Source organism: Pieris napi, chromosome 4 (assembly GCF_905475465.1).
Source record: "Pieris napi chromosome 4, ilPieNapi1.2, whole genome shotgun sequence".
NCBI lineage: Eukaryota > Metazoa > Arthropoda > Insecta > Lepidoptera > Pieridae > Pieris > Pieris napi.
Window position 1 is genome coordinate 159,313 of NC_062237.1, and position 56,269 is coordinate 215,581.

At 37.5% G+C, this 56,269-nt stretch overlaps 3 protein-coding genes, 1 long non-coding RNA gene and 4 other non-coding genes across 10 annotated transcripts; 4 read left to right on the forward strand and 4 right to left on the reverse strand.

Annotated features, from left to right (window-relative positions):
• Nucleotides 1-1,150: 1,150 nt before the first annotated feature.
• LOC125048571 (cohesin subunit SA-1) lies at nt 1,151-9,182 on the reverse strand. Of its 2 annotated transcripts, XM_047647310.1 has the most exons (15): nt 8,406-9,182; nt 7,777-7,947; nt 7,065-7,269; nt 5,167-5,392; nt 4,923-5,046; nt 4,658-4,836; nt 3,760-4,594; nt 3,517-3,681; nt 3,255-3,431; nt 3,027-3,183; nt 2,246-2,376; nt 2,004-2,174; nt 1,719-1,925; nt 1,515-1,647; nt 1,151-1,439 (listed from the first exon to the last, which is right to left on the reverse strand). In XM_047647310.1, the coding sequence occupies exons 1-15, from the start codon at nt 8,886-8,888 to the stop codon at nt 1,378-1,380; spliced, it is 3,426 nt and encodes a 1,141-aa protein (XP_047503266.1). In that variant the 5' UTR covers nt 8,889-9,182; the 3' UTR covers nt 1,151-1,377. The 2 variants fall into 2 exon arrangements, with proteins under 2 accessions (XP_047503266.1, XP_047503267.1); XM_047647311.1 differs by lacking the exons at nt 7,777-7,947; nt 8,406-9,182 and adding an exon at nt 7,457-7,642 and having other exon boundaries at nt 7,065-7,320.
• Nucleotides 9,183-9,245: 63 nt separating this feature from the next.
• On the forward strand, nt 9,246-18,343 carry LOC125048575. Of its 2 annotated transcripts, XR_007116844.1 has the most exons (7): nt 9,246-9,623; nt 10,309-10,457; nt 11,332-14,445; nt 15,429-15,594; nt 16,183-16,327; nt 16,830-16,883; nt 17,592-18,343. It is a non-coding gene; the product is annotated as an uncharacterized LOC125048575 (long non-coding RNA). The 2 variants fall into 2 exon arrangements; XR_007116843.1 differs by lacking the exons at nt 9,246-9,623; nt 10,309-10,457 and having other exon boundaries at nt 10,488-14,445.
• Nucleotides 15,190-25,895, reverse strand: LOC125048572. Its single transcript, XM_047647312.1, has 10 exons — nt 25,319-25,895; nt 19,848-20,004; nt 19,485-19,647; nt 18,095-18,228; nt 17,676-17,835; nt 17,377-17,503; nt 16,786-16,863; nt 16,186-16,303; nt 15,656-15,828; nt 15,190-15,575 (listed from the first exon to the last, which is right to left on the reverse strand). The coding sequence occupies exons 1-10, from the start codon at nt 25,492-25,494 to the stop codon at nt 15,398-15,400; spliced, it is 1,464 nt and encodes a 487-aa protein (XP_047503268.1). The 5' UTR covers nt 25,495-25,895; the 3' UTR covers nt 15,190-15,397.
• Nucleotides 18,380-18,898, reverse strand: LOC125048573 (probable small nuclear ribonucleoprotein E). The gene has a single exon (XM_047647313.1). It carries the CDS (start codon nt 18,784-18,786, stop codon nt 18,499-18,501), a length of 288 nt encoding a protein of 95 aa, XP_047503269.1. The 5' UTR covers nt 18,787-18,898; the 3' UTR covers nt 18,380-18,498.
• On the reverse strand, nt 19,371-19,442 carry Trnag-ucc. Its single transcript has one exon. It is a non-coding gene; the product is annotated as a tRNA-Gly (tRNA).
• On the forward strand, nt 25,238-25,309 carry Trnae-uuc. The gene has a single exon. It is a non-coding gene; the product is annotated as a tRNA-Glu (tRNA).
• Nucleotides 25,896-26,051: 156 nt separating the features above from the next.
• On the forward strand, nt 26,052-26,125 carry Trnan-guu. The gene has a single exon. It is a non-coding gene; the product is annotated as a tRNA-Asn (tRNA).
• Nucleotides 26,126-29,822: 3,697 nt separating this feature from the next.
• Nucleotides 29,823-29,894, forward strand: Trnag-ucc. Its single transcript has one exon. It is a non-coding gene; the product is annotated as a tRNA-Gly (tRNA).
• Nucleotides 29,895-56,269: the final 26,375 nt, after the last annotated feature.

The window sequence follows — 56,269 nt, forward strand, 5'->3', positions numbered from 1 at the left end:
TCAAAAAGAGGATCGCTCTGATCCGTCTCTAATAGCCAGCTCCTTAGAATTCCTAGAGAGCCACCGGCTGATTAGCTGGATGGCTTTCGTCGTGGTTGCTCAGCTTATCCTTTACTCGACACGTAGTCGGGCAGAGGCAATCGAGTCCAGGGGTCTCGCCGGCTGGTACTTCTTTAGAAGGTCCCAGCCGATGGGCTTCCCGAGTAATTATGCAACTGGATTTCCGATGGGAACATCAAGGTCGTCATAGGTGAACGCAAGGCTAGGTCTATGCCGACCCCGGTCCTCCTGCATATCAATGATATGTTGCAACTTCGCAACATACGAGGGCCGGCCGATAGCACCACTATCGCCAGAGCAATGTTTCATCAGAATATTCTTAAGGTGGGTACAGACTGATGAAACGTAACATGCAATGTGTCATGCAATGAAAGAATTCACCGTACACATTGCTGCAATGTTAATGAAAGGTAACACACTTTGTAACAATTTCTCATAGTTTGGACGTCTCGTGCGCGCGAAATGTGCATTTCACGCGCACGCTACGAGCATTACAAGCCGCGCGCGGAGCGATCCGTGATTTGTCGGTTTTTCGACGAACACAAAGGGGCGCGCAGCAGCCGACGTGGACGGTCATTTAGAAATCAACACGTGCACGCAACGAACATGGAGGACGACACTGCGTGGAGTGAGGAAAAGGCATTTTGCTTGATAGATGCGTACAGAGTTCGTGAAATTTTGTGGAACCCGCAAAATGAAAACTATTTTAAGAAAAATCTTGGAAATCGCAAAGTTGATGTCAATGACTGTAGAAAAATGCAATAGCAAAATTGTTAGTCTTCTCTTGGTGGTCTTCGGACTCCATGCTTCGTGTGATTTACCGGTTTAAAAACGTGTATCGAAGGGCCGTGTTCGCGGCAGAATGGCGTTAACAGACGAACGCGGGAGGTTCGTAGTGAATGCGCGTTAAGAGCGCGCTATGCGTCCAAGCTTGCAGCGAACATGCAATGAAAGGCAGAATTATACATTTCATCTTACGTTTCACCAGTCTGTACCCACCTTTAGAACATTGAGAAAGACTCTTTATGACAATTCACATCTCACAAAGGATCCGCGGCTGGATTTCAAGAAGATAATAAATAAAACTATGTTAATCCAAAATGTTTATTACAAAAATATCCGTTAAATTTATATATAAACATATTTATTATCTATTGTCTATTATCTAATGCGATACTGGATAACAACCTCAAAGGTGTAGAAATAGGTCAAGACGACGACCTCGATCTTTTAATCTCCTGCACGTATGTGTACTGTGTATGTCGCTCTTCGGTGAATTATGGAAATGGGGTCATCGGTCGGAAAAGCGGGGGCAGCTCAGCCGGCGTCTTGGTCGGACTCGGCGTTGTCGTCGCCCTCGTCCTCCTCCGCTTGGCCCTCTGCAATCGACGCGCGCGTGTCAATATATTTAATACGATATGAAAAAAGAATCGAGGTAGGAGAGGAGGACGCACTGTTCCTGCGGGCGTAGTGGCGCCGGGCGGGCGGGGGCCGGTCGTCGGGGGCGTCGGTGACGAGGGCGGTGCGGTAGGCCAAGAGGGGCGCCCACTCCTCCGCCCACTGCATCGGGAAGCGGGCGTCCAGGTACTGGAAGGGAGGCAGAGATAAATGTGGGTTCGAGGTATACGATATTTCATGAACGACGGAGGCGAGGGTACCCTGAGGACTTGTCGCTTGTCGGGCCGCAGCAGCTTGGCGCAGAACTCGGCCAGCGGCTCCAGGAAGAGCAGGTTGGGCGGCGGCTGCCCGCCCGCGGAGGGCTCCAGCGCCGCGAACGAGATGCCGGCGCGGTGCAGCGTCACGAGCGCCTCGCGGTTCTTCAGGGCGTCCAGCCCGAACATCATCGAGAAGCGCTTCGCCAACTCCTGAAAGCCCCGCGTCGTCGGCGTCATTATACGAGCGTGCGACGCGACAAATCGAGCCGGGGAGAGAGAGGAGGTCACCTTGAGCTCGAGCAGCTCGGGCGAGTTCCGCTGCGGGTTCGGATGCTTCGCTCTGATGTCGGCGTACAGGGCCTGCATGGCCAGCTCCATGGCCAGGGCGCAGTTCTGCTTGTTGATCTCGCGGGCCTTGCTCAGCGTGGCCTTGATGATGTCCCCGTAGTCGTTGTAGCACTGCGGAGTCACTCGTGAGAAAGCGCTCGGACGCGAGTGAGAAGCGAACGTCGGCGAAAGCGAAGAGATACCTTGATGTAATGCTTGAAGACGTCGACGGCTCGGCGGACGGGCGCCACGTTGTAGATGATCAGCTTGCAGTACCCGGCCAAGAAGTTCCGGCGCTTGTGGAGCTCCTCGATGCGTCTCTCGTCTTGGCCGTCTGCAACGGGGCTCGCGTCAGCGAAAGACCGACTTTCGACCGACCGTCTCGGAAACGAAGCAACGGGGCGAAGCGACACTACTCGGAGCGAATCGAGCCGAGAACCGCCGAACTAAAGCTCTACTTAAAAAGCGTTTCTAGAAGAATATAACAATAGCGCAAAGGAACACAAAAAGCGTGAGACCGCCTCCGCGACCATTTTCCCTTAGTAACGCGCGGGCGAGCGGCGAGCGGAGCGGGCGGCGGGCGGCGGACATTACTAAGGCAAAATGCGTCGCGACGGCGGAGGGGCTTACCGGCGAGGCGAAGACGCGCCGCATCCGAGGGGACATGCAAACAGACACACCCGAGTTACGCCCGCCGCCCCCCGACCCCGCGACCCCCGAGACCCCGCGACCCCCGAGACCCCGCGACGCTCACCGCGAGTCTCGCCCGTCTCTACTTTTCAAACGAGACTCACGCTGTCGGCGAACGACTCTCTTCTACTCTTTTTAAAAAAATACAGATTTTACGGAATCGACTAGACTCGAAACTGAGTGAATTTACTGCCCCCATATATTCGGGATCGGGGGCGAACGTTATAACAAGTGTATTTGTTATAAAGATCGCCCCCTCCGCGACCACGACGAGCTGAGACGGTTCGCGATTACCGTAGTTCTGGTGAGAGAAGACGAACTCCTGCACGGCGGCGTTGAGCAGGTCGCAGAGGTGCGAGTCGGCCTCCAGCACGAGAGGCCGCAGCGCCGAGTCGCCCAGGGCCACCTGCTCCGCGAAGAAGATCAGCAGGTCGCACAGGGACACGTACGCCTGTCCAACAGAAATCGAACGTTCGACGCGACTCGACTCGACGCGGGAGAGCGTCCCGAGCGAGCGAATACCTCCTCTCGCAGCTCCAGCGTGAGGCCGTCGGCGACGATGAGCTGGCAGTGGAGCACGTAGGCCCGCAGGCGGTCCCTCAGGGCGGAGGCCGCCTCGCCCGTCACGCCCCGCTCCTCCGCCTCGTTCAACGCCCACAGCAGCGAGTAGAAGCAGGAACGCACCACGAACACCAACGCCTGTCCGAAAGCGTTCGGTCAACGGGACGACTAAGGGTCGGCGGAACGGGGGAACGGGACGACGGGGGTAGGGGGCACCGCTCACCTCGGTGGGCATCTGTGTCTCGTTGTTCTTGAGGCACTTGGGCAGGTCCTCGAAGAGCGAGTCCCAGATGTTGGTGTCGTTGAGGTTGTGGCACATGTACATGATGGACACCTTGCGGAGGGAGTTCACCACGTTGAAGATCTCGTCCGCGTCGGGGGTCTCGCCCTGCAAGAGACGGAGGACGGTCAGGCGGGGGGAAGCGGGCGGAAGCGGGCCCGCGGAAGGGCGGCGGCGGTGCCTCACCCCCTCGATGAGGCTGCGGTAGTCGTCCACGGCCTCCTTGTAGCGGTTGACGCAGTGGTCGGTGACGGTGGCCCGCGCCACGTTGCAGCGCGAGTAGACGGCGCACTGCTCGCTGCAGAGCACCTCCAGGGTCTTGCCGCAGGTCTCGATGACCTCGGCCTCGGTGTGCGTCGAGACGATGTCGCGGATCTTGTTGAGGAGCAGCAGCAGGTTGCCCTCCTGGCGCTGCGTCGTGTACAGCTCCAGGTCGAAGTACTGCGGGACGGCCAGCAGGTTGGTGAGCTTCTCGGGGTCGGCGCTGAACTTGTCCAGCAGCGCCGGGATGGCGACCACGAAGTGCGCCGTCATCTTGGCCCTCTCCTCGGCCACGACCTTGGCGTCCTTGGGCGGCGGGTGCTTGCGGGCGGGGGCGCGTCCCACGGGCGGCTCCCCGGTGCTCGCCTGCCGCACGCAGCACACCATCAGCTCGATGAGCGACGACTCCTGGCGGTTGTCGAGCGCCTCCTCGCCGGGGCCGGCCTCCTCCAGCAGCAGGTCGGTCATGCACTCCCAGTCCTTCATCATCGGGTTGGACTCGATGAGCGAGTCGACGAGGTACGCGCCGTGCTCGTGCAGCTCGGACTCGATGAAGAACTGCACCAGGTCCCGCAGCAGGCCCGTGTTGGGCAGCCGCACCTTGCCGCGCCGCGACCTGGCCTCGGGCGGCGGCAAGTCGTCGCGGAACAGGCGCCACTTGAGGAACTCGCCGGCCGCCGCCGCCAGGGAGCGCCACGAGGAGTACACCAGCTCGTACACGTTCTCGCAGTCCTTGTCCGTCAGCACGTCGGGGTACATCCTGCGACAGAACAGCGGTCAGGCTTCGCCTCTCGTCGCCGGCCGAGACCGAAGCGGGACCCACTTGAGTATCGCGATGACCAGTCGCACCGCGTGGACGGCCACCTCCGTCTCCTTGTCGAGGGTCATGGACACGATGCGGTCCTTGAACTTGCTGGTGAACAGCTCCAGCTTGCTCTTCAGCTCCTCGCACTGGTACAGCGGGTGCAAGGCCTGCAGACACCGCAGACGCACCTCGCCCACCTGTTCGGTAGAGAAGGCCACGGAAGTGAGACTTTATTTCGGGGAAATCGAAGTACCGCAGGCCGAAAATCAAAAGCGGCCCTCGCCTTGTCGTGAAGAGTCCATCCGATGTATTTTAGGTAGAGATCGTCCAGGAAGTGAGCCGGGAACTTCTCCATCCATATTCCGATCTCGGACATCGTGATGGCTCTGATGTCCGGCAACGTGTCCCTGAAACATTATTTTTCAAACGAATACAAAATCTTATTTTTTCTAATGTCCAGGTTATACAGATTAAACAGCGTAAAGCTAGAAACACCACCACACCACACCACGCGTGTGCCGACGCACCTGTATCGATGTACGAAGACAGATTTAAACATATAAGACAGCATATTCTTGATCTCTTCCATATTTTCTTCCAGCTCCTGCCTCTTAGCCACTAACACCTCGAGTCGATCGGAAGCTCTCTTGTCTCGGGCTTTCAGCCGCTCGGCCTCGTACTGGCGGAGGCAGTTGTCGCAGTTCACGCTGGTCAGCAACGCCACGTCCACCAGGGCGGTCATGAGCTTCATCACTGGAAATATAGCATTACAGAAAAATATTAATTTTGAAATACTATATTCTACTTCCACAAGTGATAAGGTATTGCGTGTTATCGATGTGGTGAGGTCCATGCGGGAGTTTCGTTTTGTCAGTGCGAAAAAAGTCAAAAAGAAATATACATTAAATGCTTCTAATTTTACATTTACTGCCAGTTCTCAAATCGAGGCCGTAGAACGGACGAAAAAAACTAGCAATAAACTCTCCGCCACTCTTTTTAATCGCCAAGTTTTTTTTTTTACACAACGTTTGTAAGGAGCTGCAACCATTACACCATGTTCCACGTGAAACAAAGATTTGTCCTCTATCAGCAGGAGGCATGTTCAAATAGGAGCACGCACTTGCATTCTGGTGGGAACAACACGCAAATACATAGTCGAAACAACTAACATCACCACAACTAGCAGCATTTCACGAGTATGACGCATCGCTAGCATGTTCTAACATTCAATATGTTAGAACAAAAACGGCCTCATTAAAAAAAAATACAAAGAAGTAAATAATAAATTGCTTAGGGGGAAATGGTAATTATTTAAATTAATCACATATTGGAACATGTTTTTCTTTAATTAATGAGAAAGCTTGAAATTAGGCTAACATACAGCCTTTTTACAAGTTTGTTAATTAAGTCTAAAAATAATCACAGTATCTTCAATAGTCAGAGTGTTAATGGTACAAGAGTCATGGACAGAGCAATATAAGTCAATTAGTATTCATTTTAAAGATGGTGCAATTCCAAAGTTTGTTGAGGCTCGTAGTAAAGAAAGGGATTGTGTGTTACCTCAAGCCTCAAGGAGTACAGTCTACCCGGCAACAGAGTCGGATACGTATCCGACACTAAATGGAGTATTTGCTGCACCAGCAGGGAAAATATATCACAACACTGAATGATTTAGATTGTGCATTTATCTACACAGAGATTTTAAATCTTATGGCGCTCAATACCTGTAAGGGTTTATACAGTTCACCGTTTGGCATTTGAAGTTGAGGTTAGACTGGGTATTTCTCAAATATGAATAAGTTTATTGTTGGCAGTATTATCTGGGGTGATCATTCTCATTGATAATATTATTATAAGCTATTGGATATTGTCATAAATGACATAATGCTAATATAAATTGTCTAAAGAACTATTTAACTTCAATGAACATTGTATTCTGAAGAAAGCTAGTATTCGCACCAATTCATAGGTTTCTAGAGCAGAACACCACTAAGTGTCTGTCAACTAATGAACAGATTCCTTTTTATTCTGCTAAAAACTTTAACACTATAGATAATAGTCACTTGTGAGACCTCCAAATATAGAGTAGGTGCTATGAGCTAAGCTATACTATTGTCATTTATCATTTATAAATTCGCAAAAAAAAAATTCTAGAAGAGATAGTCTGCTAGACATTTTTGGTAAAATCTTTGCGTTCTCTGCAAAAAGAGGCATAAACAGACAACACAGTTATTGAAGATGTTCTGATTTAACGTCTACGAACTTGGCTATATATTAAGTATGATGTAGTGATTAAATACCTACTTACACCAGCACAGTATTAAACCTCAATTCAAAATGTGTTACTTACATTTTAAATTTGAAAGCACACAAATAAGCTAGTAAAATGTGAAAATTATTAATTAAACGTGACTTTATTACTCACCAGCTAATGTTGCAGTGTGTCTGAATGCTCTAACTTGAGAGTCAGACAACCCAGTGAGCAGTGAGATGATATTGTCCATGAGGTATTGGTCATAGATGATGCTGTATTGACACATTGTTACCAATTTCTGTATAAATTCACAGAAGTTTGCTCTGAATTTTTTCCAAGTCTGGCCCGACATTATTAAAGGATATTCACCACTTTCCTAGATACAAATAAGAATTTTACTTTTCAAACTTACAGAGAATACAAACACTTTTTTTGTAATTAATTTAATTAATAATAAACTTGACAATAAGCTTAAAGCTATATATTATACTGAGAGACTGGTGCTTGAAAAAGGTTGGGAAAACCTGTTATTACAAGTCACCAGTCCCTCTTGAACATAACACTAATCAGAAGAACTACAATATGGTAAAAAAAAAATATTTTTCATTAATAGGTACTGTATTAAAAAAAAACATTTATATTAAGGTTGACAATAGACTATTTTGACTAACTTATTAAGCTTTACTCATTTAAAATTTCAAAAGCTCTTGCTTCAATTGATTTTCAACTAAAGAAAGAAAACACTGAAATTAGTTGCCTTTACCAATTATAATAAACACATCTTTAATGAAATAAAGATGCAAGCAAGTTCATTCCGTGTAGTAATAAAACGAACTTAAAGAGAAAATTCTAAAATTTCTGATAAACATTTTTTTAAGAATACCTCATCAAACTCCTGAGTCATTTTCTTAATGATGAGTGTATGGTCCATTTGAGCCATATCTGGTGTGACCTTTCCTCGACACCCAGAGGAATTGATGAAAAACTGCATGAGCTGCACCAGTGCACTTTCCTTGTTGCTCTTATATTCCTCAATCCACATGTCAACAACTTGCTAATATACAAGAGAAAATTACATGGTAATTTTTCAAAGTTGGTTACATTGTACATACATACTTATTAAGGATCCAAAATCTACAGCCTATATCTATATTACTACAGCTTACATTTAGTAGTGCCTTAAGGCCAATTACAGATTTTGACTATGTTCAATTAAGTACATACCAAAAGGTTAAGTTTTACTTTTAACTTTTTTTCCCTAAAAGTACTCACAGATACTTTAAAACTTATTTTAATCATGGAAATAATGTATTAACTAGGTACAGCTGTGTGTAATGTATTAACTAGGTAGTGTGTAATATAAGAGTGTCATGTCTATAATTGTATTACAGGTAGATAAAAGTTCTGTATGATGAGAATTTTGTTGATTCTTTGTAGTTCAAATCTTTGTTACAGCCAAGAACTGGTGAATACTTGTAGATGTTTTTGTTACAATATAGCTAATATACTAACATGAATTGCAGTTTTGTTAAATCGCAATAGATTATATAAACTGTTTTCATCATCGCCTGGCAGGAGAACTGGGGGTGGAGAGTATGCAGGTGGTGGTGGAGCTCCACCTCTTCCTCGGCCTCTGCCACGACCACCTCGACCGCGTCTGGGTCGAACTGGGGGCGGCGGAGGCGACTCTGCTAATCGTCCGACATAGCCACCGTCACCACCTCTACCCCTGCTTCGCGTTATGCGTTTTGTAATTGCCGGTGAAGGTGACCTTAACTCGTCCTCATGCTCGTCCGGCTCTTCTCTCGGGGCTTCTATAGCAGTTGAATTAACCGGAGCTCCAGCATTAAACCCAGAATAGTTTATATTAGAAGGATTAGGTTCATGAACAGATTGCCCGCCATAGTCCGTCATAGGAGTTGCTGGTGTCATAGGATTTACGTACTCCGGAGGAGGATCATCCATTCGGATTCGCTTGCCACCTCGACGATGCATTGTTAATTTTGAGTACAAAAATCAAAACAAAATACAACGACCACTACACTGACCTTATTTCACATGCATGTTAATCTAATTCCAATTTACTTTATCCAAAATTGCTATTAATTTAATTACTTTTATAGTTTAATAAGTTTTGCTAGTGAAACTTGACTATATAAAGAGGGATAATTATTACAAGTTTTCTTAAATAAGTTTATTGATCGCGTCGCCGCGCGTAAATTTTACAGATAATATCACTTTTTTTTTCTCTCTTTATTTTTTTTTTTTAATTTTATGACCTGGTAACAAAGACCTTTAAGTCATGACTTATTTGGAATATGTATTTGTTCATATAATTTGGCGACACTAACTTCACTTCACTAAATTTAATAACTTAAATTGTTTGAATTGTATTTTTTATGTAATTATAAATAGGTTTATAGGATGTTGGATCTTTTAGTAAAACGTTGAGGAGCGGCGGGCGGGAGGAAGAAACACACTTATATGCATTGGTAACACTAAGTTCACTAGCCAGCACAAGTCTTTGAATGAGAAAACTTTGGCAATCAAAAATAATGTGGTGGATCGTTCCTTCTTCTGCTTGACAATGATTACATTGATTGTTTCAAACAATCCCAAGTCTTGCTAGGTGTGACGGCGCAATATTATGACCAAATCTCAATCTGTTTATTGTTGTAATGAAATCTCTACTTTCACTAGATTTCAATTTGTCATACCATGGTTTAACAGGTATGTTATCTTGGATACTTCCATACCACTTTCTTGGTCTTTCTTCCACATTTCTGTCCACAGAGTGTAAATGTTTTCCTTAATATTTAGAAAATAATCAGTAAAAGGAACGGAATACGGATACTGAGTCTGTAACGTCAATACTGTTTATAGCCTCACATGCAGGCAGCTTTGTCAGCTTTTTCATTGCCGGTTATGCCTTTATGTGAAGGCACCCACATAAAATATATATTTACATTCTTAAGATGATATTTAAACAATAGGTCAAAATATAGTTGGTTTTATATTTTACAGAAACATTACTTAGACTCTTTATCAGACTTAAAGAATCCGTTATTATTAAAAAGTATTTATAATTATTAATTACACTAATTTGCAGTAAAGCCTGATAAACGGCATAAGCCTCTGCAGTAAAAATGGATCAAGATCTATTCAAAACAAAGCTTTGAGAAAACTTGGCATTTGAATCATAAAAGGCTGCATGAACGTGATTATTTCCTTTGCTGCCATCAGTGTATATAGTGTAATATCTAATATTTTGTGACAAGAATTGCATCATATCAGCATTATTATTAATTGTACTTGAGATAGTATTTACTGAATGTGAAATGGAGTGATAGCTGCTAAAGTAACATGGCCAAAGGGACTGTTTTCTGGTCTTTTTATACTTATTATTTATTTCCAGATATATTGTGGACAAAGGTGTTGTATATTTATTAAGAAGACTTATTCCAGTTAATAATTAAGAAGGAGTAATGTCTAGGTGTGGTGCAATCTTTTTAACTATTTGCATACTATTAGAAGATAGTAATTTGAGACAGTACCTGTGTGCAAGTAAGAGTCGTCTTAATATTAATGGCATAACTTTTGTCTCAACTTCCATGGCCCTTATGGGAGTTGAGCACATTGCACCAGATATAATTCTCAAAGCCTTGTTCTGTAATAAATCAAGTTTATTTACATGTGGACTATTTAAATAAGCTAAGGAGCTATAATCAAAATGACTTCTGACAATCGATTTGTATATTAAAGATAGTATTTTGGGGTCTGCACCCCATGATACTCCAGCAAGACATTTCATAATATTAAGACCTCTTAAAGCATTTTTGGAAATATGTTTAATATGTGTTTCAAAATTTAATTTCTGATCTATTACTATTCCTAAAAATTTCTTATTGGTTACCTTGTTTATAATTTCACCATTATAAATAACATTATAGATTGGTGTATCCTTGCTGAATATCATAACATTGCTCTTGGATGGGTTAATTTTTAAATGTAAAATGTCATTATAATAATAAAACAATTGGGATAAAGCTACATTAATACTGTCTGTTGCTACTTGTAAATTATAGTTACTACTGTACAAAACGATGTCATCAGCAAATTGTAAAATATTTACATTATTGTTTACATTGTCTAAGAAGTTGCAAATTTCACTAGTATAAATATTATACAATAAAGGGGATAAGGTAGCACCTTGCATTGTGCCTCTCGAGGCAGATTTTGGACCATATAGTATATTATTGTGTTTTACATACACTGTCCTTTCATTTAAGAAGTTATATATCCATTTACAGAGTTGTCCCGGTATTGCCAGCCCTGACATAACTTTCACAAGTATACCAGGATCTATACTGTCAAAGGCACCTTGAACATCAAGGAATATACAAACAGTATGTAAATTATTTTCCTTCCCATGTTTCAGATCAGATATTAAAGAGATGAAACTATCAGCACAGCTTCGCCCTCGTCTAAAGCCATATTGGACATTGGGAATGATGTGATTAGCTTCAACATACCAGTCAAGATGGACTTTTAACATTGATTCAAAAATTTTGCCAAGACATGAAGATAAAGATATTGGTCTATATGAGCTAGCAAATTCTGGTGCTTTGTCTGGTTTAAGTATTGGAATAACACACTGTGTTTTCCATGCCTGTGGAATATAGTTGTTAAGCCAAAGAAGATTGAGAATGTCTAGAAATATTTTTTGAGCCGATTCATCCAAATTTTTAATCAATAGATAAGGGTAGTCATCCATACCAGGTGTTGTATTACGTCTAGATTGTAAACTTATTGCAAATTCTGACCAAGTAAAGGGTTCAAGTAAAAATTTAGAATTTTGATTGTCATTGTTTAAGTTAAAATAAATATTCAGGTTACTAGTCTCACTTAAATTACTATTATCTGTTATGTTATCTAAAAAGGTTGGTATGAATTCATCTCTACATGACTTTTAACACGTTTAAAGATTTTAAGTAAATTCCAAATCTTACTAATGGGTGTTGTTCTACTGAAAGTATTAGTTAGATTATTCCAACCAATTTTTTTCTGCTCTGCTATGGTTCTTTTTTCTGTGCATCCTTTCTTTTATAGTTAATATAATTCTCTATGGATGGTACATTTCTATATAATTTTAAAGCATTATAAGATGCAATGACACTTTGTTCACAAATATCATTCCACCAGGGTGTGGGCAATCTACTTTTGAAACTGTTTGATTTTGAAAGTTTAGGTATTGTCATAGTTATTAATGTATCCAAACAAGAGCAGAAAGCACTATAAGTTAATATAGGGTCATCAAAATTTATGATAAAATTATTGAAAACTGTTCTGGAAAGAGTGTTGTATTAAGTCCAATCTGCCTTTTTATATAAAAATCTGTCTACTGGTGAACCAATGTGATATTTATCAATAGTTAAGGATATTTCTGTTATTGTAGGGTAATGATAACTACCCATGGCATTGTCATGTACAGACCATTCACACATAGATGCAAGACTAGCACTGATGAAGCTAACATCAATAGCAGAAGGATTTCGTCTGGGTTGGTTGACAGTTGTAAAACTACCATCATTCAAAATGCATAAATCTAAGTCATCAATAATATTAAATAAGCTGTGGCCTCGACTCTTACTAGATAAACAACCAAATGCTATATGGTGAGCATTAAAGTCACCACTTACAAATATTGGTTTTGGAAGATTATTAATTATACTATGTAATCTATTTAATCTGATATGACGACTAGTAGGTGGACAGTAAACACAAAGAACAGTCAAACTACCGCTTACTGTTGATAGATTCAGAGCAGCAGTTTGAATGTCCTCATAGAATCTAGTGTTAATAATATTGTACTTGAGGTATGGTTTAATTAATATTGCCACACCATTATGACTATTCTTTGAATTTTTATTATAAATATTGTAACCTGGTATTTTAAATGTGTTATCTTTGAACCACGTTTCGTTAAGTAGGCATATATCAATGTTTTGTTGTTTCAAGAATTGAATGAGCAGGGGTTTTTTACTATTGGCACTTTGAATGTTGTATAGCTTAGACTGTGTAGGACCTAGATCCATTATTTTAGATTTTTAATTAAGATATCCCTAATTATTTTCACTGTAGTAGGTGAATTATCACCCTTATTGCCTAGCTCCACCAATGTCTGAACAAGGGCCATAAGTACATCATTGTTAGAGACAATTTCATTTTTAATGTCTTGTTGTTTATTTACATTATCTATATGATTATTTACAGAATTATATACAGGCTTATTTACAGATTTATATACAGATTTATTTACATTATTATATACAGGTGTTTTTGATGTTGGTAGTGGTGGAAAGTCATTGTCATTTATTTGTTTAGTTAAGGTAGCACTTGCATAAGTAATTTTAGTCTTTTTTTCCATAATTTTCTTCATTTTAATTGGACATATTTTTGAAATAGCTAGATGAGGTCCGCTGCAATTAACACAACAGATTTCAGTTGGCTTGTCGCATTCCTTATATAAGTGCTCACCTCCACAAACTGAACATTTTTGTTTACCGTTACAGATTTTTGCTGAATGGTTAAACTTGAAACATTTGAAACATTGCCGTAACGGTGGTATATAATCAAAAACTCTATAAGAGAATAAATCATATTAAATATTGTCTGGTAGAATATTGGATAGAAATGTGATGCTTACAGTTTGTAAAGGAACATATTCATGACCAACTTTTTTTGTGAATCTTCTGATTGCAATAATTTCATAAATTGACGTTAGCCTACTGTACAACTCTTTATTTGAAATGTTAGTGGGAACGAATCTTATGATTCCTGTCTTTTCTATCTGCGTAGCAGGAATGGAAGCTTTCATGTCGTATTTTTTTAAGAATGATGCATTGTTGATAAAGTTATTTGCCGTATTATATTGTTTAAATATAACTGCAATTTTACTGGCATTCACTCTTTGAATTGCCGTCACACCTTTAATTTCAGTTGAAAAAATGTGATTTAAGTATATGGGGCTCTTGTTGCCCAGTCTATCCTTATTGGTAGATTCAACAAATACTTTAAAGTCAGTATTAACTGAGTTTTCGGGATAAAGTCTTTTATAATTAGGTTTGAAAAACGGTAAATAGGAGTCTTTTCGCTCACCGCCACCGCCAACTCTATTGTCCTCCTTGAAGTCACCACCACGATCCTCCACGCGAGGACGTTTATTTGAGGTGGGCGGGTTATCCCCGCCCCCCTCGTTACCCTCCATTTCCAACAGACACCACCTCTAAATTCTGATATTTACACTAAATTTTAAACTAAAATAACTAAAATTTAAAATAAAATTAATAAAAACTTAAAATGTACGCGCGCTCTTTTTGGAGTTCCCGCCCAAAAAAAAACTTAATCCCGATCTATGTCGCCTTCTCTCTTTATGACTGCTGTTTCCGCAGATGTAAGCCCTATGTTTCTCTTGATGATGTAATCTACATATTAGTGTCAATTTTAATTTGATGATTTTACATACAAGTTACCATATTTTCTCTGTACAAATGTAATTAAACTTAACTATAATATAATTAAATACATATTTTAATTTAATGTGGCTGTCATATTAATTTAAGGGCTATGGTTGAAAAAAACTAATCAAATTACGAATCAAATACTTAATCCCATGTCACTTGCTCAGAATAGATTTCATAATTCATGCGTAGTCAGTTGCATGAAATCTATTTTTTTTTAATATTATGGCAATAGTTTTAACTTTATGCCAGTTTCAATGAAATCTATTCCAGGCAAAGCTTATTTAAACATAATAAAACGAGATTTTTGATGACCAATCCCTTTCCGAGCGGCTTGATCCTTTGGCGTTGCGTAGAGATGTGGGGTCACTCTGCATCTTCTACCGCATTTACCATGGAGAGTGTTCAGAGGAGTTGTTCGGATTAATACCTGCAGCTGAGTTTCGTCATCGGACGTCGAGGCAGAGTACGAAATTCCACCCGTATCACCTCGACGTCCGCCGTTCCACAACTGAGCGTTTTTCAAGGCAGTTTTTGCCGCGCACCACCACTTTGTGGAACCAGCTGCCCATTGAGGTATTTCCGAACCAATTCGACTTAGGGTCCTTCAAGAAAAGAGCGTGCCGATTCCTGAAAGGCCGGCAACGCACTCGCGAGCCCTCTGGCATTGAGAGTGTCCATGGGCGGCGTTATCACTTAACATCAGGTAAGCCTCCTGCCCGTTTGCCCCGTTTTATAAAAAAAAAAAAAGATAATTATTGTATATATTTTTAAAAACCCTTTATTTGTTTGTAACAGTATAAAGATACTTATTGAATTTAATATGAAATTAGATACTCCAAATTGAATCATCATTAAAATGATATATAAAATAAAAATACTTTTTATTCAGCAATTTCGTATGTAAAACTTTTATTCTAAATGTGTACAGAATATAACAATAAATCAAAATTTATATTTTATGTATATATATGAAAAACACAGTTAATTATGTTTAATAGTGAATATTTCGTAGTCCCGAACGGTGAAGATGTACTCAGGTGTTAGAGAGGCTGGGGACAACGAATCGCCGTAAGAGTGGAGGTTGCTGTAGCTCTCTGAATTTGTATTGCAATTATTAGAGATCAGTAAGTCTGCTCCGGCGCCAAATATTGGTCCGCATCTGTCGACAGTACATGAAAGTAAGATTTTAAACTTAAAGCTAAACATCTCATATGCCCTTAAAAGAATAATGATACATACTCTGGATGGTAGCAGAGCGCAAACGCCTTCTTGGTGAGCGTATACAGCGCGGGTGGGTCGGTGAGAGCGAAGAGGAGCCCCCTCTCCGCGGGAATGTATCCTCCTGCACCACCCCCAGCCCCACTCGCCCACCCCGTCTCGCACCAACCACCTATCACCGGCCCCCGAGACAACTGAAACATTGCTTTAGATAATAATAAATCATATTAAAATTTTCTTTTAAATTTTATTATTTATGACTGTCCTATTATGCCTGCTGATATTTGTTAATGTTACTTTTATTTAAATTTTACTAAACTTCGGCTTTCGGCAGTAAAGAAAGTACTTAACCGCGGTTTCACCGGGGATAGAAAATGAATTAAGGTTATTAAAAACAAAGCATGTCTAAGACTGAAATATTGACAGTGTGTCTCAAGCAACTTGCCTATGAAGAAAAATGATCTAGTAAACGACACAGGTTGTAGTTCCAATAGCTATTTATTCATTTTGTAGTTTTGAGTGTAAAATAAAACTTAATAAATTTCTAGTACTTGTACGAGTAATAAGACAGGTGATATTCCATCACAATGTGAATGAAAAGCTTGCGCAGAAAAGCCATGTGTTGAAGCCCTGAAGACCAGCCTCCAACACTGCTTTGGTGTTCCACACCTGTAATAAATTTATAAGTCATAGGTATGTATAATAAACATAGTAACAAAACTTAAGAAAACCAGTTGGTGTGATTATTTATTTTAATAACAATAATTGTTTCTTAAGCAACCGAGTCAGTCGCTAATTTGTTGTTACTAAGGGACTTTTCCAACCAATTTAATTTGTTTAGCTTTTAGACTTAAGTTTTGGAGTCCATGGCTTTGAATACTTAATTAATACCTATTTTCCTTCTAAATAATTTGTATCTATTTTTGAATTTTACAAGTCTTGCCATTAAACAAGATATGTTATGAGAAGTATTAATACAATTTCTGTTCTATTTGAACATCTGCAGTCAATTAACTAGCTTATTAGAAAAAAATACCAACTCCATCTTCTATAAAGAATCATGTCAAGTAATAATAATAATACTGTAAACAATTATTGTGCTATTGTTTAATATACCTACAGCTATAAAGTACAAGGTTAATAATTATTACCAACTGTTAATTACTGTTTGGAAACCACTTTTGTCTTGTTGTAGGATGACAGATCCGGCAAACATATTTACAGCAAGCCTGAAAATTCAAAATAATAGGTATGTAGTTCATGATTTGACTGAACAGTTCGTCTACATAATTAAGAGAAAACAAAAAAATTCGCTTTTATTTAAAATCGGCAACAAATCTAAATTTAACGTCTTCTTTATTCTATTTCTTTCATTGGAAACTAGTCTTGTATTAAATAGGCGGCCTATCCGCGTCTTACTTGTCATATGCAGTGCAGTACTCAGTGTACAGTATAAACTAGCCATTAATGAAATGTAAAACGCCAAAAAGTAAAGTTGCGAACTTCTGGGAATGTATAGAGTTGACTAACTGGTTGACTGCAACGTCGGCTTTATCTAGTTCTGTAAGTTATTTACTCGATAAGTGATTTCGCCGCCCATGGGCACTCACTCACAAGTGCGATGACGGTCTTGGATTTGGTACGCTTTGTTATAATACAATATAAGCTGATTGTAGAAGTTGAACAAACAATACTCTGTTTTATCGTCAATTGTGATATGTGTGAGTAGATATAGGCTATACCTGGGTTGAGTGAGTTTGTCGGGATCTGCACGGGCTGCGTGGAGTGCCGCACGTCGGTAACGCTCTAAGGAGAGTTCCATCGGCACCGCACCAGTTGGCTCTACTTCTTCCGCAAACACTGCACTATCTAAAATAATTCCGTAATAGAACTAGCTGCATATGAAATGACATAATTAACTTTTTTTTAACAATACTTACTAAAATACATGTTTAAGGTTTATAGAGAAGAGAAGAAGAGATTTGCAAGTTGTGAATCATTGAAATAAAGTGAATCAGCTATAAATTCAAACATGCCTAACCAATAAGCAGGAGCCGTATGTGGTGCATTAGTGGTGCAAGATGGTGACACACTCTTGCTCGTTCTTCTTCTGTCCAGTGTGCAGTTGGTTGTGTCACTCCAGCACGTTGTTTGGCCCAAGCTAGACCACAACGCCAAACTTCTTCTTCCTCTAAACACAACTGACACAGAATTTAATGTACACATCATAATTTCTTAAGGAAATATTGTTGTAGGACATTATCTGTACGAGAACCCTAATCTACAAAAGCAGTTTGAAGAAAGTTGATTAGAACAAGTTTCTACTTTATTTTATTATTATATTTATAAGGTCAAGGTAAATACAAAATTGTCAACTTTTTATCCTATTACAACAGATGTGAGGTAGTGACATAGGCATATATTTGCTAGTCTTTGTAGAAATCATAATATATTACTTACAAAATCCGAGGAGATGAGTTTTACAAGTGCTTCTTTAGGCAGATTGAGAAATGCATTTGTCTTGACACACTCCGCTGCATTATCACCAATAAATGCTATGCACCTCTCCATAAATGATGATGCACTCTTACCACCTTGCCCAAAATAATTCAATCTTAATATCAAATCAATTTATCGGAGCTATTATGTAAAGTAGCACAGTAAATCTTAATGTAATAATTTGTTTTGGTGATTAAAACTGGGATTTGAATATATAGTAGTTTTTGATAATAAAATAAAAGCCGATTTGGTTAAGGTACTTATATTTAATTATAAAATAACACAAGTTCTGAGAGTAAGTTCACCATAACTGTATTACTTCAATTTATTTAGACCTAGGAATGTCCATCACTTATAACCTAAGTTCATCCAGACGGAGTCGGATTCACGTTTTGTATCAAAGTTATATTATCTCCCTTCATCATAATACGTCCAATTTGTTTTCGATTCTTAGTCTTCATGTGAACTTCTTCGGCTTCGTCAAGTACAATGTTCATGTATTCATCAAAACCAACAATGTGACCCTCCACTCTCAGGTTTACGTTTTCGTACAGCCAAATTTGTACACGACTCCTGTTTTGTAGATATCTGAAGATAAGGTTGATGGGCTGCACCATCACTTTTTGAACTTTTGGTGGGCCTTTGTACGCCATTTCGTTAATTTATTTAATACTTATTTACTTGAACTCTGAAGAAAGCTGTAATTTACGCGAACCGGCGTCTATTTTGTGAATTCCGTTCACCGTTGTCTACAGCTAATGTCTATTGTCTATACTTTTACTTACTCTACAGAGTACAGACTACAGACTATACAAGACTAACTGTCATTGGTAATGGTATACAATATCGCGTGGGTTTAACGTTTTGACACTTAACAAGAAGAAATATATACTCCGCAAAATTATTATACGCCGAATCTGAACAATTGTCAACGCTCAAGTCGAATGTCAAACTTATGAAGCTCGCAGAAAAATGGAAACAATTTTTTCTTTGGGATACTAATATATTCTAGTTTCAACAACACGCAAAAATATTTTTTTTATATATTATTCGTATATATGTATCTTATTTTTATTACTTGACAAGTTCTGTGTATGTCGGCATATTTTACAAAATTAATAATAATTCAATATTAATATTATACCGAATCGAGTTAATATTGAAGTATTTATAAAACATTTTTGATGAGCAAAGCGAAAGGGCTTTAATATAATATTCTTTATAAGAATAAAAAGTGTGCGATGGCCGGGAATCGAACCCGGATCAACTGCTTGGAAGGCAACTATGCTGACCATTACACCACCATCGCACTTATAGATGATATTGAAATTGATGTTTAGATGAGCCAAACCTGGTCGATCTTGAATTTCCAAAGCAGCTGCAAGTAAAGTGCAGGCACTTTCAACACTTAGAGTAGACGTGACGTGGTCTTCACAGGCCGCTCGCAAGTCCTCTACCCCGAGGTCCGCGGCTAACGTCATCATTTCAAATACTCTCGAATCTTGTAATAACAGCTTCACAGAGAATATTATATTACGTTATCTTTATGGCAAAAATCTCAAACTAAAGAAATGTATTAAATTTTAAAAGATTTGTAAGTATATGGCGCTATTTGGCGACAGATGGCGCTTAACCTTCAGTACCAAAATAAGGATGAAATTTAGAATACAATTGCGTTAGTTCTTTGTGAAGAATAAGATTAAAATATTAGCACCTTTCCAGTATAGACGTACTGAATAAACAACCGAAACGTTTCCGGTTGAACGTGTGACATCCGCACGGGCGTGGGTTGCGCTCCCACAGATGGCGTCACTGTGCACCCTGGGATGCGACACACCTCGCCGCGCTTTGTGTTCTGGAAACTTTTGCATCTGCACAAAACAAAACAAGAGTTAATGAAAACAGAGTCGAGTACTTTTAATTATTGCTTTACTTTAATAGAAGTTGCAAACATGGCAGGACTAAGCCATTGTTATCGCTTCAGCATTATGTTATAGAGCTAGGAATTCTAAAAGTAGAAAATATCGTAGCGGATGTTGAGTTTTATGCTATTGCTATGTTGCAACCAGTGTATTTAACTTTAAATTGACAAATTATTTACTTTTAATTATTATCCAGAATATAGGTGGTACCTGTATCCTGCTTTAGTAATTATAAACTCAAATCTGATGCACCGTGAGAACGCTTAAGAAGTTTTACAGCAATTTTAATCATGTAATAAAGAATCGATAAACGGTTCGCTAAGCGGACCCTGAACGCTTATTAACTATTTATAAGAGTTGTAAGTTAAGCAAAGGTAGTCGTCGTGGTAGCGAGTGGTTTAATCGATGGGACATTTTATTTAATCGTTTGTTTTGTCTTAACAGTGCTTTACTAGTATTGTTGTACAAAATGTAGTGAAGATAGGCGTCCAAATTATTAGAGTTATTAGAGATGAACACGATAAACATCAGGGATTACTGGTGTTGATCACCAGATTCATGTCGTTAATCACACGGCGCGTAATTAATTCGCGGTTCGTCGTCTCCGATGACGCCCAAATATCCGACATTGTCCATTAATCTTCCTCACTTCTTTCCGGTACTTCAGCATCGATAATGTAAAACGTTAAACATTCAATTAGATAAATCGGCTGCAGCACTAAACCCTCAAATTTTTCACATAGTCCAGTAGAGTATTAGACACTTCAAATTACATATGTATTTGTAATTTTAAGGAGCTATATATTGGTAATCTTATTTCGTCAAATCAAATTATTCTTTACTCTATGAAAGGGTCTTGCTTCGTCCATAAACACGACTAGGCGATTTTGTAAATGTAAGTAAGTTTACATATTATGTCTTGGCTTGCCCTAACGGAAGGCTTTTATTGTTTTTATATAATACTAGCTGACCCGGCTAACTTCGTTCCGCCTTAATAATAATATCGTTGTTACTTTAGTTAAACTTATTTTAGGATTTCATTAAGGTGATAACTTTTTTGCAAATAGAGAAATGTTTTATTGCTTGCCATTGCAAAAGAAGAATGGCAGTTTTACACATTAGGCCTCTTCTCTCTATCGCCAATATTGCGATACTGCATGTTAAAGCACTTTCTGCTTTACAACATTTTTTGATGAGGTAACACATGTTTTCGATCAAGATCAAAGCCTGGTTATGCATCTCCTCATTTACCTCAAGTTCGGAATTTCTTGAAGTGACACGAATTCGACGTAAAATGATGCGTAGTTTTGTCAACAAATGTCACCACATGCCGTGTGCATTCGTAAAATTAATTAATTTATTTATTGTTATTCGATAACTTATCCGATATTTTATTACTTATTCTGCTATTCGGAGTGGAGAAAAATCCATCAAAAAAGACATAACTAACATCGGTCCAGCCGATCTCGAGTTATAAGTGTTGTAACAAACACGACTTTCTTTTATATAAGTAAATATAGATATAGATATAGATATTAAGCATTTATGAATAGACTCATTAACTTATCGTGAATTGACGAAATATTTAGTGAAACTAAATTTCGAACCTCATTATCGTATGTCCTATAATAATCAGTCCTAGTTTGTTTACAAGTATTATTATAATATAACATAAAATGTGGATATTGTTATATAATATTGTGAATATATTATTATTATTTCAATTTGTTAGGTTACAATTTTTTATTTTAAACTGAATTTTTACATTCACTTGTGTTTTTTTTTTGATAAAGGTTAATGTGTTAGCAATTCTCATAATAATAATTTTGATCACTTCGTTATCGGAAATAATGAAAAAAATATTAGCTAAAAAGGAAATACGGACAAACATCTGAATATATCTAATAAAAACATAGACAAAAGATATTTAAAATTTTATCGGAACCAAAAGAAACTCTAGTAGTAGATAAACTACAATAATTATCACTTGTACACTACAATGAATCTTTTTCAGATTTATTTTACTTTAAAAAAAATTAATATGTAATGCGTAAAGACGAAAAATCTATATTTTACGTTATATGACTATGTTCATATTATTGTGATGACTATTGAAAATGACATGTATTTATGTTTTATGCAAAGTTTAAATGCGACACTTTGTTCCAATAATGAATCTGTCAGCGCGCGGTAAATCTCAGGGAAGGAAACGTCAAACTGACAAACTTTGCTCGACAACAGAGCACACACAAATGATGTGGCTTCGCGTATTGTTTTTGGTGCTGAATATTTGCTGTTACTAATTTACAAATCCTTCCATAATTGCCCGAATAGCCAACCATACACGGTGGTCATAGATATAAGGAAACCCTACGCCGCAATTTTTATCAAAAGTATATAATATTTTCAATAGATACAATATTACTTTTTCCATAAAATTGTTAAAGTTGTAACTTTACCACTATCAGGTGGAACATAATTTGTACTATGCTTTATAATGACCTTATAAATAGTTCTCAGCACAAGTGTCGGTAAGAAGATAATCAGTCAAGGATGCTCAAACACAATTTGTATCGGCGCCATGATTGATCACGTAATGTCCGCCACGTTTGGAAATGTCGCAACTCGTAGCCGGCTAACGATTAATGCATCGCCGTAGTCTGTGGTGTACAGCTTGGCGTTAGCAAACAGCCATTAATCAGGGCGCAGAGGCATCTTTCCCTTTTGCACTCTTTAATGTGCAAAAACGCTAAAATTACAATAGATTTCGTAGCTAACGACTACTTGAAAGATAACTAAAACTTTCACATCCTTTGTGAGTCGAATCTACAGACGTGGTGTCGCGTTCCACAAGAATTATTTCGCTAAATAGACTGATGACGCTAATTTAGTCGTCAGTGTTGCCAGCGCAAAGGCATCTATACTAGGAACATTCTAATTTCGCTCCATTCAAGTTGCCGTACAAATTACAGCCCGCACTGTAATGAACATTCAGCTTCCTTCAGCTTTCAGTCGAATGATATTGAAGAGTATTCATGATCGACGTTATTTTTCATCTTCTCATTATACGCTGCTAATGTCGAGCCAATCAGAGTTCTTATTTGTATATTTTCAGTCAATTTTTACACGCGAGGACTATTAAACTGTATTATAATTGCAAGATATTTAAACTGTATACTTTTACACCTCTACAAATATACACATGAGAAAATGATCTAAATTGAATTGTTTTTCTTAGCCTTAAAGTTAGTGCTTAATACTATGTTTAAATAAAATTAGTATGCGAAGTATTTTTACATCAACAATTTTATACTACATAATATATCGGGGAGGTATGAGTACCATTTTTACCGTATCATGCCGTAGCAGAAACTATGTATTGCATATAAAACAAAAGCTAAATAAGTATGTCGATAAATTAAACAAATTAAAAAAAATCTTCGAATAATAGTTAAAATAATTCAAGTTATAATGCGGTTGGGTTGTGTAATATTTTACAGCTAAAAGTAACAAAACACGGAAATAGTAGTCGAGATTGCGCTATTTGCTCGGAGGAAATAAAATGTTCAAGGCGGAGATTTTATTGAACGTGGCGAAAAGAACATTCGCAGAATTGTCAATTTACAAATTTTCATTTCTTTGACTTTTATTTGTTTACACAAAATATTTTCTGACTGTTAGAGCTAAGAATTTTATGCGGTGACGAGTACTGGCTTCTACCAAATTATCCGTCGGACATCGACGTACCTATGTCTTTTATAGTGATACAGCAAAGTCAAAAGACTGAGTTTTACTACTTGTTGAAACTGGATTTACTGGATTTTACATGCAAGGGCCATACTTAGCGCTAGATCTCGACCCCCTTAAATCTTACGACCTGAGTCAGGGCGTGACTCTAGATCTTCGAGCCCTTCAGTTGCAATTAAATAAGTAGGTATAATAAGGCTTGTTCTACTTTCCGCGGTTTACACTGCAGTTTTATCAAAATCGGATCCTGAAAGACGAATACACTCTGCAGGCTTTATGGCAGCGGTAAGTAACTAGGTGCGAGTGCAATTACAAGCATTTGCATTTGTGCAAATATACAATCTATTAGTTGCTGCAATCGTGAACTTTAAGTCATTTAAAACAGATTATAAAACCCACTGAGGTGACCAAGTCAAGATCGTCTTTCTGTGCTGTAAAGAAAGAATTAAATAAATTTTAGATATATATGTGAAACAGAAATTGTCATATAAGCTACTCTTATAATTTAAAGCAATATCTAATAAAACTCATATCAGTTATGCTTAGAATTTTTCTTTGATTCTCTGTTCGAAGTTTTGGAAGAAATGTAATAAATTACAGAAAATTATAAGACAGCACTTGTAATACATCACGGTCAGTATCCGCGAGCTCAATATAAAGGTTTTCTTCACAAATACGAAGTGAGCGGGATAACTTTTTGCATAACTTGTCTAAGTTTCGGCACTTCTTCAACCGCCACATGTTACTGGACGGTATTCTCATGCAAATTTAATGCGAACGCCTCTTCTGATACGATTTCGGACCCCATTTTCCTTTAGAATATTTTATAACTGGTGTGACGCGAAAAGGACACACTTTAGTATTTAAGTGTATTGACTACATTAGAGATATTTTACGAACTGGTAATAGGAGCTAAAACATTTGGCATTACGCCCTCTATGGTGTGATCTGTATATTAATTATTGAAACTAAATGAAGATGGCGTTAGTTATACGTCGAAACGTAATACGTAAAGGAGGTCGCGTGTTTTTCGCGAAACAAAGCATTGAATAATTAATACGAAGATGAATACATAATTAATAAATGTACCTCTTACATAATTAGCAAAGTTGAGGTGCGCTTCATTAGGCAAATTATAAGTTTCGCCGTCAGAGAGTCGATTCATTTGCATTTGAAACACAACGCCGCCATTACCGTGCATTCGTGGGGCGATAATATTTTTTTACATTTAGTTACTTTACATTTTAGTTGAAACATTAATATAACAACGTAGCAATCAAATTTAACTACACATAAATAATAGTAGTTTTTTATAATTATTTTTACATTTATGAAAAATAGTAATTCTGTAAAATTACTTATAATATAAATAATTATATTAAAAATAACATCCTCGAAAATCGTTATAATAATATATTTCAACCAAATTTGTATATCCCGTATGGTCTAGTGGCTAGGATACCTGGCTTTCACCCAGGAGGCTCGGGTTCGATTCCCGGTACGGGAATTTTTTTACCTGGCTATCAGTATTATTTTGTGTGCGAAGACCTTTTCTTCCGAAGTTCCCAATATAAATACGATATCTGCTGAGTCTTGATCTTCAGATAGTCTCTGCAGATCACGCAGCAACCCTGGCAGGCCAGCCCTCTCAACTGAAGCTGTGCAACAGGTCCCCGTCACTCTGTTCGCCATTTCTACTAAACTAGATCCCTTTCTCTTCGCAGATTATTAGAGCAAATGTGTTCAACTTTCAGAATAATTCCCCTTTTTGCTCACTCACTTATAATAAACCGCTGTATATTTTATAGGCAAAGTTGTTACCAAACAAAAACAACAAGCGTCGTATCGTTATAAAATCACTTTTTATCACTCACACTTATTCAAACGGATGCCGTGCACTTCATTCATTACTAGAGACACACATTGATAGTACTATGTAAATTATTCTAGGTATTTACTCAATTATTCACTACAAACTCAACTTGTCAACATAACCTTAATAGTAAGCTTTACACAAATAACTAACAAATTCCATCCAACTTCACACCGTAGATTTGTCTTGAGATTTCTAACCAACTTCGGTACACAATACGGGTGTTTTTTGCTGGATTTTGTGTCGGAGGTTTTGAGCCAGTTATAAAAGCTTGAAACAGGTTTACGCGTAATGAAATCAAAATATATTGCTATCTCTGTCAAGCTTGAATTGTAGTTAAAACTTGTAATGTTAAATTTGAGTCTAGTGTTCACATGCCTCCGTGGCGCAATTGGCTAGCGCGTTCGGCTGTTAACCGAAAGGTTGGTGGTTCGAGCCCACCCGGGGGCGACTCTTTTATCAATTTTAAACGCGAAACTATAAAGTTGTTTTTTATTGTAATTAAAATTTACTTTACACTATAGTTTTTTTTACTTGCGCAATATAGATCATAATATATATATATATATATACTCGAAATTAGATGAAGTTGCGAATCCAACATTTGAAATGTTGGATTTGACGTGGTCTCAGGAAGTGCGGAGTGACACTTCGGAAATTGCAGGCCTAGGAGAGGCTCGCACGTTATCTGACCGGAGCGGAGTGTGGTGACGGCATGTTGCGTTAATTTCGCAATACGCCGGATTTTGAGGCTTTGCTGCAGTCTGCACATTTGTGCGGAATATATTCTGTGGAGCATTGCATAGCATTTAAGGCCCTGGCGTTTATCCTATACCTATAATTATGGGAATCAAAATGAATGCTCTCTTGATTGTTCGGAGATATCCTAACATGAATGTCATGACATTAAAACATTTGCAAAGAAATAACCCGATTGTACAAATTCGCTTACTAAATGTGTTATAAAAACAATTCGCACACAAGGCGCAGCTACGGCGTAGTGTAAACAAAAGCGGAGTAATATTTCTTGATGAAAGTGGCTCAAAGCTATTAGAACACCTTTGAATTGGCTAGTATGAAGTTAATGGGCAATTGGGGCCGCTCAATGAGCTTCACTTGCTACACCTGTAAGGCGTTGACACACCCAACACGCTTTTCAAAAGGTTTGTGTGTTGACGGGGAAAGTTTATATAAATTATATTGTTCCTTTATTTCCTCTAAAAGGCTACCGTTTGAGCGATCACCATATATTTGTAGACTGATGATTTTCGTTACCATCTATTGTTCATTACTTAAAATAGTAAATAAGTAATAATACAATTTGTTTTTCTCAAGTCACGATTGAACCCGACTATGTATTTGCGTGTTGTTCCCACGAGAATGTATGTGCTCCTATTTCACCATGCCTCCTGCTGATAGAGGACAAATCTTTGTTTTTAATTTGTTTTATTATTATTTATTACTTAAGATGTCATGTGGAACATGGTGTAATGGTTGCAGCTCCTTACAAACGTTGTGTAAAACAAAAAACTTGGCGATTAAAAAGAGTGGCGGAGATTTTATTGCCAGTTCTTCATTTCCGTTCTACGCCCTTGATTTGAGAACTGGCAGTAAATGTAAAATTAGAAGCAATTAATGTATATTTCTTTTTTGACGTTCATAAGTGTACATTTTGTTACCTATATGAATAAATGATTTTGACTTTTGAACACAAATATTGTTCAGAACCAGTCGTTGCGTAGCATCGTGTGCCCCGGCCTTATTTATATAGTAGAGCAATCATAATTTAAGTGTGTTTGTTTGCTCAGATGTATTGATGGGCTGAAGCAGCGCTGATAGTTATAAACGGCGATCTGGTTTTCGTGCACGTCACCATACATTAGTTCTACCGTGTGTCGGTATAATTCTCTCACTGTCGGAGCTCGCCGATGACGCGCTAATGGCGTCCTGCGCCTTTTAATTGCTTTCCGTTTAACTATTTATGGTTCAAGGTTAACGCTATCTTGATAAGTAAGCTGCTTCTAAGGTAACTGAATATTATCTCCAAAGCTTTAGTGATGTTTTTTATTTAATAAATTTCTTATTTAGTCACAGAAGTGGCACTAGCCTGTAGTGTGGAGTTATGTGTTTGGGAAATCGTAGCTCGAGATAAGAATAATTTGAAGGAAGTTGATTTAAGGCGAATTTGTATTTGATAATGTCTGTTATCGGAACACGTGTAAGTAAACAGCAGAGGTAACGCCGCAGGAAATAATCCGGCTATTGAGTGGCGAGCCGGGGATTATCGCGAACAAACATACGCTCTATCGTATGCTTGACAGTGATTGATTCTCTGTTTGCTCAAATAAACGGATAAATTAATAGAATACGTGCTTTATGTAGTATCGGCTCCTGCCGCACCTGTGTACCCCGACAACTTTTCACTATCGTACTATTTGTAATAAGCTAGTTAATATGCTTTTCATGTGTATTGATACCGGTTGTGGCATAACCCTAGATGCAGAAAATTCACAAAATAATAAATTGATTAGAATCACAATACAATCAAATTAAACCAACTACAATGAAAGCTGACTGAGGGCCGGCGCACTTCGTGATCGAGGCACAAAAGAATTAATTATAACATGGGGACTGCTGATGCTCCAAGAGGTATCACAAATTAATATTATTGGCTTTTACCTCGACAACTTATTTCCAAAGCCGGTACACTGAAAATGTTTAGACCGGGCCAGTTAGAAACATTGCTAATGAAACTTTTTTTAATGTCATTTTTAGAACTCTTTGGTAACCTAATGTATTCATTTGTCATTTGTTTTTGTGAATTGGCGGCAAATCTAAAACTCTTGTTACACGTGAAAATTAACCTAACGCGAGAAAATTTTCAGTAAATGATTTATTATGACTATCGTTGTGGGCTTACTCAACAACAAAGCTATGATATGCTGCGATTAGTATTTCTTTATGAAGCCTTATCTCGTGCCGCTATTTACAATTGGCTTAACGAGTTTAAGCGTGGACGTAGCAATCTCAATGATGATCCGCGTGAGGGACGTCCTTTAACAGCAACTACTGAAGATGACATCAGTGCTGTGCGACGCATGATAGAGGAAGATAAGAGAGTGACCTATTAGCAGATACGGGCAAGCCTAGGCATTGGTATGAGTCAAGTTCAAACCATATAACACGAATATTTAGGCGTCAGGAAGCTTTGAACCAGATTCCATCGAATGCGATGATGGACGAGGAACGGAGATTACTTCGAAAACAATAAAAGTCTTGGCAACTTTCTACATTAAGCCGTTTTTCATTTTCTAAACTTTTCAGTCTACTAAGTATACAAATATCGTCATATTAGATGAAAAGGCGTTAAACATCGCGGCTGCGTGGGTGGGAAAAAGTCCGAATTCAGTGTCAATTGTAAAGTTAACCGGTGTGTCGCGCTCGTCTCGAGTTGGGCCCTTCCCTTTGAGTTTCAGATCAAAGAACGCGCGCTTCTATTAGCTCTGATTACGGCGCGCACTCGAGATGCTGCGGTCCACAGTCGACCGTAGGCGCAGAGGATCAAATGTTTGCAAAATTGTAAGACGCAACTTCTTCTTTGGTTTTCCTAATTATTTCTTAGATTTATGTTTTAGAGTTACATTTTGTGTCGATGAATTGACTGATGATTAAATGACTTATATAAATTTTGTAGTAACTCAAAGCTGGCCTGTTGTATGTATTTGACATTACCGTGTGATGTCACTGAGGCGGGTGCGTGCGCTGTGGCCCTCTCCCGTCGGCATTGTCTGTCTAGGTATGCGCCGGTAGGTAGGCGGCCGCGGGTTAAGATGACTCTAGAGCCGGTGCAACTTTAATTAGCCCGCTATTTACTGTCATATGAACTTTTACCAACCTCTATTGTGCTCTCTAGTGTTCTTACTTTGTCGCGTTTTTACATAAAATAGCGTTTGAAATCTTCTAGTGCCGATGACGTCATTGACCTGAGAACTGCGTTTTAGTTGTTTTAATAACTAGTTATTCATTGAAATATAAAATTACTACTGCGCAGACATAAATTGAATAACAATGTTCATTACAAATATATTTTATTGTTATAAGATAAGTAGGTTGATAATAATGGCAATTTTCGCGTTCGGTGTACGCAGCGTCGGTGGTGTAATGGTCAGCATAGTTGCCTTCCAAGCAGTTGATCCGGGTTCGATTCCCGGCCGACGCACACTTTTTACTACTTTTTAGCTTATTTTTTAATTTCTTTTTACATTATTGACAAATCAGGTTTTCAGTTCCCATGACACCTTTTGCTCAAGATTCCAATACTATTAATTAAATAAACAATTGAATTTTTTTAAGTACAACAGTTCTTTTATTATTATTTATAACGCAACAATTAATGCCATTTTGAACACGGTGTCTATTTGTGGTATAGATAACTAGAGCACACAGTCGCAGCAATTAGAGGCAAATTGTGCGGAATGTGCTGCGCTCTGCCGGAAGTTGGGTTTTCTGTCAATATTAGCGAATATCCCCTAAATCGTCACCCTCTCACAATTACGATTTTAACTATTCGTAAATAGGGGCGAGATTTCATCACCGAACAATTAATAGTAGTCATTTAGGTCGCTCCATCCCAAGTTAATATTTCTTTTCCATCTCTTCAGCCCATAAAGGCTATTTAGCAAAACAATATTTATAATTAGTGATTTTCTTCCTGATTCCATCAATGCCAAGTAACAGTTGAACTAGTCAAAGGAATACCTACTCATTGGCTACGATGAAGGTCATAATACACTATTTGGACAACTTTACGCTTAAAAGCTTCCATATCTCTACATTAGCTCGGGATGAAAAGATTTGACATGTGTTAGCATAGAGACGATTTGTAAGACGGATGATATCTGTAGAACATTCAGATGGCAAACTGAGATAGTGCAAATGAGCTGAAAGGATCTAGGTCGCGAGTTCACAGCGAGCTATTCCGACTGAGAGTTGTCCTGTCGAATGAATGACCAACAAGTCGCTTTGCCAACAAAGACGTCTGATGCCCTGTGGACTCAATTCCTAGAAGGCGCTGGCCACTTGTATATATATAGAAAGATATGTACCCAATCTGTCAACAATAATACGCAGCGTGCATTCTTTTCATATTTCTGATTGCGTTTCAATAGCCACAGTCGTCTGAGAGCAATAAAAATATCGAGTTTTAACTTTAAATGGAATTTTCGAAATTATTTCACGAACGCACAGACTCTTTTTGACAATCGCGACCGGCTCAACTCACCGATAATAAGAATCACATCCAATTAATAATTTTCATCCGATCGGGTTACACTTCATCTGACAAAATAGATTTAATTGGATTGCTTTAACCTTTGACATTTGTCACGATTACCGTTATTATGTAATTTATGTTATATTAAGACTCTGAGATCGTTTCAAATCATATTTGTGTGAAATCTCTTTAAATAAATGTAAATTATACTAATAAAGTAAAAACCTTAAGAATAAATATAAACATTTCGTATTTTTCGTTCAGAATAAGTGTACGCTGTGGTTAATTTCTTGTTACAAACAACCCCAGTGAGCGTATTCCTACCTCCACTTTTCGAAGACTAGTTGATATGAGACCACGTTGCAATTGATGTTTAAAATACAATAAATAGTATAGCTTCTAGATAACCAAGAAGACTACAAAGAACAAAACAAGTCCATCTATAAGCTCTCAGGAAGACATTTCCCTGTTTCTTATTCACGGAGTCTCACAAAGGCGAGTCCTCTAATAGTCTACTTGAAGATATTGTCGTTAGAATGGGAACAGTTTCAGGAGGCTGCGGCCCTCAGTGCTCACGTATCAGCGGAGGCTCTCGCAGAGGCACCGCCGAGCACAAGTGACTTTCATTAGACAACGAGGCCGAAACAAAAACGAGTGTACGCAACAATTCGCCCTAACTACTTGAAGCTGCGACCCGCCCGCCCGCCGCCGCCGCCGCCCGCCCCGAGCGCGCTTAAAAGCCATTAAGCGGCCCTTTGATCTGCAGCGCGCGCGTTTTGATTGCGCTGCTTCGACTGCCCACTTAAAACTATTGCCCTGGTCTTTGAGCTTAGAGTTACATTTAAAAAAATATTTCCCTCACTTTTGATCAATTCTAAATATTTTTACTGATAGTTCAATTTTGTAAAAGGATCCGGCTGTAATAGAGCCGTTTTCACTTGGACTTGTTTTTAGTGAATTGGCGAATTTATCAAAAAACGCGTTTTATGCCATTGCATCATTGAGAGCGTTCTGTGATCGAATATTTTTATTTGAAATATTATGGTTTTGGTTGCGCTCCAACGAAATAAAACTGCAAGCACTCGATACTTCAGATTGCAGAGCACGTGTGCGTAATATTAGACATAACTAAATATCTAAAATAAATAAATAGAAAATATCTAAGCTTAAATAATAATATAAAACAGCATACCTTTGTCTACGCATGATATAGCTTGGTTCGTTAATATATAATTTAGGAAATCGTCGTTTGCAATAGCAGCAGGGTAGGACGAAAAAATATAAAATCAAGAAACTGTAGCTTCATCAGTAGCTTACGATCTAATATAACACAAATTGAAACGCGTCGCGGCTGCTTCATAGATTGACGAGTCAATCCGAGTACAAGTCAATAGGTGCAGTTAGAAACATCATAAAGTCAGTACTTAAAGTACAGATACATAAGCCCAAGAGATACAGTCACTCAAACAAACTGATATTACAAGTTGCTTATTGAGTTGGAAAACTATTTTCGCAGCGAACGAGAATTCAAAGGGAATTCATGATATCGACATCTCACAATTTACTGACTCTTTTGATTTGGTTAAAAAATGTTGAAAGGCTTGTTCGTTTACGTTATGTTTTGACTGGCTCCAGTCGAATGGCTCTGTTCACATTATATTCGCGTCTGGGGTATATTTATTTGCGAAGTGCTTCACTGGATTTTGAATTTTGTCGAAGATGTCATCACATTTCTCTTACTAACGACTACTAATATCTAATAATGCTAATAACATTTGAAAACAGTAAATAAATGCCTAAACCGTAATGACGTCAGTAATTCTATTGCAAAGCACACAATCCCTCTATAGGAATATTCGTGGGAACATCAAAAGCGCCGCGTATGATAACCTCGCGACTGCTCGTTGACGCGGAAATACTTCAAACATACTAAAAGAAGCTTTGTGAAGGAAAAAACGTTAAGAGCGACTCTCATTCGAGGGCCCTGCTTCTTTTAATACAGTTGCTGTTAACTATTGTACACTGTTGTTTACAGTAGGTATTTAATAATTATTATTATTACTTAAAAATCACTGAAACAAACCTGTGACCAATTACGAAATCCCATCTTATAGCGTAGCCTTTCATGGGCACTCGCTGGGGCACAAAAAGATATGATTGAATTTGAAACAAAACTGTCAATAATGACATTTTTTATCAGATCTCTGTCTTCATAGTCTCGTCTCTCAAAGTAAGGAGGCTATGCATGACGTGGCCCGGATATTGGGTTTGTAGATTACAAATTAAGCCATGCCTATAGGCCTAATTATTTCCCTTTCTAGTAGCTATCAACCCAAAAACCTCGATAACTTGGCTCTTCGTTTCTATGCTGAAGAAAGAACGCTTTGACAACAACTTGACTATTGCTAAGGAATCGCGAATGACGTCATAAGAAGGCTCATATTTGAGTGGAGACTTCACGAATCGAAAGTTCAGCTGAGAGTATACCAGTCGTTTTAGCGCTTATATTATTATATCTTTACATTATACTATATAAAAGGCCATACAGGGCATCGATTATTTTATATTATGTTCAATAAACAACATAAACTATCGTTGTTCTTAGTTTTACTCGGGTTATGTTAGACGCATTTTCATTTATATTTATACCTTTTTGTTAATTATATTTGTTAATAGTTACGTTCTCAGTTTATAACTTTATAGTGAGTGTTTTGTGCGTTTTTGTGAACTTTTGTGAGGCAAGGTATCAGTGTACGTCTAACTTCTCTTTGTTGGGAACAACTAATACAATTTCTCCAAATCCTTACGATTGACGATATTGTGTGCCTTTCTTCGTGGTAAGGAGACATTGTAACGAGGTATGTACTCAGGACTTATTATTTTAGTATAAAATCGACGACCGAACCGTTTTTTGTGGTACAATCGTATGTATTAATTAAAGTTTACCACATCATACATTATGCTATATCTACAGTACCTATATGTAACAAGCTATCTTTTCTAAAATATATGACAATTTTGGTAAACATAAATACCATTCATAAAAAAAAAAAAATTTTTAATGTAAAAGTACTTATATGTTTTGTTAAATATTAGCCATTCCATTTAAGTCCATTAAAATAACAAACGCCTGTAATTTTAAAACTAGGGCTCAGTGTGGTAACATCTTTAGGAAGTATGTCGGCTAGGCCGCGATGGCAAAGGGAATGCTTTATCACGCCGTTCCCTGCTAGATAGGTTCCCTAACTCTTCATACACTGAACAGCATCTACTTGCAGTTGCTACATGAAACTTTAATTTGTCAAAAACCTTGGTCATTCTATCATTAGCATAGAATATAAATCTCAAATAGTCGTGGAACCTCTTACGATTGTCATCTCACGTCATTTCGATACAAAGTCAATATGCAGAACTTTACTTAACATTGTTTGAACAGCGAAACCGAAAAGAATTAAAATACTTTTACAAAAAATCGGTTACGAAGCAACGCATACGCTTATTATAAAACCCATTTAATCCGGAGTTGTGTGTAAGGTATAAAACAAGATAGGTAATCTGTATCTTCATTAAATAAATAATATATTCACGGCATTTTCACCACTAAAATAGAATGATTTTGACGAACAGATGTAGAAACCCAAACACTGCATTGTTACCATAAGACTTTGAAATTTTCAAGTCACACCCAAAAATCAACAATTTTTCAAGCAATTTTTATTCAATTGAAAGCGTTTGAAAAGCAAAGTTTAAATTGTGAAAATACAATAAATTTCCGACGTCTTCTACATCGATTCTTTATATCCCGACGTTTCAGACGAAAATGCACCCCTAGTATTGCCTTCCCCAGGGATCGCCCCTCTCCGTCGCACTCGTACGCAAAGGGCTATTGGTCTCTTTATCGAAACGTCATTGCGTGGCGCATTGTCTGAAAATACTTTGCAATTCATTTTGAGCTCTATTTTAGTTTTATAAAGTTTACATTGAACTGTTTTCAAATTTTATAAAGGAAATTGGCATTTACATGTAGAGTAGAAAAGCCAGTTTTCCGCGGCAGAATTTGAAAATGGAATTCGTGTGGACGCAGATACAACGTTAACTTTTCATTTCCTATAATTCTAATGCCACAAGAACTGCACGGTTAGGGTCCACAATCGCCCGTGATTCGGTATCTCGAGTGTTTGTATGTTTGTCCGTGTGCTCGTTTGTAACACGGCGGTCGCATTCGTTCAAATGTACCGACACGCGAATGTTTTTGTTTCACTTTTACCTTATTTACTTACAAAATGTGACGTTTGATAGTGATAGTGCATAGAATAAGTACTTTTAAAATCGCACACATAACTTACATTGGGTGCCACCATAAGTACCTAGTATATGAAATATACTAGGTGAATATCTTTATATTAAACGGGTAAGTTTGAGTTTTACGATACGTTAATATAAAATAACTATAAAAAACATAAAGTTCTTATAAAAAATAAATTCAAATTATTTATAAAATAAATGTTATTTTATCTTGCTGGATCTAATTATTTAGTTGTCGATAACGAAGAGGATTTCTCACGAAAACACTTTCTTCGGATATACTATGATGTGGTTCAGGCAAAGCATTCAGAAAGTCGTCATATTTATATAATTGCCTAAAAAGAATATTGAATTTTCATAGAAGGCATACCGTGGCGTGGGTTATTGACCCCGTTGCCACGGCAACGGCCAACGTGTGCAGGCTTTCGGGTCCTGAAAAGGGGTCCACGTTTTGGGGTGCAAACATTATTTGTGCAATTTTGTACTTAAGTAGCTAACTTGTAATCGCTTCGCCGGTTGAGAGGCAATCTTTTGGTAAACAACGCCGATTATAGTGGAGGGCACTCGAAAGGTGAAAATAACACCTTCCAAATAATACGAGTAGTTTATGGAATGAGTCCGGAAGAAAAAAAGGCATATTTAAGATATACTATTCAGTGTTCAAGTCGGCAATTTAATCGATTTGTGTATAATTCAAAGTAAAACTTCCTTTAGTTGGCGTCGATGAAACCTACGTGATCCCGAACATCTTGTCGCATGGAGTCCAACTACCACCGATTTCTCGTGTAAAACATATAACATGACGTAATTTGCAATGTTTCATTGTTTTTTGTTAGCCCATACAATTCGCAGAGCGTAGACGCGTATACAAGGTGTTACAATTATTTACACAAACAATACAGAGTGAAATGACGCACTCGAGTGAGGCGCGAACAATTACTGTAGTTAAGTATTTGACACTCGCACCTTCGTTACATCGCACTCGACTCGACTCGTAATTACAACTCGCTCTTATCAATTTTACACTACGTGTATTGTACAATCAGAGGTCATTGACGCTTCAATACGCAATAATATTTTAATTATATATAACTAGCGGACCCGACAGACGTTGTCCTGCATGATATTTCAAGCGATTAGTATAAAACAAATAATAGTACCGTCTGCAGCGCCATCTGCTGGGCAGATTTGTGAATCTAAACCATCCAGGGTGCCACCCAAACGCATACAAAATAAAATCATTCATATCGGTCCAGCCGTTTAAGATATCTCTGACGATATTTGCAGCACGCATTATGTCATTGTTATGTCAAACGCTGGGTTACGTCAAAAAAGTTTGAATTGTACGGTGGTTAAGTATTCTTAAATTTTTCCGCACAATTTTCTTGATTTTTTTCTTTCATAAAAATTCTCCTGATAATATAATAACTAACACAACAACAACAATCAACAGCGTGATGCCGTGACCAAGGGAAATAGGGATTCATTTTTATTTATAGATAGGTGAGCGAATAAATTTAATTTTCTTTGATTCGGGAATATATTAAGAGAATGATTTTTATTTGCAAGATTAGCAAAACGCCATGTGTCATAGTAACCCGATACCGTGTGAGGTGGACGTGAGGTGTGAAGGTGTACCTCATTACGACACTTCCTTCGCGCCCCACGCGATTACCGATCAATTGCGTCCGACACCCGCTCGGGTTTCACTGGCATCGCTTACAAATGCCTTTCCCAATAGTACATTTATGGTGATTCCATAAAACCGATTCTGTCACAAATAATGTTCCATGATTAAATCTAAATAGGTCAAGTTTTATGAGGTTTTAATGAGGATGAATTCACGTATTAATATGAATGAAACGCGCGTCATACCCGCCCTATTTTCTTACACAAGAGGAAGGTACGTACGCAAAGACCAAATTATTTTAAAGAAACTCTGTATTTGAATAGCTAGAACGCGCAACTTTTTCACGTCAAAGAGAATTCAAAAGTTGCAATCTCTGAAGGGAATTCATACAAAATAATTGGTGATAGAATAAATACGTTTTCACGTTCGTTTCACAAGGCGTATTATGAAAATATTGAATGATCGTACGCTTCACACTCGATAGAGGCTCTCTTATCGATTGTAAACTAATAGAACACCATGTATTTGTGGAACTAATTGGTTTTAATATTGCACGCCATGTTTGATCAGATTTGCGATCGTTTGATTTGAACCAATATTGTTAGCATTTTAATATCTATTCAATTTTTTTTATATCAAATTGAGTTCCATATCTGATAAATTTATTCTGTTGGTTCATAGTAATTATTATTTAAAGTTTTCATTTAGAAATCGTCGTATGGCCATGTCATAGAATGTTTTTTAAAATCTTTGATTTAAAACAGTGGTGCTACAACCTGTTTAGGTCTTGGCGTCAGATTTTGGAATCTGTTTCATGATCATTTTTCAATCTAATAGGCAAGTAGGTGATCAGCCTCCAGTGCCAGACACACATCGTCGACTTTTTAGGTCTAATACATGTCGGTTTCCTGACGATGTTTTCCTTCACTGTTCGAGCAAATGTTAAATGCGCACATAGAAAGAAAGTCCATTGGTGCACAGCCGGGGATCGAACCTACGACTTCAGGTATGAGAGTCGCACGCTGAAGCCACTAGGCCATCACTGCTTTCTTTAATCTTTGATAAGAGACCTAAAATAGTCTGTTCCCTAGTTCTCATCTAACGTGCGATAGTTATGTATTTTGGTACGATGTCATTAATAAATAGATAATAAATTTATTTGCCTCTTCACAGTATTGTATTTAGCGGGTTTCCGTGCTGCAGGTATTGACCATCTTTGTGAGAGCTGGTGCCTATAGGACTTTAGAAGTACCAGGTCGCCAACCTTCCATCGCGGACAGAAAATATACAGAAACATGACTATATACTATGACTTAACTAAAGTAATAGACAAAATAAATTAAACAAAATAAAAGTAAAGCATGAGTGGTTGTGGGTGTGTGAATATGAGTAAAAGGGTGTTAATTCTGTGTATATTAGATGTGTTTAGATGTTGATTACCTCTTACTTCGGTATTCTTAAAGTGTGTGAAGATGCCAAACAGCAATTTTCTTATGAACGAAGCCAAACCCGTGAGAAATATTAGTTACGTCACCGGCGTCCTGAATATGATAATCTAATAAATGGCAACTCTAAGACTGCGTGGAAACAGATTTTCATATTAATATTCATGGAGCGATGTTTTGCGTTATTAAAAGCTTGGGAGCGATTTGTATTTTGCCCTTTGAAGTAAAGATGTTATAACCACAAAAATATTAGCAGAAACAGTGTCTCATATGAAAAATATATTGTTGATTTTCCTAACGTTCGCCTCTTTAGAATTGGCATAATGGTCTATTTGAAGATCTCACTCGCCTATATGTTGATTATATATATTATACTAGCAGACTCGGCCAAGCGTTGCTGTGGCTAAGGTTTTTGTTATATTACATAGTAGTAAACTATTCTAAGTAAACGGCAGGAGAACAACAGTCATGGGGATCACCATGCTTTTTTGGTGGCTATGCCATTAAATTGTAGCTTATGTGAAACGTTGGTACTTTCAACGCAGCGCCATCTGTTAGAATTGTATCAAATAATAAACAAATATTTTGCAATAAAATAATATTGCGACTATAATTTGAGATTTAAACTACCCATCTTTTAAGTTGGATCAAACTACACACGGTGTGCAAATTTTATTGATATCGGTTCGGTAGTTTAGGAGTCCATTGAGGACAAACATTGTGACACGAGATTTATATATATTAAGATATATACCAAATTCTATAGTAATATGTTATATCATTAAACGTGAAAGACGTTGAAATTCACAAACCGTTCAGATTTCAGCGTGACGTAAATATTCACGAGAACAAGCCTTATAATTGAGCATGAAGCTGAACTAATTACTTTGAATCTCCGCAAAGGTTTTCGAGCAACTTCTTGTAGCTTCAATAAACTAGCGTCTAATTAAAAGTAAAATTCATAAATAAAGTAATTAAAATCTAAAAGGTGTTTCAGGCGCTTTGCGAGGCTCAGCCAAACGGCTTCTTTATTCGTACGAACACGCCGACATTACTTCGTTGTAGCCATAACCGGCGCACATGTATGCTAATTAAATATTTTTTCCCTCTAATTACTTAGCAAACGCTGAAAATAGCGAACGAATGATATGCGAGCACAGATTATTGGCAACAGTAGTAGCATACTGGTTTCATCGAGAGGTCTAACACCGATGTTCGCGACAATATCGCATTAACGTTAAGAAAAAGTTTAATTATTTTGTATATTTAAATAAATTTCAGCGGTTGATCCACATAAAACTCGGTTTAGTTTTTAGAATCAAAATTCATATAATATTGTGGCCCGTGTCTGTAGGTAAAAGGTTTTGTCATAACTGTGTTTAAACAGTCTGTGGCTGAAATGCGCGCGAATTTGCGAAAGAAAATAAAATTCTTGCAAATACATTTTTACACGCTCCGTGTTAAATGTATTCTCTAAATATTGTGCAACGACGCAGAAATGGTTTTTAAAATAATAACGTTAATTAACTCGCAAATTCTCATTCTGAAATAGCTATTATTCAACTATTTTCTCATATGTTTAACATACTTGTCGCTGGTATTTAATTTATGGTTCAATTATGACACAGAAAGCAACGTGGTTCGGTTACGACGCTGATTACCAAAGGCGGTCGTAGCAGCAGACGACGTACCATTTCAACATAGAGGGCTACAAAACGTACCAGTTAAACGTTTATATAGTGTCGGTAATTCGGTTCTGCACCTAATTACCTCGCGCAGGTGTGAAGAGCCTTCTTAAACGCTCAAACGAAAATTTTTCTCGCGTCTCGCCTGTTAATTAATAAGATAACTGGAATGTCGAGTCTCGAGTCCCCGCCGTCAACGTTGTCTCTAGACTAATATTTTTAATGCGAGAGGGTGTGAATTATTGCTACGTAAAGCTCATCTACATTATAGTCTTGAGAACTGTTACATGTAATAGCGTAGTGTATTTCCTTTACAGACTGTTCGGTTTTTAGGAGGCGTAGTATTGGTTTTGACTTTTAACTAAGTACAATTACGATGTTGCAATACAGTGCGCTGTTTAAGACAGTTATGGCGATGGTATTTCCAAACCAAAACTATGTGCATACATTAAAATGGTCTACCACATCTTTAAAGGCCGACAACGCATCGCTTCTTGCCATCGAAGGTTTTTTTTTAAATAGAAAAGGGGGCAAACAGACAGGAGGCAAACGGACAGGAGGCTCACATGATCTTAAGTGATACCGCCGCCCATGGACACTCAATGCCAGAGGGCTCGAGAATGCGTTGCCGGTCTTTTAAAATTTGGAACGCTCTTGTCTTGAAGGACCCTAAGTCAAATTGGTTCGGAAATACTTCAGTGGCCAGCTGGTTCCACATAGTGGTGGTGCGTGGCAAAAACTGTCTTGAAAAACGCTCAGTTGTGGAACGGCGGTCGTCGAGGTGTCGGTTGGGCGACGGTTTTTCCACTTAATTCCAAGTGCCTAGTAAATAAAGTATATTGACATTATCATTTTTACTTACATTTTAAAAATAGCACATTAAAACTTAAAGCATAGCTGAGTTATATTTAACATTTGGGAAATACCTAATTGAATTAAAATACAAATTAACACGTTTTATTTTTAATTTTACCAAACTACCATAAATATGAAATGGTAGCTGAATTTAAATTTGGTCGAAATATCAAATAACGGATGAGGTGCGCTAATGAGTATAAAGGAATTAGTAAAAATACAATAAAAACAGAAGTGTCAGTGAATAGATGTTTGGTTATATCAGCGGTGAGGCGGCAACGCGTCGAGCCGACGCAAAACGACCTCAGATTGCAATTAACGGCCTCACAACGACATTAATTAAAGCTTCTTTAGACATCCACAGGCTTGCCCCTCCCCTCCCCCCTCACAGACTAAATGTAAACTAGCCTTTAGTTGACATTTTGTTTTAATCAAGGAATTCGTTGCCGTTTGCAAACCACGAACAAAACAAAACGCAATTTTTTGAATTCCTTCTAAGTTTTGGTAGACCTAAGTTTTTAACGTATACTAACTTAATTACCTTATTTGTCACTCAAAAATAGTCCGATCCCAGCCCCATTGAAGATATAAAATTAATGATATTAGATAGAAGTTTTGACTTTGCAGACTAGGCTGCGACTCAACTTTGAAAAAAATAATTTTAAAGTCCAAAAATAAAGCTGAAATGCCTGTGCCCTTGGAGTCGCTTAATTACCGGCTGATTGTTATAAAGTGCCCCGGGACAATACGCCATTTTCACTGACCGATGTGCTCTTTTTGCACATCTGGGTCTAAGAGATGCTGCCACGCGGACAACTCGTCGCTAATTCCCGCAACACAATTCAAAGTTATATATGTTAAAGTTTTATATAATAAGTTCCTTATTCTCAGAATGATTTGAAATTATATTCAATCAAATGATTGTATCGGTAACCACTATAAAAATCCATATACATAATGTCTTACCGGTGTGCTGTACAACAGCTGGTATATACCTATGCTTTTTGTTGTGTTGAGTTTCGTTATACTCGGAGTAGTATAGTTGTTCTTGTCTTATGTTTATATTTTATTAGAAACTTTAGTACTAATTTAAAACACAGCTCTTCAGTTCTTACTTATTTATAAGTTCTTCTAATATGCACGCTTAAAAAGTGCAGGATAATATGACATTACAAATTTTACACCTATTACGCACTCTGTCTATGAAGATAGATTTCGAGTCATATTTAAGCTCTAAGGCTATATGAAATCTTTCGTCGGAAACTCTATTGTTTATTTGAAAATTCAACCCTTGCTTCTTACTTAATCAAATAATTCACTTTTCTTCTTTTTGTAAGAGAAACAGACTTCATAATTCACTAATTGATTAAGTCAACTTTGTATAACTTTATTTCGTAAACAATATACAATTGTATTAACAAAAATAAATGTAGATAAATTACTTTATGTAAAGAGCCTAGTGAGCTTCACTTGTATGTTTTTTCATTACGTGCAAAATAATTAATTAACGAAGTCAGTAATATGTAATAATAAAGCCAGTTTTATTTCCAATCACGACATTATAAACAAATTATAATATACAGCTTAGATTAATTTACATTTTTGTTCTTTTGCTTGATATCCTATATCCTAGCTACCTTCAGTACCGTCGGAACCTTTTCACGGGTAAAGGCCTCCTTCAGCTTTTTCCAACTGACTCTGTCTATGGCTCTCTTTCTCCATTCGTTTCCTGCTACCGCTTCTATTTCTTCTATCCACCTTTTTTTTGGGCGGCCTCTTCTCCTCCTTCCTCTTGGTCCTTTCCATAAAGTTGTCTTTTTTTTGCCACTTCTGTTTTAGGGCATAAGTCCTTTGTTATTGACGTTAAATTTAATGTAATGACAGTCAAATACTCTAATCACTCACATAATAATCACTCTGTCTATAGGATACATCAACCACGTTATTCTTTTATTACTGTTTACAAGTGAGAATTCAAGAGATTAACTATGTAGGAAGAGTGTAAATAAAATTATAATCCTGCAACATTTCTTATTCGGATCCTGTTACAAGTTAATTTAACTTTGTGCGTTACTCCGAAGTTATAACACGAATAAACGAAATAAACAAATAACGCTCATTCAATCTAACGACAGCTTACTCTTACACAACTTTAACTAGATAATTTTATTTATGATTTTACTTTCTCTTCAAGAATATCTAAGTCTATTTATCTGTATATAGTTCAAAATAGCTAGGAGTACATCAAATTCCGTATCTTCAAGATGCCCTTTATTCTACTTGTGGTTCTTGATTCAAAAATCCTTTAGTGGACTTTCTAAGATGACTATATCCGACAAGAAATTTAATTATAATCTATTATTTATCTCAATTACAGATTCTGAAGCGATCTATTAAGTGTTATTTTCTATTTCACAGAAGATACTGTACTGGTCACTAAACATTAACTTTTTTTTAATAATAGTATGAATAAAGATTTTGCTTATTTTCAATGGGTCTCACGTGAAATTTTCTGGTTTAACCATGCATATAATAAAATCTTTTAAGATAAAGTGAGACTACTTTTATTTAAAACCAGCGGCAATGATTTTGCTTATCCAATCAATATCTTTAGTCTAAACTAAATGTGGACAAGGTATCAATATCGCAAAATATTGTAAAAGAACAGAGGAGGAATTGAAATTCAAGGTAGAAACGAAACAATATTGAATACCTATATTTGACTGATGTTGTTTTCAGTTTTCTTTGTTGGCATGACTTTTGCTTTTAAAAATGTAATATAATTAGCATAAATTATTTAGGCCTTGGTCGCTTATCTAGCAGTACGTGAGGAGCATGTCAGGGGAGAACAACCCTCTTCATTAGGCCTCCCTCAGAATAGGGCACGTGTGCTGCGTGCACGGTTGGTCACCCCTGCACGCGCTGCTCTAAATACAAGCAAATTTAACTAAGATTTGTATAAAACGTTTTATATCTTCTTATTTTTCGCAAATTTTAAACCTTATTTACTAGATTCACTGTAGTCTTACTAGCGATTCAATATTTTTTAAGTAAACACGACACTTTAATTAATTTTTCGGTCTTTTGCGTAATATACTTATAAAGACAGGCTAGGCCTTTTTTTTGAAGTCGAGCCCATTTTTGGAATGCACTTTTTGTCGTAATAAGTCTGTATTATGTTTAATGTTTAAATTTACATTTTCGCGTAGTATTTAAAAAAAACTGTGTATTCACAGAATTGCGGATTTCGACGTCTGCCAATTTTGAAAATATCATCCGTTACATGAAAATGTTACAATTTCTCTCCTTTGTTTTAAAACCGGAAGGAGATGAAAAGCTTTAGTTTTAAAACAAAAACATTTTAGTGACGATTGAACTGTGTCCTTTAGTTGCACAAAGGGTGAATACCAGAGCTCAACTTACTCTGGTCCCCTGCATAATGGACACATTTGCGGAGAAATTGCCTAAATTAGTTTGTGGAATGGGACAGAAAAATGAAAACGTAGTCTTTTCCTTGTATTATAAAGATTTCACTGTGTTTGGCCGGTTATTATTTTAGTATTCATGGAATTTTAATCTAGAATTGTTTCACTAGTTCACTGCGTTATAAAATGGTCGAATGTTAAGCGATAATAAATAGCGTAGCAAATGCTACGAACTTAACTCTCGTAGCATATTCGTATGTAAGGCAAAGCAAGTAACGATTTATTAATACAAAAATTTATTTTCTTATAATTATACTTGGAAAAGGTGTTTAGCACAAATTGTAGCTCTCGAGGATAAACGAGCAGACTCGGCATTAATTTATTTCTTAAAAATCGCGGGCAAAGTAACTGCGTAGTAATTAAACAAATCTCAACTTCATCTCAACATCGCGCGACTGTAATTGACAATTTTCGACTTTGTATTAAAAATAACTGAGACTGAACGTAATCGAGAAATTTTTTAAGAAACAAAATATGGACTGAGTATCCAATTTTTTCAAGAATATCAAAATATATAACAGTTATATGTCCGTAACAGTTGGGAAAGTGTCAAAATGCTGAAATAAAGTTTTGACCGTGTTATATAAGGGTCAGCTGTTATTCCGGATACACAAAGCTCTGTTGACCGTTGTCCTAAATTCACATTGCATAAGGCGAGGTGTACATGTATTGCTTCTGGCTGAGGACCGGCACTTTATGAAATTTTTATCAGCATTCTTGAGCACAAAGAGTAATTTACATGACAAAAGTCTTTCGTCTCGTCGTAAGAGTGCTACTTTTTAAATGGCCTCAATAATCTTATGTAAAGGGTCTTAGGCTTTTACGATCATTATAGTTTTAATCCGAACTTAATCGTTTTTTATTGTATATTGTCTGAAAATGTTATCTATTTATGCTAAACCTACGGTAACCAATAAGTTTTTAATACAGTTTATTTTTTTATTGCTAGTGTCGCGTATCTGTTACAGCTCTGTGGAACAATCAACATAATATTTGCATTGCACGAGCTGTCTCTCACTCGCCCTGGAGCGTCTTTATTCCCCAAGGATTGGATGAATCACTATCTTTGAACAATCTGACTGTTTTATTTCTGTCTTTAAGTATATTCGTGTTATTTTAATCAGTGATATAATCTTATCTATACTTAGAGTTTCGTAAAAGAATCAATCAAAGCAGGAAAAGGTCAAATTGTAGCTATGTTTTGCTTTGGATGCCCATTAATACGCTGACAAGAAACAGATGAATATTTACTAGGTATAGTATTTTGATAGTAATTAATGCTTGAAATTCAAAAGAAAACAAATTTGAATGTATCTAAGGTGCACTGTACATCTGTGATACCGTTGCAATTTCTCATAGGAAATGGTGTAACCTATATACGAGTAAAAGCCATTTGCTGTTGATGACGTGAACCATCACTTGTCTTATCGCGTCGAAATGTATGAAAACAATTTGTTCAGTGGCTACGAACCGCGTACTCCATGGTAATGCGGGATAGTCTAAGAGCAAATATTCATCGAAAATTTAGCTTTTAGACTAGACTAGAGTCTAGAGGATTTCTTTCTTCTATTTGAGAAGTTTTAATGCATTACCCGATTAAATGCGTACCAACGCAGCAAATGTTAATTAAATAGAAACTATCCGATTTAACTTAAATAGAAAGAGATAATGTTGGTTTAAGTTAGTTTATTTGACTCCACAAAACATATTCAAGAACGACATAAGCTATTTTACCCTTAAAGCAGTTTAGAACATAGTGACTATTATTATTTGTATGTTTATTGTTAGATGAGCTCTCGGTGTAAACCTCAAGATATGAGTTGGCCGCGTCCCTCCCTCCCACAGCGAATATGTGAAAGCTACAGTGCGCCTCGACACCTTCGCTAAAAGTAAAAGCCGGTACAGTCGGGGAGAAAACTGCAAATCATCGTAATTTATCAATATTTGAAAGGGCTCAGCCCTAATATGTTTGTTAATGGAGCTACGTTTTATAGCTTCGTTGATGAGATATTGTACTCTGTGCTAATAGAAAATTACTCAAAATGTAATGTGTCCACGAACCTTAAAAATGATCTTATTTTGTTTTTTACAAAACTTTCTATCATAATTTTATTAAAGGCTGATTCACGCTACACCGTGTCGCGACCGGGCCGGGCCTCGGCCGGGACACGGCCACCGTGCGCCGTCCTGGACATTGATTCATGTTACACCGGGCTGTTTGGGTGTACGCACGTACGTGCTTGCACCACTATATCTGTTTTTGTCAGCTAGTGATTTCATCTGTCGATAGACTTGACGCTTAAGTAATTATGCAATTTTCACAATTTGAATTGGCAGCTATTGCAATTGCCATCAATGACGAAGTATTAGAAAAACGAAGCGAAAGTACTAAAAGAAGATCGGGTGTACATCCAACCTGGAGAAAGCGAGAAGCAGAAGGGGAATTTTCTTTACTTTACAAAGAATTAATATACGACGAGAGCAAGTTTTATGGTTATTTTAGAATATCTAAAGAATGCTTTACTCATTTACTTGAAAAATTAAAACCAGATCTAACCAAAAAAATTACAAGATTTCAAAAGCCATATTTATCGTACATAGAAAAAATTCAACCTCACTAAGATTTGACGTTGGGTGCCCGGGCGCCTACGTTCATGTTACGACGTGCCGGGGCCGGACCGTGCCGGAGCCGGGAAACAATACCCACCGACATTACAACGCCGTGCCCCGGCCGTGCCCCGGCCGAGCCACGGTCAGGCATGAATTACTTCATACAAAAGTATATCAATAATGTTAGACCGTGCCCCGGCCGGGGCACGGCCCGGTCGAGACACGGTGTAGCGTGAATCAGGCTTTATTCTTCTTTTTCGTTCGTCAACATGTACATTGCACCTGGGATCTTCCTTATTTCCTTAAGAAATAGGTTACTAAAGTGGAAATTCACTTGTTTACTTGAAGATCCGCGCATCAAGGTTTCCATCAAGGATATTGGCGCCCTACCTGTTTCCATCAGGTGATACTGACAACGACTGTACTGAAGATACCTATAACATCGTGTCTCATGAATATTCTCGTTTTTGTTACAATTTCTCGCATACGGCTGATATAATTTTGTTTTATAAATATTAGTATTAACGAATTAATCAATTTTAATTAAAGATTATAATTGCAATTGAATCACTAATGAAAGAATTTGAAAGTCAAGCGCGGTGTCGTCGTTTTGCGTCTGTATGAAGTTAAAAAATCCGTTGTCTCACAAATTCCATTAAGTCAACGAGGCACCAAAATCTCCGAAATTGCATATTTTAAGCATTATACTTCGCTCCGAGTTCTATCCAGACGTAATAAAGCTCCGTTTGACTCTTTTCAGGAGCTCCCGCGTATTTGCATTGTAAAATAGTGTTCATTTTAGACGGACGGCAAACAGTTTACGCATTTGCGGAAGTGTGGTTATTATAATAAGGTCGAGAGTCGGGCGGCGACTCTGCTCGGTCAGCAATAAGAGGAGAGGCGTCATCTGGCCGCTCGCGAGCCCGCCGCAAGCTTCCGCTCGCTTCTGAAATTTTCAACTGCCTGTAATGCTTATTACTAGCTTATTTATAAGGCCCGCTGGCGTCGACTTTTGTCACTGCGCCATTTGCATTGTGGCTTGGCTTCGTGGTATTTCGAGAACATTTTGGTCAGATTAATTTTGATATAATTGCCTAAAATCACGAGATACACCTAATCTCTTAAAATGAAGTAGAAATGCGATGCATTTCAATTCTACTCCAGAAGGTTCATACAAAGAGAATGCGAAACATAAATCTCGATGCTCTGATTAAAATCGAATTACTAATTAAAATAAAATCCGAATGAATTACACATTCATTTCAACTAAGTCAATATGCTAATTCTACTAATTTCACTGAGCTTACCTCATTTTCCTCTTACGTAGATAAAGTAATATGGGTCTTATCGATAACGTAATAAGGATGATTTTCATACGGAAGCCGGTAAATAAAATCTAATCAGAGTGCAGGTGTTTCGGTGCTGTAAATGAATGGTAAATCAATTATACCTGTCCATAGACGTTGAGTAGAAATTGTTTGCTTTAGGATTTATAATCTAAGTTTCTTTGTGCCTTCAATTTAAGGATTAAAAACTCCAACTCTAACTATTAAGAGAAATAATTAATTTATGTAAAACTAGAAACAAAGATAATGTTTTTTGAGAATAATCAACTAAAAGCATTAAATTTTATGAGTACTTCCAATTACACAGTATTTTTTAGATCATCAATGATTGAATAAATGGTCGATAACAGTCAATCTCACGTAAATAACAACCCATTTAACTTAGCAAGTTCGTAATAATGCTCACGATAAAGTTCACAGAACTTTTCTTAGACATATAGGTTTTAATATGTACAGCATGTGTTGGAGTACACACAGTCCGCCAGAGGGCGAAGCCGTCGCGTCGATCGAACAGTCAATATTTGGTATTGGCACCCGGCTCTCGGCCCCAGGAGATGAATTGCTTCTAATGTACATAAAAGGCTCCATTTTGGACATATTACGACCCAAACTGAAAAAAACACCGTATCGGCTACTTCGCTTAATCATTGTACTTCTTAAACAAGAACTGCTGGTGATGTATTGCTAAGTTGGTAAAAAATAATATATTTATTATTTTTTTGGTAAAATTAGGAAAACCGAAACAATAATATGTTGTGGCATAACTTAAATAATGGAGATAAGATATAAGAAGATATAATATCTCCTTTTAAATATGTTATATGTAAATTTAGATAATCTGACATTATTGGAAATTGAAAAGTGAACGAAATTTTTGATTAAACACTTACAACTTCGCTGAGCTCACAGTTTGGGCGACAATACACCGTGCATTCGATCACTCGCCTTTTTTGAAACGAACTGTGACTCGACATTCAATATGAGTTCCATAAACCCACGCGCATACTGAACCTGAAATAAACGAATTCACGAACTTAAATTTCTAGGATTTTGAGCAGCTGCAGAACTGCAGCAGAACATCGACGTATAAACTAATCAGTAGAAGCTTTTCTATGCACAAAGTATTTTAAAAAAAGACATCTATGTAATTCCAAGTGAAACGAATAACTTTCCAACTTTGATATCCTAAAATAAGTCGTTAAAAATATGTGAAACGTTAAACCGTTGTTCGTCGGCATGTTTTACCTAAAACTGCAAAAAGTCTAACACGAAAGAGGCGGATTGTTGAAGGGGCATGATCAATGGCTACGTTCTTTTACTCTCTTTTTTGGCTTAAATAATGGCAACTGTGATGTATCTTCTTACACATTAAATTTGAAAAAGCTATGTATTTTGTAATTTAAAAGGCTGACAACGCACTCGCGACGCCTCTCGGATTGAGAGTGTCCACGGGCGGCGGTATCACTTAACCTCAGGTGTGCCCGCTTAATCTATAAAAAAAAGAAAAGAAAATAAAAATATTTTTTTCTATACTGACTTAGTTTACCGCGTTATCTTTTAACTTTAAGACCTTACATTCCTGACCTGATGGGGTAAATACTCCCATGTTGAACATAAATGTGCGCCAGTGTGCACGAAACTCGGGTACCGTACAAATATAAAATTCATAGAGATCGCCGGCGGCTCTCATATTGTGTCTCCGGCGTGTTTGCGCTCGCTGGCTACTGCAAATATTCACTTCACGTAATACTTCTGTCTCATGAAGCATTGCCTCCACACCTAGCGGTCAGTCCTACAGTGCTTCCAGTCATTAACACTGAATAGGAGGTCGTTCTCACATTTCTTCACGTGCTCTACACTGCACTGGGTGAGTGACTACGTCATACTTGCACTCTTTAACTGTCGATTACAATTAACAACAAAATACGACAAAATTATATTTAAATTTCTTTTCTTCTCCAATACTTTCTTAAACGGTCAACAATTTTAAAGGCTTAATTATCTCCAGACTGAGATCGTGTTAACAGCGTGAGGTCCCTTAGGAGTCCCTCAGCATAGGGTGCGGTGACGTCACAAGCAGATGAGCACTAATAAGCTTCGTCGGCTAGCGTCACGATGTCACTAGTAATTGGAATAGTGCAATTGATTTCTCTCGAAAGATCACCGAAGCCCTCTCTTATTGTTGTGCTATTATTTATATTAAGTGACTCGCTTTTTAGTTAGGAATGAAATATAAAACTATAGTTAGTTAATTAATTAAATTAGCTTGAATATTAAGTTCAATAGTGTTTAATTAATAAATTAGATCGAACGCTGTTAGCGGTAGCCGGCACCTGGCTCTCGGCGGCCGCGGGTTCTCTGTAGAGCAGTCTGTAGCAATCTCCAGTCAATAAAACGGTACAAATTGGATGAGAGAACGCGCCGCTCTGCGCATAAGTGAGTTAGTGTCCCCCCCCATCGAGGCCACGAAACTTTACCTAGGACAAACTTTACTTTGTAAATTCATATAAGTAATAAATATAAAAAGTGTATTATTGATAGCAATAATGTAGTTAGTTAACTTTAAGACGCAAAATTCAAATCGTTGATTATGTTAATTAAAAAATATAGGCTTTGACCTCGAATTCTTTCTGAACAGAGCTCATTTTTGATTCAAACTATGTATTAGCGGTTTATCTACTTGACTATTTTCCCACTGACTAGTGACAACTAGTCAGTGGGAAAATAGTCAAGTCTTTCAAGTCAAGGCCTTATAATTTTATAATAATTATTATTCCAACAAAGTCTCAAGTTTCCTAGCCCCACACCCCCTTCGTCCGCTAGAATGCATCTAATGCATCGGACACCCTGTCTTAATTGCAAACCAGAGCTTCTTACGATGAAAGCTTGCGACTTGCTGCGCGTGTGTGCAGAGATTTTTTAATCAAATAGCACACATGCATTGCTCAAGTCAACAAAATTGATAGAAAGTCCACAAATCATTTTAATTTAAACTGTAAAAATACCATATTCATACAGTTATAAATAACGAATATTTTGTGAAATGCTAGTCCGAATATTTCAAAAATTAAAAGCTTCCGCGTGAAATGATATGAAAAACGTCGTCGGCCTCAGTTATTTTATTATGAACGAAAACTCGCTCGAACGAGCCTCTCGATTCGAATCGAAATAAAAATGCGATACATCGTCGATCGCGATTCTGATTACGATTCGCCGATTCTGAAACCCGATTTTACGCTTTTCACTCGAATAAATTGCGCAGTTGAAAACCGATGCGACGCCGATAACTCGATAAGATTGTGTATCTTTAGATCTTTGTATTTTTTCCTTTTCACCGGACAGAACATCACGACTGACCGGAAATACGCCTTTAGAGTCGCACAAGGGTTCAATACTGTCTATGAACGACTATTTTTTTATGAAAATGTTTTTATGATTAACGCTTAAGTCATAATTGAAGAAATTTTGTGCTAGCTTTAAACGCAAAGTTTAAAGAAGGCTGCAATTATTTGAGAAATTCTTCAATATATTTGACACGCGTACGAAGTATGAAAGTTTCACCTAACTTGCCAAGATTCGGCCAAGTTTTTCCACCTGAAGTGCAGCGCACGAACTTTGAACGTAGTTACTGTTCAGTCACATGCAGATCCTTTAACGTAAGATATTGCACGTCGAAATTATTTACTAATATCTATAATATTTGCTACGCGGCTGAAAGTATGAAGGTTATTTATCTGATTAGAGAAGTATTGTAGAGCTTGATAATGCCTACAGAAGAGTCAGTTTTTAACTTTTTTATTATACTAGTTGACTCGGCGAACTTTGTACAGTCAGTAAAATGAATCTCGAGTTACAGATTAACTGAATTTATTTTGTGAATATGTAAATATTTCTAATATTATTCTACATTTTCAACTCAAAAATACGCCATTATTCGAATATTGGGGATATATGTTGTCGATTCGACCTTTATTTAAATACGTTCTTGAATTTGGGCGAAGGGTTTAGTTAGTAATAGTTATCTGCTATTCGTGACAATACAACAAATCAAAAACCATGAAAATCGGCCCAGCTGTTCTCGTGTTGGAAATAAACCCGACTTTGTTTTATATATTAAGATAAAAACATTTCTTTCTCCGCGTTTATCTATTTGTTCGCGACAAACTCATAAACTACTGTAGGTAATTTTATATCATCTTTTACCATACTTAGACAGTATCATGAGGAAATTTTAAGAACATTATTCTTCTCGGTTCACTGGTGACGGTTGTAAAAAAAGTAAAACACATAAGTGAATGCGTTAATAGATGCACATTCACGAAACGATAGGCGTGAGGCAGACAGGACAAATCCCCGGCGGTTTGCGCTGGACCGATGTTGAGATAACCGAATTACGTAGCACGCAGCTCACAGTCACTGTATCAATCACGTTCTACGAGACTATAGACTTGCCACATTGATTCATAGACTTGTTTCTTGCAGAATATCACATAGGTATATCACTACAGTACATACAGTTCATTTATTATATACTGCTTTGACACGTCTATTTCTTTACAGAATGAAATTTATAAGATAAGAATAGGTAAATGAAGGACAAATCATTCGTCGATTGTATGTTTATGATAAAGGGAATTAAACTTTTACTATATGTTTATACTAGATTTTAAAAAACTTTATTGTGTTTAATTTAGTGATTAATTTATTATAATCTAAATATCGTTTGAAAAGTAAATCCAAAGTCTAGACAAAAGATTCGACTTGTTTGAACGAAAAATAACAAAAATGTGTTTTCACTCATTGTAGTATGTATTTAAACATAAAATAAGCTTAATTATATTCTCGAACAAAGTAATGCAACACTATCTAAAAATTTGATTGGCTTAGGCGACACTGTCCGATCGAACTTCTAAATGGGATTAGGGTTCCCTCGCGTTCCCCCGGGAGCCGGGAACCGGGATAGCCCGTGATTGCTTTAGTGTTTACCCAACAGTATTGCGGCACCGGTGGGCTCAAGGCTAGCTTTGAGCTCTGTTATACACCGGTAACGTCAAATTGATGTCACGAAATGAATTTTTGAAATGCCGCGAGCCTCGCAAAAAAAATCATTGGATTTTCTCTATACTCATGGAGTTTTCCCGCTGAAACTATTTCCTAAGTAAAGCTCGTGCATCACGATAGAGAACGGTGGTTCGATTGCCACTTTTAAGTTATATTTAAAACATGGCAGCTGAGGGTTAGTAAAATAGAGAGAAAGGACGTCGGGAATGGATCGGTAATCTTGTTACAAATGCGGTTGATGAAGCCCGCAGAAGGTGCGCGTAAGGTAATCCCGGCCGCCCTTATCCGCTGACTGATTGCAGCCTGCGGATATTCTCGGAATCAATATGTCTCGACTTATCTTTCTTTTTATGTACTGGTTGTAGGGTTTTTCTAATGTTAATTTAGAGCTTTTGCCAAGACGAAATAAAATACGCCCTATGTTTTGTCATAGTAGTCAACGTTAAGAGTCACTTAATCTATTACTGCTCACTCAATCTATTAACTTAATAATAAATCTTTTGTTTAAACAAATAAGTTCTTTGAACGTACCTTAAAAAACATAATAGTGCTTATTTATAAGCTTACAATTTGTGTTAATATTCAAATTAATTTATTTCGTTTCCCTAAATATACAAGAATGATTTAGGTTCAAACATTAGTTTCGAAATACAAACTATAATATATAGGAAGTAAAAAGATGTCATTAGTAAGTTGTGAAACTCCGCGACTTTAGAATTGGATTTGTAAAGAGTTTTCGGGTTGTTCATAATGCAAGTGACGGCCACAATCGTCTTTCATACTTGTACCTCGGTCGGTAGGGTTTCCATCTTCTTGGGTATTATAGGAGTTCGAACTGATATTCCAGGCTGAAATTCAATTAAAATAAATAGTATATATATTAGACTTGCTACGGTCGGCGTTATAATTATTATAGATAGTTTAGCGAAACGTATAATACAATCGCTTACTACGTCTATCTTTGTGACCTTATATTATGTATCTTTTACCTTTATAATTACTGCTAATTTGAAACCATATTTAATTCTTAATTTCCATAAACTGTAGTCACCCCACGCCGGGGCACAAGGAGAACCATTGAAGCACCTCCGTTAAAATTGTAAAGAGGTCGAAATAAAAAGCGGTACGCTCACAATGCGGAAAACTCATTTTGTAATGCTTTTTATTTCACGCAAAAGGCCATGTGGCCGCGACGATTCGTTATTTTTTTTAATTTCTTTATCCCACCGCGGTTTAGAAGAAAGACTTTACCCCGACCGAGGAATCTCTACAGTAATAAAATAATTCATTTTAATTTAGCATTGTGTTAAGGAAGATAAATTGTTGAGAAAAATGCTTCTCAGCGTATTAGATTATTTGTAATACATTAAGTTAAATGTCTCCCGATATTTTTTTTATAGAACAGGGGGCAAACGAGTAGGAGGCCTGATGTTAAGTGATACCGCCGCCCATGGACACTCTCAATGCCAGAGGGCTCGCGAGTGGGTTGCCGGCTTTTTAAGAATTGGTACGCTCTTTTCTTGAAGGACCCTAAGTCGAATTGGTTACTGTCAAGAGTTGTTACCGAATAAATTATAACTTATAAAAATAATGCGTTGAACTAATAGTAATTACGTGAAATAGATAAAAGAAACTGGTTCAATGCCACTAGGAATGATTCGATGTCTCGATGCTGTCCCCGACATATAGTGACGTGTTAATTTATTAGTGTCATGCACGACACCTCGTAAACTTAACTACTATTTTATATACCCCTGTTTATGATAAGAGTTAGGAGTGGTACAAGGGCAGGACTTATGGTTTTATAGCCCGCGATTAAATCTATTTAACAATCGTAAAATTGCTACTTTATGTCATTCAAGACTGTTCGTTCATTTACAAATAATTTAATAAGCGCAATTTAATGTTAAGTAAAGGTTAATTGTCTTAACAGAACGAAACAAATGACAGTATCGGAACAGATATATATTAAATGGAGCTTAGTAATATAATAAATAGATAGGTACTTATACCATTTTTTTTATTTTTAATGAATAACTCTCTCCGACACTCTTACGGGGTTGACTCACGTAACCTAGATTATAGAATATAATATAATCTTAAGTTATAATCGAGCCAATCTAATTTTACGTACGGTGTAACAAATAGAAAATAATGTTTAATGAACACCAATATATCTCCGACAGATTGAGCTGTTACGCGGCCTGTTTAAAATACGGTATTTGAATATAACTATTTGTTGTAATCCTCACTCGCGTCGGGATTAGGAGTGCGCACACGCCGTAATCCCGTGCGAGCGAACACCCGTTCATGTTGACACTGCATATTGCGTGCTGGGAAGAGACACAGCCGGCATCATTTATCAGGATATGCTCAGGGACCATCTCATTAAGATATATTTTGTTTGGTGTACTGTGCTAAAGTATTTTTTATGGATTATGTGAAATTCTCATTCCATTTTTAACTAGACATTTATTCTGGTTAGATAATTCCATATCGAAGACGCCACGGCGTAATAGTATTCTTTCTAGGAGCGCTTGACAAATAAAATGTTTAAGGTTTGAAACTCTTTGTTTGAAGCTGGATGTCAATTGGATTTAGTCGTTTAAAACATGAGAGTATAACTAACATACAATTAGGTAATGGGGATGCGACACTAACAAAAAACTATATCGGCTTCTTAAATCTAAGGGACACTTATGCTACCTACAAAGAATATAAGTGTGAGCTATTGGATATTATCGGAAACGTAAATGTTATATTACAATTTATGAATGTGGGTACAGCCAAAGGGCACAAATTGGCTTTAAGTGTTTGATAATTGCTAACATTTGGTTTGCACTTCTAATTATTAACTAAAATATATGGTACTCAAAGAATTAGAATAAAAAGCAATCCTG

Excerpts from the sequence above, each read along its gene's own strand:
- LOC125048573 (XM_047647313.1), bottom strand. The coding sequence starts at position 18,786 with ATGGCGTACAAAGGCCCACCAAAAGTTCAAAAAGTGATGGTGCAGCCC.
- LOC125048572 (XM_047647312.1), bottom strand. The coding sequence starts at position 25,494 with ATGGCGAACAGAGTGACGGGGACCTGTTGCACAGCTTCAGTTGAGAGG. Across the intron at positions 19,648-19,847 it reads AGTACGTCTATACTGGAAAG|CTGTTATTACAAGATTCGAG; the intron begins GTGCTAATATTT and ends TTCTCTGTGAAG. Across the intron at positions 15,576-15,655 it reads GCGCTCTGCTACCATCCAGA|ATGCGGACCAATATTTGGCG; the intron begins GTATGTATCATT and ends TACTGTCGACAG.
- LOC125048571 (XM_047647310.1), bottom strand. The coding sequence starts at position 8,888 with ATGCATCGTCGAGGTGGCAAGCGAATCCGAATGGATGATCCTCCTCCG. Across the intron at positions 3,184-3,254 it reads CGCTGGAGCTGCGAGAGGAG|GCGTACGTGTCCCTGTGCGA; the intron begins GTATTCGCTCGC and ends TCTGTTGGACAG. Across the intron at positions 1,440-1,514 it reads CCACTACGCCCGCAGGAACA|AGGGCCAAGCGGAGGAGGAC; the intron begins GTGCGTCCTCCT and ends CGTCGATTGCAG.